The sequence below is a fragment of the Phodopus roborovskii genome, unplaced genomic scaffold (assembly GCF_943737965.1).
Source record: "Phodopus roborovskii unplaced genomic scaffold, PHOROB, whole genome shotgun sequence".
Taxonomy (NCBI): domain Eukaryota; kingdom Metazoa; phylum Chordata; class Mammalia; order Rodentia; family Cricetidae; genus Phodopus; species Phodopus roborovskii.
In genome coordinates this window covers 3,997,644-4,050,893 of record NW_026126469.1, presented here as the reverse complement: position 1 = coordinate 4,050,893, position 53,250 = coordinate 3,997,644, and the positions used below count along the sequence as shown (strand labels likewise).

The window sequence follows — 53,250 nt, the reverse complement described above, 5'->3', positions numbered from 1 at the left end:
CCTGAAATCATCCTGTAGTTACTTTGCCAGTATTAGAATGTACAGTGGGGATAGACATACTCAAAAGCTGGCAGATTCCCACATTAGTTCCCTCACCTGGAGTATATGAGGTTAGAAAGGCTAAATGGAGGCCATTGGAATTGCCTTTCCCAGGGAACACAGTGAATTAGAGACAATATTACATTCCTAGAGGAATTGTAGAAATTAGTGCCACTGTCAAGGACATGAAAGGTCCAGGGATGGTGGTTCCCATATCTCCCTTTAACTCTCCTATCTGGCCAATGCAGAAGACTGATGGATTGTGAAGAATGACAGTTGACTACTGAAAACTCAATCAAGCAGTGACTCTGATTACAGCTACTTGAGCAGATTAACACACCTCTTGGTACATGGTATATAGCTACTGATCTAGCAATACCTTTTTCTTGGTACCTGTCCAGAAGGACCACCAGAAGCAATCTGCTTTCAGTTGGCAAGGCCAGCAGTACACGTTTACAGTTTTACCTTAAGGACACATTAACTCTTCAATTGAAGAGATCTTGATTGTCTCTGCCACGAAATATCATATTGGTGCACCATAATGACGACATTATGCTGATTGGATCCAATGAGAAAGAGGGAGCAACTTTGGACTTGTTGGTGACAAATGTACAAATATACACATCAGATGATAGGAAAAAATCCACCAACCAAATTTCTTTTTCTTTTCCTTTTTTTTAAAAGTGGTTTTTTGAGACAGGGTTTCTCTGTGTATCTCTGGCTGTCTTGGCACTTACTCTGTAGCCTTGAACTCACAAAGATCCACCTGCCTCTGCCTCCCAAGTATTGGAACTAAAGACATGCGCCACTACCACTTGGCCCAATTTTTTTAAAGTGGTTTTTCAAGACAGGGTTTCTCTGTGCAACAGTCCTGGTTGTCCTGGAACTCACTTTGTAGGCAATGTTGGCCTGAAACTCACTGAGATCTGCTTGTCTCCACCTCCCAAGCACTAGGATTAAAAGTGTACACCACCACTGCCCAGCTTATCCAAACAAATTTCAAGGGCCTCTACCTCTATGAAATTCTTAGGAGTCTAGTAGTGTGGGGCATGCAGGCATATTCCTTCTAAAGTAAAGGATAACTTATTGCGCCTGGCCCCTCCCACCACCAAGAAAGAAACACTATGTCTAGTGGTCCATTTGAATTCTGGAGACAGCACATTCCTCACTTGGGTCTGTTACTATGGTCCATATACCAAGTGACTCAGAAAGCTGCTAGCTTTTGAATGGGGCTGGGACAGAAGAATTTTCAATGGGTGCAGATGCTATGCAGGCTTCTCTACCACTTGAACCATATGATCCAGCAGACCCTATGGTACTTGAGGTGTCAGTGGCAGATAGGGATGCTGTTTGGAGCCTTTGGCAGGCCCCATAGGTGATCACAGAAGAGACTTTTGAGATTCTGGAGCAAGGCTCTACCATCACCCACAGACAACTGCTCTTCCTTTGAGTGACAGCTCTTGGCCTGCTATTGGTCCTTAGTGGAAACTGAACGTTTTACAATGGACCGCCAAGTTACCATATGACCTGAGCTGCTCATTATGATCTGGGTATTATTGGACCCATCAAGCCATGAAGAAGGACGTGCACAGCAGCAGTCCATTGTCAAATGGAAGTGGTATATACATGATCGGTCCCAAGCAGGTCCTGAAGACACAAGCAAGTTACTTGATGAAGTTGTTCAAATGCCTATGGTTTCAACTCCTGTTACAATGTCCTCTGCTACCCAGCATGCACCATAGCTGGGCTATGCCCTATGATCAGTTGTCTAAGGATGGGGTGACTAGGGTCCTGTTTACTGATGATTCTGAACTCTATGTAAGTACCACCCAGAAATAGAAAGCTTCAGCATTACAAGCCCTTTCTGAGACAACCCTGAAAGGCACTGGCAAAGGGAAACCTTCATAGTGGGCTGTACACATGGCCATACACTGTTTGGAGGGAGAAATGGCCAGATGTGTGACTGCTCACTGATTCATGGGCTGTAGCCTTCAGACTGGCTGGATGGTTAGGGGTTGGAAAGAGCATAACTGGAAAATTAGTGAGGAAGATTAGCCTTTGTTGGACTATTTGGACCATAGCCTGTAAGCCACTGTACATAATCTCATACATATAAATATATGTCTATCAGTTCTGTTCCTTTAGAGAACCCTAACACAGGCAGGATCAGGACGTGTGACCTTGGGGAACATGTGTCACTGGGGCAGGCTTTGAGGTGTCAAAGACTCCTACAATTCTCAGTGCTCCCCCTGCCTGTGGTTGTGGATCAGATGTGAACTTCCAGCTCTTCCTTTACAGTATCATGGACTCCAACCCTCTGAAACCATAAACCAAATAAAATGCTCTTCTTTATTTTCATTACTTTGAAAATTATTATGTATATAGTTATTTTGCCTTCCCGTGTGTCTGTGTACCACATGCATGCAGTGCCCCTTGGGGGCCAAAAGAGTATGTTGTATCCTCTGGAACTGGAGTTAGAAATAGATGTAAGCTGCTACATGGGTGGTGGGAATTGAAGCCTTGTCCTCTGGAAGAACCTGCAGTGCTCTTAGCAGCTGAGTCATCTTTCCAGCACAGAACACTTTCTTTTATAAGTTGCCTTGGTCACAGTGATTTATATATCAATTAAAAAAAAGTAACAAACAGAAACCCATAACCTGTAGCTGTCAATCCTGGATTCTCCATACCCTAAATTCTACCATGTATGTGGATCTAATATGGACAGTTCACAGAAAGACATACAACACATGATCTTTGACTAACATCTCACAGTATGTTTAAAGTTGCATCCATGTAGGGACTGGTGATGTTCCTTCAAAAGCAACTTTATTGTGATATACTCATTCTTTCAAAGTGATATATTTACTACGGTGGCTTCTATATTCACAGTTATATAACTATCATCATAATCAACTTTATAATCTTAATCATCCTAACATTTATTCCTTTGTGGCCAAATAGCATTGCACTGTGTATATATGCCAATTATATTTATCCAGTGTTATCTTTTGGACCTTCTAGATATTATGAATGATGCTGCTAAGAACAATTGTGAGATGTTTATTAAATTATTTTCATCACATTTATTTATTTATGTGTGCAGAAGGGCACACATGCCACAGCACATGGGTGGGGTCTGGGGCTCAAACTCTGGTCATGCTTGGTAGCAAGTATCTTCACCTTCTGACCTGTTGTCTTGGCTTCCACTCACAAGGTTTTGTGTGATGTGTTATCATTTCTCTTGAAAACATTAATATTTCAATGGATGGTAACACTAATTGACTTTTTGGGGAACTAGCAGAAAACCACATGACCCTGATATTCTCACCCCTGTTAATTGTGTTTGTCATCATGAATTATCCTTTTCTTGGATCACTGGCTCTGAACATTGGCAGAGTCCCAGACCTTAGTTACTGAGCATTTCACCTGTTTCCAGTTTCCATCACTACAGAAAGCTGGCTTTGGTGAGTGTCTTCAAGCATCAGTCCTTCTTATGCAGATTCCTGCTATGTAACCCAGACTGGTCTTAAATCACTATGTCTCTGACTCAATCTCCCAAAGCCAAAATCACAGACATTTAACACCAGCTCTACAGATAGCTTTTTTACTTTTCTTTTTTGAGACAGGGTCTTCTGTAGCCCAGGCTATCCTCAAACTCGACCAGGTTGTGGAGGATGGCTTTGAACTTCTTTTTCTCCTGCCTACACTTCTGGAGTGCTTGAACTGCAGGCATGCGGGATTGCACTTCTTTACCTGGTGCTGTGGAATCAAAGCCAGGGTTTTCTGTATGCTAAGCAAACACTCTACCGAGTTACACTGCCTGGTCAGTCAGCAGCAGTTTTTCTATGCAGCTCTGGTTATTTCTGTAGTGCAGATTAGTCAGTTAGCTAGATGGAAGCACATGGTGATTTTACTGTTTGGAACATGATGAACAGTTACCTTCCAATGGGTTGTGACTGTTTGCCTTCTTGCAAGAGCTTGGGAATTTCATCTGCATCTCTCCTTATATTTTGTCTAACAGGGTCACCAAAACATGAACACCTGGATGACAGAGATATCATTGTCCTTGTGTCCATTTGTTCATGGGAAGTTTTTTTAGTTGGATGAATGAGCCATAGGAAATGAAGCACAGATTATGGCAGATGCAGAAGAGCATGCTGTATATTGAATGGGCAGCAGTGTGGACATTAGAATGGCAAACTAGAGACCAGACCAGAGTCCGTCTTTTCTTCTGGAAGTGTTATTCTTTATACAAAGTCCTGGAAGAATTGCATTCACTGAGTTGGCCAGGTCATCACACTCTCTGTTCACTTGGATCTCCTAAGAAGAGACCATTAGGAGACAGATATTAGCAATTTCTGAGGATTTGATTATTCTCATTTGCATACCCAGGTCAAAGAGACCATCTTTTGGGCTTCTGCTGTCTTGAGGACAATGATCTCATGACCCTCACCCCTCATGCTATTAAAATAGTTAAGTAAAGGAACTAAAGGAGCCTTTAATAAAGGAACTAGAAGGGGCATTTGTGGTAGTGTGAATAAGAATGACCCTCATAGGCTCATATATTTAAATATGTGATCCCCAGGTGGTTGAATTGTTTGAGGATTAGGAAATATGTTCTTGTTGGAGGGAGAAGGTGTATCACTGAGGGTGATGAGGGTACAGCTTGAGTTCTCAAATCCCACACCATTCCCAGTTAGCTCTCCCTGGCTCACACTTGTAAGATGAGCTCTCAGCTCCTGCTCCAGCACCATGCCTGCCTGCTTCTGGGCTCCCCATGATGGCTGTTGTAGCTTCAATATAATTGAACAATCTCATAGGGAGTAGCACTATTAGAAGATGTGGCTTTTTTGGAGTGGTTTCCTATGCTCAGGATACTGCTCAGTGTCTTAGGTGACTTTGCCTGTAAGATGTAGCCAGCACCATGTCTGCACACTGGCAAGCTCCCCACTATGATGATAATGGACTGAACCTCTGAAGATGTAAGCTGCCATCTCAATTAGATGTTTTCATTTCTAAAAGTTGCCATGGTCATGGTGTCTCTTCACAGCAATAGAACCCTGACTGAGACAATGGTCATGAACTCATCCTCTGAACCAATAAGTCCAACATTAAATGTTTTCTTTTCTAAGTTGCCTTTGTGTTTTGTAAGAAGCAGGAAAGTAACTAAGACATGTGTGTTCTATTTCTTGATCTGACTTAATTACATGAGTGTGTGCTATTTGATAGCTATATTTAATCTATGTATAGCTTTTAATCCAGTTTTTGGGTTTTTTAGCTTTTGTTTGAGACAAAGACTCATGTAATATAGTCTGGTCTCAAGCTCACTATAAAGTTGATGCCAGCCTTGAACTTCTGAACCAGTAAATTTTACACCCCGCCCCTACCAAGTACTGGAATTACATAATAAAAAACAAAATGAATGGGCTGAAGAGGACTAGTGCCGCTGTAGTCGTTAGTGTAAGTGCCTTCCTTTTATTTTTCTAGGTTTATTTTTAGTTTGCGCATATATATATATATATATATATATATATATGGGTTTTTTGAACACATGTATCTCTGTACACCACATGCACATCTGGAAGAAAGCATAGAATCCCCCGGGATTGGAGTTACAGATGATTGTGATGAGCCACCATGTGGGTTGTGGGTGTTGGGAATTGAACTTGCATCTTCTACAGGTACAACAAGTGTTTTTGAAATGCTGAGCTATCACCCCAGCCTTCATGCAAGCCCTTTCTACAGGTCTATCATCTCATCTCATAATTCTATTCTTCTTTTGTATTTGTTTGTTTGTTTTTCAAGACAGGGTTTTTCTGTGTAGCTTTGGAGCCTCTCCTGGAGCTTGCTCTACAGACCAGGCTGGTCTCAAACCCACAGAAATTTGCCTGTCTCTGCCTCCCAAGTGCTGGGATTAAAGACATATACCAACACTGTCAGGTCTATATTTCAATTTTTACATGGTTTTTGTTTGTATGTTTTTTTGAGATAAGGTTTACATTTTTAAAGTATAAAAATAGGGAGTTGCAGAGCTGGAGAGATGGCTGATGGCTAAGTAGTTAAATGTGCTTGCTGTTTTTGCAGAGGACCTGAATTTGGTTCTCAACATTCATGTGGCAGCTTACAACAGTTGGTAACTGCAATTCTAGGAGATCTGGCACCTCTTCTGGTCTCTGGGCACCAGGCATGCAGGCAGTGGACATACATACATGCAGGAAAAATACTCATACACATAAATGAAAACATAAATCTGAAAAGAAGTATAAAATTATTAATGGATATAGGATGTCACTATGATGCTCAGACTTGTCTCAAGTGATGTCCCTAGCTCATTCAGTAGCCAGGATTAAAGGCATACTTCATGAAAAGCAGCTTTTTTCTCATGTTCATGGTGGGGGGAGGTGGGCATTTGCCTTATTTCACATAATGTTACATAAGATCCACAAGCGTGAGACAGGGAGACAGAAAGCATGCTAACTAGGAATGCTGTGGGTGTTTGAAACCTCAAAGTGCACCTCCAGGGACACACCCCAGCCACACCACCTAATCCTTCCCAAACAGTTCTACCAACTGGAGGTCAAGCACTCAAACATGAGTGTGGGGATGGCTCGTGGCCGTGGCCATGGCATAATATGAAATGTATTCAATCCAACTTCAGATGCCCCCAAAGTCTTTCAGTCTCAGCACTGTAAAAACCAGGTGTGGCACACGCCTTTACTCCCAGCACTTGGGAGGCAGGAGCAGGCAGATCTCTGTGGGTATGCATACCAGTATATAAGATTAGCCTGGTCTACACAGTAACTTCCAGGACACCCAGGGCTCCATAGAGAGATTCCATCTCAAAATAAAAGACTGTTTAAAAGTCTGAAGTCTTTCAGAGACTCAAGGCAACCTCTTACTTGTAACCCCCTGTAACATAAAATTTTAAATTATATACTTCCAACATGTAATGGCACAGAATTATAGTGGATTTATGGAGCACAGGCCTGGGCTGGAGTACCACATCGGCCAGGTAGTATATCGGGGCAGGGTTAGCAGCTGACTCCCATTGTCCCTCTAATATGGAGATGTCAGCAGCTCACAGAGCTCCTGGCAGATGGAAGGGGAATTAGAAGTCCTTACAGAGATGTCCAGTAACTCCAGGGCAGATGAAGTGTTGTTCTGGACAGACTTAAGGAGACTGATATATCCTTCACTTCGAATGGGATTCTTGGAAATCTAAGAAAGACGAATTCATTGTGATACTAGAGGCTGTTATGAGGACCCATGCCAATGATCCCCCATCCCACCCCCACTCAGGAGGTAGAAGCCAGAGGATTCAAGGTTCAAGACTACTTACCAAGTTAAGAGGCTATGAGGGGCTGGAGAGATGGCTCAGTGACTAAGAACACTGGCCTCTTTTCCAGAGGACCAGATTTCAATTCCCAGCACTCACATTGAAGTTCTCAACTGTCTGTAACACTAATCTCAAGGGATCAGACCCCTGAGGACACCAGGCATACATGTGGTGCACAGACATACATGCAAGCAAAACACTCAAACATAAGTAAATCTTTAAAAATTTAAAACAAAACACAAAAAACAAAAGTGCCAGAGAGGTGGCTCAGCAGTTAAGACACTTGCTTCTCTTACAGAGGATCCAGGTTAAGCACCAACCATCTCATGGGGTGGGGGGCAGCTCACCAGGGGATCTGGTGCCCTGCTACATCTATACACCCAGGCACACATGCACGTAAAAACAAACACAAACAAAACTAAAACAGCAATGATAAAAAGAGGGTTCACAGCAGGCCATGTTTCTAATTGAGAATGATCACCAGGTGAACTAGATCAATGGGACCCAAGGACAGGAAGTGAGAAGAGGGAGGATCCAGCAAGGAACTCTGCAGATGTGGAGGTGAGCTGCGGGCCCCAACCCCCAAAGAAGCAGGTAGTTCATCCAGGTGAGATTCTGAGACTAACTCTGACTTGGAGATTATCTAACAAGTGGATGGAAATGTGGCTCCAACTTTGAAATAGGTCTTGGTTCCTATTTCACAGAAGATGGAATTGCCCCTCCCTCACACATGTTGGTGCAGCTGGGACCTGCTCACCTCACCTGGTCCCTTCCCTCCTGTCTTTGCTATCATCCTGTCTAATGCCCACTCAACCCCTGCAAGCCTGAGGAAATGAACCTCTGAACATAAAAAACCTTGGCATGTCTAAACTGCGGCTAGTCAGTACTCCTGACCTGACCCTGGGTTTTATCAAGGACAACAGAAGTCCAGAGAAGATGAAAGTAATTTAGGGTTACATTGGCTACCTTCCCCACAATGGAACTCCTATGAGCAGGGGAAAGGACTGCAAAGAGTTGTCACAGCCACTGGGAAAAGAGTGGGAAGGAAGAGTCAGGGGTTGAAAGTGGTCACAAGAAACTAGGGAGTCCCCTCCCAGAAATGCCCATGTTCTGTCTCTGCAGGGGGTGGGGCTGGTGGGGGAAAGGACTGTAGGAAGAGAGACAGGGCCAATCTGTGTTGGAGCCTCTTTCCCCAACCAGGCTCGAACTTACAATAAGAATCCGAAGTGTCTGGTTGACTTGCAGACCCAGCCCCAACTTCAAGGCCCCTGTCATGGAGATTCGGTTGTTTCTGTAACAAGAGAGACATAGGTATCCTAGTTTGATGGAAGAAGTCCTTCTATATATATGTTTCTTTTATTGGTTGATGAATAAAACAGGAAGATAGGTGGGACTAGGAGACAAGGAGAATTCTGGGAAAGGTAGGCAGAGAAAGCCCACCAGAATAGTCATCATGTGGGCCACCAAAAGAGTGACATGTCTGGACCCTTCTCCAATAAAATAAGACCACATGGAAATACTTAGATTAATAGAAATGGATTAATAATTAAGACAGAGCCAATAAGAAGCCCTAGACATTGGCCAACAGTTTTATAACTAATATAGTGTCCGTGTATTCACTTGGGACTGAAAGGTAGTGGGACCAGTCCGGACCATACAGTCTATTCAGCCATGAAGAAAGAAGATGTACTGTGTCATCTGCATCAAATGGGTGGAACGGGGAGTGGGGGAAGAGCATTATGTTAAGTGAGATAAACAGCCGAGAATCCTACAGAAACACTAACAGCAACAACAGCCTGGAAAATATACTAGCAATTATTAAATATCAGGAAGGATATGAAGAGGAGAAAAGTAAAAATAAGGGGAGTCTAGATGGGGCAGTGCCCTCTGCAGACATGTATGGAACCATCACATCTAACCCCATTAACAAGGTTAGCAAAAAATGACGTCAATATTACAGCTTTCTGTAAGAGCAATGTAAACTGGAGAGGATGGGGTATTCCCTGTGTGGCACAAGGCTGATTCAGCTCCAGCCAAGGAACCATAAACAGTTCCAAGGAGTAGCCAAACTGTGCCCACCCCAGACAAAGTGGCCCCATCCAGGTGGTCAGGCAATGACCAGTTTTGGTAAATAACATCTTATTGTCCTTGTGGGCAACTGTTAGTAACAAGTTTGAAGTTCCTCTAGCCCCCACATCAATGAATCCAAAGGTTACCTACTCTTACCCAATAATCCTGAACAGCCAAGGCGTGCACCACCCTGCTTGCAGCTTTTTCCTTTAAAACCCCCCTGTAATTGAGGTCAGGCATCCTTTTCCTGCAGCTGCTGTGCCAGTTTGTTGGACAGGGTCCCTGCTGAGGCTTGTAATGAAAAGGAACTTTGCTTACTGCAGTTCGGGAGAGTCTTTTGTCCAGAAGGCTATGAGGTTCTTGTGATCTGGTCATAACACTTTTCAGTTTGCAGGGCTCAATGACTTGGAGCCCCTGCCTGCCTGAGTTGCATCTGGCAGATTAGGCTCCATAGCACTGCCCTCCACTCATGCCCAGGCCTCAGTGAATGTCTGTCTGAAAAATGGGTTTGCTCTGCCACATGGGTGGCAAGCACAATGAGATTGTCCCCCTCCTCTGGAGATAAGGGGATTCCAGCTTCTAGGCTCTTTGGGCTCAGAAGATGCTTCTGTGTGTATTGTGCCCACTGGCGACACATACCCAGTAAACCACCTGCAAGAGGCAGAGATTGAGAAACCTAAACCCTCGAGAGCCCCAAAGATGAATCTTAAATTGTGGACACTGATATTGGATTGGATTCACACAGTCAAATTTTACTTTTGCTTAGGTGTGATTGTTTTTAATCCCCCAGGTCTTCCCATTTGGAATAAGAGTGTTTAAGTATGTAGCTTGCTTTTGACTTTGTAATAATCCAGTAGTAACCCACTCTGGATTCTTAAAGTCTTTTTTTTTTTTTAATGTTTGAATGTAAGTACCTGAGGAGTTCAGAAAGAAGAGGCTATTTGGACCTGCTGAAGCCAGAGTTGCAAGCAATTGTGAGCAATCTGATGTGGGTGCTGAGAACCAAACCTGGGTCTTCTGAAAGAGCAGTACATGCTCTGAGTCCCTAAGCCATCTTTCCATCCCCAAGAGATTGTGTTTTTAAGGAGACATTTTTTTTGGGGGGGGTTCATTTGTTGTATTTCAAGGCAGCATTTCTCTGTGTAGCCCTGGCTGTCTTGGAACTCATTTTGTAGACCAGGTTGGCTTCAAACTCAGAGATCCACCTGCCTCTGCCTCCCAAGTGCTGGGACTAAAAGTGTGCACCACCACCACCTGAAGAAGTGCTGGAATTTTTAAGTACTGTATTTTTACACTGTAAAGTAAACATGAGGCCTTGGGGACCAAGGATGGGAAAGTATAGCTTAAAGAATTTGTGTGTCACATTAACAAAGGATGGGTTGTACTGATCAGTTTTTATTGTCAATTTGACACAATCTAGAATTCTGTGTAAGACAGTTCCAATGAGTAGGAATTCTCTAGATCAGATTAGCCTACAGCATGTCTTTGGGGTATCTTGACTGCTAATTGATGCAGGAAGGCTAATGCTGGATATGGGTGGCACCACAGATAAACTGTGTAATGCATCGGAGAAGCTGTGAAGACAGCAGCAAGCAACAGCATGGAGAACGCATTGCTCTCAGCTCAACTGTGTGTGATGTGATTTCCCTGAAATGCTGGCATCTGACCTACATTGTAAACTGGATAAGCCCTTCCTCTAACACAGTTTTTGGACACAGTGTTTCATCATACCAACAGAAGTGAAATGAGTAAGATACCACACCTGATTTATGTGGTGTGGAAACCTGAACCCACAGCCTTTGGGCACACTAGATAAGCATTCTACCAACTTAGCTACAACCCCAGCCCCCAGCAACAGCTTTGAATGAGGACAAAGCTGAGCCTCAAGCCACATAATAGGATCATTGTGTGGCCCTGACGGCAGCACCCTCATTACTCACCTCATATTCAGTTCTTCCAACACGTTGTTGGCCTTGAGGGCCTCACCTATTGAAGAGGCTCCAGAATCTCCAAAGCCATTATGAGAGATATCTAGGACTTTCAAGAATATATTTGCCTAGGACACAAAGAACAAAAGCCATGATTTCATTTGACAGTTCACATGCACAGGGCCAGCCAGGGCCACAGCCTCAGAGCCCAGGAGAGCCTGAGCAATAGCAAAAGATGGGTATGGGACAGACTTAGCATGAGCTCTCAGGCAACAGTGACCAGTAGGGCCAAACAACTTGAAGAGCAGCAAAGGATGATGGGCAGACAGTTCTCAGTTCTCAGAGAAGATCAAATCCACACCTATAGGCAAATTCCCAAGGCAGGTATCCTGAGAGAGATACCTGCATGGGCCCAGTGACCTGGTGGCAGGGTTTATATGAAGCTTGCCCAAGAGTCTGTGATCAGGAAAGGGTGAATACTCTGACCTGACCCTGACTACCACCCCCCCACAGCCAGCACTCAGCCCCTGTAAGAGGGCATGGCAGCTGTTGTCACTGGGGGCAATGAAGATGCCTCCTAATACCCTGGCAGGGCCTGAAACAGCTGTTTCAGGGGACCCTGAGAGTGTGTGCTGGCAAACAAGGAAAAGCATCTCCGTCTGTTACTAATGTCACCAGACTGCACAGATGTTGCCTACCAGCTGAATGTGATGTCACGGAGGCAGCTGACATTTATCTATGGACTTTTGGGAAATGCTCTGAGAGTCATTGTAGTATATTATCATTTAGTGGGGTAGGAAAATAGGTCAACTAAGATGCACCACGGAAGTTGTGCCAAAAAGGGCTAAAGTTCATTTCTGAAGAGCCGTAGCATTAAGAATTGGCTCAGGGAAAACTTCCCTAAAGTCCAGGCAGGCTCTGAGGACTGAGCAGGAAAGTGTCTCATACCTCTAATCCCTTGGCAAGTGCAATGGCTCCTGTGCCTCGAAGGTGATTCCAACTGAGGTTAAGCTCTGTAAGTCCTGTGTTTTCTGCCAAGGCAGGTCCAAGCGTCTCTCCTGAGGAGCATGAAGAGATTTTTTTCTTTTTTTTGCATGAAGAGATTTTTATGGCAAAGAATGCTAAATCCAAAAATGACCTGATGTTCACCATGTGCCAGGGCTTCTGCTAGGTAAGAGGGTCACAAAATTCAGCATACACATGGATCACCTGCAAGGGACGTGTGTGTGTGTGTGTGTGTGTGTGTGTGCGCGCGCGCGCGCGCGTGCGTACGCACATGTACAGTTATACACTGGAACAGGGTCTTGTCCTACAACAGACAAGTCTAGAACTCACTCTGTCACCCAGACTGGCCGTAATTATCTTGTCATCACTTCCATTGTGTTGACAATACAAACAAGAGCCACTATATTAGCACCTGTGCCACAACTAAGGTTTTGGGCACTGTGTCACATCCAGGGCTGGACCTGATACCTCTATGTTCTCAGAAAAAGGATCTCCCACTTCTCCTGGACACTGCTGACACTGGAAGAGGACAGTGGGTGTCCTCCCGTTCCTCTTTTCTGCTGAAGGATGAGGCTCACTCTTCTACTGGTCCATAATGGCAACTCTACCTCTGTGACTCAACCATCCTATGAGGCACACACCAGCTGAGGCTTCCCCACTGCCATAGATGGTGCATGACTGATACAAGTCCCTTTGCCCCTCAGGAACAACCTTCAGTCCCCTCTTGGAGAAACAAAGCAGACTGAATCTGTGCTTTCCCCCCCTTTCTCCCTTGCATACCTTCATAGCGTTCCGATGGCCCCTCCAGCACCCCTTCATAGCGTTCCGATGGCCCCTCCAGCACCCCTTCATAGCGTTCCGATGGCCCCTCCAGCCCCTCTGCCTCTTTGTCACTTGTCTGCAATAGTCTGTAACTTATATGATAACCCACCTCAAGATCCTTGCATGCTTTAAAGGATTGGTCCCTGGGGCTGGAGAATTGACTCTGCACTGGATGTGCGGGCACAGAGTCCAGATTTGGCTCCCCGAAAATACATGGCGGCTCTCAGCCAACTGTAACTCCAGTTCTGAGGATCTGATGCTATGGTCTGTCCTCTGTGGGCACTGAGACATGTAGTACACAGACACACACACAGGCAAACACTTATACACACAATATTAAATAGTCTATTCTTGATCCCTAAGAGTGGGATGTGGTAGATGACGATATCTAAAGTATCTAAAGGTCTTAGGCCACTGGGAGTTCCCTTGAGGAAACTGTATGATCCTAGTCTCTCCCTTTTGCCTTTTTCCTTCCAGACCATGAGTTGAGTGGGTTTTTTTTTTTTTTTTCCCTTTTCTTTTCTCAGCCACAGGCCCAGTCCATCAAAGACTGAAATCTTTGATCCCAAAACTATGATCCCAAATGCATCACTTCCCTTAATAAGATGGCTGTCTGAGGCATTTGCTACAGTAATAGCAAGCTGGCTCCTAAGTTCCCAATTCCAAAGACACAGCTACGGTTTGTCAGAGTCTCCTTTAGTTCCACTGGCTTCCCACAATAACTTTTGTAGAAGACAATTGGCTTTAGCAGTTAAACTCCAGGGCTGAGGTTAGTGTCACTCCATCCAATTATCTAATCAGCTGTCCTGGGACAACTACAATGTCCACTACATGCAGATACATGGGCATCTAAGAATTTATTTACGTCAGGTGCTGGAGAAGTGTCTGAGCAGCTAAGGGCATCAGCTGCTCTTCCAGAGGACCTGAGTTCAGTTCCCAGCACTCACACTGGGTGGCTCCCAACCATCTGTGACTCCAACTGTAGAGGATGGGATGTCCTCTTCTAGCCTACACAGGTACCCACACATCGGTGACACACACACACATTTACATAAATAAAAATAAATGTTTAAAGAAAATAATTTGCTTCAGCCAATCCAGGTGACAGAAACTCCAGAAGCAGGACCCAGGTGATCCTTCCATACTGCTAAGCTGCCCCCAAGTTTCTGGGCTCAACTGATCTTCTAATTAGTTGGGCCTATAGGCATACCTAGCGTCAATTTGTATAACTGGTACATTTAGAGATAAGTGACCTAGGTGGGTATTCCCATTTCTGGTAAAGCACACAGCCCATGCAAAGGCCCTGGGGAGACAATGACTAAATTAAGTAGTCTATCCATGTCTTTCATAGCACTTAGCTTCCTCTCATCCCAACACAATGACTGAGTCCAAGGTCTCACACACACTAAACTAGCACCTTACCATTGAGCAATACACCACAAGCCCTTTTACCAAAGCACTTGGAATGAAGCCTTCATACCTTCAGTAGTGATCTGAAGGCCATATACTCTCTGCATCCTTTTCAAACCACAGCCTGGTCACTCTCCCCTGGATCACCTGCCCAACCAATCTAGGAAACATACCTGCACGCACACAGTCTTGCCATGGCTGGCTCCTTTCCACTCCTCACACAGATTTCAGTTTAAACACCTACTCCATGATCCACTCTTTTCTAGAATCACACATTCCTCCCTCCCTCTCACTCTCTCTCTCTCTCCCTTTCTGAGACAGGGTTTCTCTGTGTAGCCTAGCTGTTCTGGAACTAGCTGTGTAGACCAGGCTGGCCTCAAACTCACAGAGATCCACTTGCTTCTGGCTTCCGACTGCTGGGATTAAAGGCGTGTACCAGCGCTGCCCAGTCATACACGGTTTCTTTAGGAGGGCCACTAATTACTAAGAATGGTCTTGCTAGTGTACATCTCTTGAAGTCAGGAACTTTTATGTTTGTAGATAGATCCCCACAGCAGAGGGTGGTGAGTTGTGCCTGGAATTAAGAGTTCTGTGTGGCTAGAGTGGAAGAATGATCAAGAGAGGTGTGGTGAACAGATGCCAGCACAACAATATTTCTGGTGGAAGCTGGGTGTGGTCCTGTCCATCCCCCTTTCCTGCCACCAGTGGGCAGTGGGTACTCATGACCTATGATTGCCCAGACCAAGTATTACCTGCCAGGTCATTGAGCTGATTATAGCTGAGGTCTAGGGATTTTAGGCTCGTGTGACACACCAGAAGAGCAGCGAGGTGCTGGGCGGCCTTTTCCTCCAGCCTGTTTCCTCCAAGTTGCATCTTCTGCACAGCTGGGTTTAAGGCAAGGGCAGCACAGATTGCCTGGAGCCCTGGAGCTCCAATCTGGTTCTCTGACAAGTCCACATCTGAGGGCAGCACCACTGCTTGGTCAGTGCAAACCTCGGCCAGGCACCACCCTCTTGCACTTCCTTATATCCCCTATACCTCCAGGCCTGAGGCAAAAGAAGGGGCTTTGCAACCTGATTTTCTAGGCTGACTCACCTTGGGTTACTGGTCTCCCCATCCCATGACTGTCTGTCTGTGAAGAGTGCTGTAGGAGAGGGTCAGCTGCCCTGTTAATGACTGGTGTCTCATGACAATGTAACCTTCCTCAGAAGCCCTGTCTGCCCTACTGCTAGGGAGTAGCACACATCTGCAGTGTGAAATCACTTCTGTGGTTTCCTTTGCTGTTGGCCACAGCCTAGAGAGCTTAGTGGTGCTGCTGTGGTCATATCAGAGACGGAAAACAGACCCAGCAAGGTTGTGTTGCTTGCCTAGGTCAGCTTCATTGGCAGATCTGTCATCTACAAGCAGCCTTACCCAACTCTCCCTTCCAGTTCCCAGTTGATGGAGACCCTGTTTCTCTGTGCCCTCCCAGTCTGCGCTCAGGCACTGGGAATCTACCATGTATAGGGGTAAAGTGTCCCTCAGGGGAGATAGCTGTGGGATGGGTCAGGCACAGAGCAGCATTCAGCATTGGCTACACCAATGAGGAAACTCCCAGACACTTCACCCTGTGATGGAGGAGGCCTTCCTCATCTCCTAGCAACACCCAAGTGAGAAGGCCTAGAGAGGAAAGAGGGGCCCCAAGTGTGTCTGTTGTTCAGACCCAGAAACTCAGCACTACCTACCAGAGATAATGCTGTTCTTACATAGGACGTCAGCTAGAGCCTCCGCCCCGGCCCTACAGAGCCCATTGTCCCGAAGATCCAGACGCTTGATGTAGACATTAGAGGTCAACATGGAAGCCAGAGCACGGGCCCCCTGAAACAGAGCACAGAGATACGGGGGGCAGAGGCACAGGGGTCCTAAGAGCTCCCATCTCCTCCAGGGAACATCTGCTTCTCCCTCTAAGTGCCACTTAGACCTCATTTCCTATGTCACAGCATGCCACAGCCTCCATCCTGTCTTGCAGGCACGTGTATGCCACAGAGGAAGGCTGTGAGTTTGTGAAACTGACTCAAGGACAAGAAGGCCACTGCCTCCCACATCCCACCTGATCCCTGTATCCCTGACAGATACCTGGGGCCCAAGGCCACGGTGCCGAAGGCTCAATTCAGAGGCACGCCCTTGGTGCAGAAGACAAGAAGCTGGCACAACACTAAGGGCCTGGCAAGACTCCAGATAGAGGGTAGCCATGACCAGTTTTCCAAGACTACGGGTGCCTAACAGTAGACGGGGACAAAGGAAGACCTCTACATTGGCACAGCCCCACCCTTTCCTGCCCTACTATATTCAGATCCCAGATGAGGACCTCATGGCTAAAAGAGTCTTTTCTCAAAGTCACAGAGCTAGTCAGAACCTACTGCTGAAGTATATGCTGGCCCCATCCCATCATCCCCTGGTTTCACAGATCACATTTCCCCTCCCCCCAAAGTTGGCCTCCAACTTGTTGGCTGAGGAAAGCATTTAACCCAAGGCTTCAAGCATGCTAAGCAAGCACTCACCAATTGAGTTACATTCTCAGCCCACAGGTCATAATGTCTACAAACGGATGGTGTTTAATAATTCTAAATTAATTCTAAAATAACTAAACAATTCTAAACTCAATACATCCCTTAGCTAAGTTTTTCCTATAGTTTTAACAGTGGGCCCTGAATCCTTCCAAGTGGAACACCACGGTCTGTTAGGGTGTTTCACTTACAGATTATTCTGCAAGACAGTTCTAACTAAGCATTGGGCCGCTTCATGCCTCCAAGAGAGCAAGGGGCTTGAGGCCCCACTGAAGCGTGCAGTCCCAATCCAGCGGACTCGCACCACCCGAGGGCTGGAGGAGTCCAACCAGGACCCCACGCAGAGGATGAGGCACCTTCTGTTTCCAGAGCAAAGTGTGAATCTGTGGTCCAGAAGTTCCTGGCCTCCAGGGCCTCTATCTGATGCTCAGTGACTGCTGCTTCTCTCTCGATCTTCACTCTCCGTAGACGCCTTGCAGGGACCCTTCTTGTTTACTCTCACTTTCCAGTCAGGGCACAGAGACTGAGAGTGCATAGCTCTCTGGCTGGAACGCTTCCCGGGATGTGGGCGGTTCCTCTGACCTCACTGGCCAATCGATTTTGATTTACAGGCAACAGGTGGTCCCTGGGGCCAGTAATGATGCTCCCACCCCCACCCCCGGTCTCCCCGGGAACCGGGTGTTGTTTGTGACTGCAGAAGCACCACTAGCTTGGTAAGCTCTTCACCTTGGCTGACTACCGCACCAGGTGGTCGCCTCCTCCATGTTCCTTTCGTGTACTTTTTTTAGTCTGACTCTAGAGCTTGTGTTTTGGTACAGGAGGAGGTTCTAGGAAAGACCTAAGGAACCTGTAGAGTCTAGCAAAAGTTTTTCTAAGACAACTGTGCTGTGTATTCAGGTCGAGGGTCTCAGTTTCCTCTCAAGATCTACTCTTTCCTGTGTTGCTGCGCCAGCGGGTTCCAAACCTGCCCTGCCCTGTTACACTTTGGAATATGCCAGTTTGAGCTCAGAACCCCTCCTCTGAGCTTCTGATACCCCACATTGGTCACAGCCCTCCCTATAAAGAAATGGAGTGGATGGGCAGGGACAGGACATCCTCTCTGTATGCATAGGGTTCAACCCAGGGACTCCAAATGGCTTGGGAGAACTAGATCAGCTGGGGTTTGGGACTGAGCCAGGAAGGAGTCAGATCCTGCCTAATGGAGATGTCCCTTTAACACTGGCCTGGATCCATGCATGGCTGTTCTGCCTGCAGTTCAGCTGCAGCTGAAGCTGCTTGCTGACTCATGCACTAGGGGCCAGCAAGAACTGGGAACATGGCTTCTGCCGCCGCAGCAGCACTTGTGAGCTGGGGGTTTCTGGATTACAAGACAGAGAAGTATGTGATGACTAGAAACTGCAGGGTGGGCGTCTCTCAGAGGATGCTGCAGCTGGGAGTGGTGGCCTACGTAATAGGGTAAGAGCAGCACTTTGCCAGGCTAGCTGAAGAGACTGCTGTTGGCCTTGCTGGCTGAAAGCTAGAAATTGGCTTTTTAGAATTCCAGCTGGTGAGTGAATGTGAATGGGGGTGGTGAGAGGTGGTCAGCAAGAGGAATTTTAGTCCATTCAGAAGACATGAGAAACCATGTGCCCACATAAGGGACATTGTTCCCAGCATCATCTTGGTCTCTGTGTGCATCTGCAGTACTCCTGCCCAGAGAAACCCTGGTGGGGTGGGAGGCAGTAATTCTTGGCATGTATGAGCAACAGAACACTAAGGCTCCCAGAGGGACCACTAGCTGGATGCCTGAAGTGACTGAAAGGACTGAGCTGAGAGGCACTAGCATGTGGAAAGTGGCCATGATGGACCTGCTCAGCCGTCTGTGCTGATCTGGATCCTCTTAAGTATACCAAGGCAGCCTAGTGTTAGAGGCCTTGTCACATTATCCTGTCATCTTCTCCCTAGGTGGGCCCTCTTGGCCAAAAAAGGCTACCAGGAATGGGACTTGGACCCCCAGATTTCTGTCATCACTAAACTCAAAGGGGTTTCTGTAACCCAGATTAAGGAAGAGAACCGACTATGGGATGTGGCTGACTTTGTGAAGCCATCACAGGTAGGTCCCCAGTGCTGTGGCAGGAGGTCAGAGTCCTTCAGCCACTGAGAGTAACCTGCCTCATAGCTGCTGTGCGTGCCTGTGATGCCAGAAAGTGAGTGAAGAGCTCGGGAAAGGACAAGGGCCTCTCAGAAGAGTGTTGAATTAATCTGAGCAAATGGCTTCCAAGCCAGGAAGCCTGTGCCTGTGGAACTTCCTTTTAAAAGGAAAGATAGAGATGCAGCTCACATAGCTTCCTGGGTTCGATTCCTGAGGCCATCAAGAAAAAAACAAAAACAAAACACCCCACCCATGAACCACTCACACAAAGATAAACCATCCATCTACCCACCACCCATACAAAGATAAACCACCCCACCTACTCCCTACCCAAACAAAGATAAAAACACCCACCCATTCCTCATCCACACAAAGACACTCCTAAAAAGGACTGAAATATTATGGGCTCAGGATTTATGCTTGGAAGTGAAAGGTAGAGCTTAGAGTTCAGGGTTTGAACTTTCTGAAGTCCCCTTCTTACCATTTAGGGATCTTGGGTCCGGTTCAGGTTTTCCATTAGTGAAAGAATTAAAAGGCAGGGGGCTGGAGCAGTAGCTAGGCGAGTACTGGCTGCTCTTGCAGAGGCTACAGGTTCTGATCCCAGCTCCCTCATGGTGGCTCACAACGTTCTGTCACTCTAGGTCCAGGGGAGTTCCAGTGCCCTCTCTGGCTTCTGAGGGCACCAGGCACACAAACAGCACATATACTTTTATACAAGTTAAATAATTAAATAAAACTGTTCAACAAAAGAATTAAAAGGTAGGAGATAAGCCACAGTCACAGCAAATAAGTGTTATTAAAAGTGAGCATGCACACCCCATGCACAGGCTTCCAACAGGGGAAGGGGATCCAGAAACCAAAGTTCATTCTCCCTTGGAGGGCTGCTGGCCTCCAATGTTTGTGGTGGTGTAAGATGGGTCCCCCCTACTCCTGAATTTTAGATGCTCAATTTAAAAGAAGGAGCTGACAGGCCCACAGGTTCATACAAGCTGAGACATGTTCAGGACCACCATTGAACATAATTGGACTGGTCTAGACCATTCATCTGGAAGCAGATCCTTCTGGCAGGAAAATCAGTAAGCTCACCAGACCTTTGTCTTAGATAGGTGTGGTGAGGAAGAATCTGGAAGTTTGCCATCTTGTGGTTGATGCTTGGCCCCTTTTCCTATCTTTGCCTGTCAGGGTGTGATCTGGCTCCTCATACCATGTCATTCATCTTCCCTTCTCCCGCCACCTAACTGATAAGGCTCCAATTGCCAGCCGCTATGCCACATTTCCTGAGAAGACGTAAACAAATGCCTGTGTACCTCACCTATTGCACCAACAATGGGCCAATTTCATTCCAAATTAGTTCTGTGAACCAATGAGTAATTGTTATTGCCTGTGGGCATATTAAGTGAGGGGTGACTCCAAGGTAGCTACATTGCCTTGACCATTTTTGGCTCCAGGTGGCGCTAGCTTTCCGTGCAAGCACTCCCTTGCTGGACTGTTAGGTGTCCTCCTGTCCCCACTTTCTAGCTTCAGCGCCTATGTTCAGAAGGTATGTGGAATTTGAAATGAAACTTGTATGAAAGATATTGGTAAAGTCATGACACTCCCCAGGGCTCAGGAAAGGCCACAAATCTTTGCCTGCCTTGCTGGCCACCACTTTCTGCAACACAAACTTGGTAACTAGATAGGGCTGAGCAGTAGTCCCACGAAATCCAGGCTCCTAGGCTGAGCTTAAGATCAGTAGCAGAGCCCTGGCCTAGCATGCTTGAGATCTCAAGTTCCATTCCCAGCACTGACAGCAGCAGAATGCAAACAAAACAGGCTTCAGCTGCTAGCCCCTCCTCTGCTAGAGTTCAGCCAAGGCCAACCTCTAGCCTTGCCTTCTAGGGAGAGAATGTGTTCTTCTTGGTGACCAATTTCCTCGTGACACCAGCTCAAGTCCAGGGTAGATGCCCAGAGGTAAGTCTGTTCAGAGCCTCCCAATGCTTAGAGAATGTTGTATCCAGCTTTAACATGTAGACAGCTCTAAAACTTCACCAAACCTACAGGTCCACTTCTTAGAAAGCACATGTCTTTCCTATTTCCTTGTCTGGGGCTTCTGGCTCTTCCTGTGAACCTCCCATGACTGGAAAGTAACTCACCAGATCTGATGACTAGATAACCAGAGTTCTTGCTAGCTCTTCTTGGAAGATTGGTGACCTGGTCCCTCCAAGCACACACTCAATAGAGTGTCACATCCCTCTGCAAACCTTTCTTGAGCCCCTCTCCTCATCCTCCAATCTAGGTCAGGCCCTGTGCTGAGCTGGCAGAACTCCAGCTCCCTGTACCTCCTCAAGTTGCAGCTAAGATCCAAGGCAGCAGGTTCCATGATGCCTATGACACAGTGACTGCAGTGAGGAGACTTAGGGAAGTGCATGGACAAAATCTTAAAGGAGCCGGTGATCTGGGTCAGTGTGGCTGCAACAGGATGCCAGGGCAGAGGGAACATCAGGATCAGAGGCCCAGGCTGTATGAAGGGCTGAGGTGTCTCTGGGGATATCTGCTACTGGGTGTGGCTGGGTCATGAAAAGGACAGCCCAAGATCTCATGGACCCTTTGAGTTGGACTTGAGGTATGAGCAGAAGGTAGCCAGAATGGGTGCGTGGTAAAGACCCCTCAGTATCTCATCATTAGGGCCACTGGGAGAGGTGTTCCCATCTCACCATGGAGTCTGGTTGAAGGAGTTTGGGACATAGTCAGACACGGGTTGGGACAGCAAAGCAAAGAAAGTGGCTGTACTCTGACCTCTGCTACCAATCATAGTCCCATCCTTCACAAAAGCCTTAAGTCCTGCCTTTTCAGTCCTTCAATCATTCTTGCTCCCATGTTGCTGTGGTCTGCCTGGAGTCCCTCATGAGCTGAACCCCAAAGCTCAAAGCTGCCATTACTCATAGTGCTCCCCTATGACTCTTTGGCTTTATGTAGATACAGTGTCCATGTTTGGCAGAAGACTGGACACAGCAGATGTGGGGGGCTTCCTCCCTGTACAGGCCCTATGACCTTAGGCCCTGCTGTTTGATAGCTACACCAACCATGTATTGAGTATCACTAGTCTGTCCTTCTGTGGTTCTCTAGTGCTGTGCCCACCACTCTGTTATACTGGTTGCACAGAAGAACTACACCTCAGTGAACAATCAGGGACGGAGTTGTCAGAAGAGCAGGAGTCTCATTCTGCTCTTGGAATACAGCTCTGTATACCATCTCACAGGAGGCTGACGATTCTTCCCTCCCGGCCTACAGCTTGTGCCTTCCCTGTGCTTCCAAACCCAGGGTATCTTGGGAGGAATCTTCAGGGTCACAGCTCTGTAGTCTGTGAGGCTGAGTCACATAGCAGAGGCATCCCTGTGACTAGAGTCTCTCCTACTTCAGCATCCTTCTGTTCCTCTGGCTAGCTGCTGGGCTGATGAGGACTGCCCTGAAGGGGAGACAGGAACACACAGCCATGGTAACTGGGGGGGGGGGGTTGGTTCTCTGGCACCTCCACTGGAACAAGGGGAGGGGAGGGAAATACTGTGGTCCCCAAAGCAGGCCCTGTTGTACTTGTCTGTGCAACACCTCATTCTGCCGACAAGCCCATGCCCCACATCCTCCTCAGAACCCATGGAGACTTGAGGCCTTGGAGCTAATTTTGTGTTTTCAAGGCATAAAAACGGGTCAATGTGTGGTGTTCAATGGAACCCACAGGACTTGTGAGATCTGGAGCTGGTGCCCCGTGGAGAGTGGTGCTGTACCCAGGTAAGACTCCTTTCTCTCCAAGGGTGGTGCCCAGGACAAGCAAAATGATGCCAGTGTACTGTCTATCCTCAGGAAGCCCCTGCTAGTTCAGGCCAAGAACTTCACACTTTTCATCAAAAACACTGTCACCTTCAGCAAGTTCAACTTCTCCAAGTACGCATGGCAGGTCTTGGTTTAAACCAGATGTTCCATGCCTGGTGGGTCATCTGATCCCCATCACTGTCCTTTCTAGAACCAACACCTTAGACACCTGGGACAGCACCTATTTCAAGCATTGTCACTATGATCCACACTCCAGCCCGTACTGCCCAGTGTTCCGCATCGGGGACCTTGTGGCCATGGCTGGCGGGGACTTTGAGGACCTGGCATTGCTGGTGAGTCATTTGGGGCAAGTTCCTGCAGCTCAGGGTTAGGGTCTCAAGCCTATCTACCAAAGGAATAGAAATGTGTTGTGTGCAGGGTGGCGCTGTGGGCATCAGTATCCACTGGGATTGCAACCTGGACACCAGGAGCTCTGACTGCTGTCCCCAGTATTCCTTTCAGCTGCAGGAGAAGGGGTACAACTTCAGGTATGGTCATAGTGCTGGCTCACTGTTCCTGGCCTAGTACTCTCTTCACGTAGATCCCTGGGACCACCAGAGAGAGCACCCTCAACTCTGACCTCAGGATCTCCACTGTGTGTACAAGGGTCCCATCCCCAGCTCCATTCCACCTTTCCTCACTCACCTGCGGGTGCAGGCTCCCACTGCAGATCCTGATGCAGCCTCTCGCAGATGGCCCTGCTTCTCCAAAGCAGATGCCGCTCATCTTTAATTCCCCTACAGCACTTTATCCAAGACTTTTCCCAGAAGAGCGTGGAAACCAGACTAGTAGCAAAAATATTCATATACTTCTGACCATGGTTCGCCAGCATTACTTTTCTTTCCCTGGAAGCACTAAGGCTGAGGATTGGACCCAGGGCCTCAGAACTATTTGAAAGTAAATATTGGATATTGGATACTCATACTTCCCAATACTGTCAAGGAATATTTCCACATGACCACTGACCCATTGTCACAGACAACTCTGGACCTTGGGTACATGGTACATGCTTAGTTCCTAATCCCAGTCCTCAGAGGGCAGAGAAAGGGAGATTCGGGGGTCAGAGTCTTCCTTGGTGGTTTTTTGTTTGTTTGTATGTTTTTGTTTTTGTTTTTATATATACAGTGTTCTGTCTGCATGTGTGCCTGCAGGCCAGAAGAGGGCATCAGATCTCATTACAGATGGTTGTGAGCCACCATGTGGTTGCTGGGAATTGAACTCAGAACCTCTGGAAGAGCAGCCAATGTCGTTAACTGCTGAGCCATCTCTCCAGCTTCCTTCCTCAGCTTTATAGCGAGTCTGAGGCAGCCTAGCAAAGAAGGAGGAGGAAAGAAGAAAGGAAGGAGAAGAGGAGGAGGGAAGGAAGGAGAGAAAGGGGAAGGAGGGGAAAAAGGAGAGAAAGAGGGGAGAAAAGGAAGGAAGGAAAGGAGGGAGGGAGGAAGGGGAGGAAGAAGGAAGTTAAGAAAAGGGTGTTGGAGATTAAATCTAACATTTTATATTCTCCCTCCTCCCCATGTTAATAATGTCCTCAAGTCTGTATTTTCCAATCCTAGGGAAACTAAGAGATCTTAAATTGCAAGTATTGCCATGTTTTCAGTTTCCCAAGTAGATTCTTCGGCTCCTCCTGCCATTTAATATCATTTTATCACACATAGAGGCAGATGTGCCCTTGTGGCCATAAGGCCCAAGGACAATGCCCTTTGATGCAACTTACTGTGCTTGGCTCCCCACCGTTTGCAACCTTATGCGGTAGGCTTCTGCTGACACCTTCCTTTCTGCTCACAGTGCCTTCTTGAGCCCTGCCATAGCATCTGCACTCACTTCCTCCCCAGATCTAGGCTGAAAAGAATTGCTGCTTCAGCGATCTAGCAGCTTTCCCTCCACCCCACCACCCTTCTCCCATACACCCCCACCCCTGCTCCAGTACCTCTTTCAGCATCCCCTGTGCCCCTCAATAGACAATAATCTTCTTCCAGTCAGGCTCTGCTCAGGTTCTGGGCTGTTTTCCCCTGTCCCAAACATCTACAGGGAGCCTAAAACATAGGACTCTGGGTTGGGCTGGTGAAGACCATAAATAATCTAGCCTGAGATGCAGCATGCAAACCAAGGGTGTCTTCTCCACTATCCCCAGGACAGCCAATCACTGGTGGGAAGCCTCAGGTGTGGAGGCCCGGAGCCTGCTGAAGCTCTATGGGATCCGCTTTGACATTCTTGTCACTGGGAAGGTACTGTTTAGGGCAGGGTAAGGGTCTGTGGAGGTCTGGGAGGACAGTCCCAGCCCCAGAGCTCAGCTGGGGTCTCTCAGGCAGGGAAGTTTGCACTCATCCCTACGGCCATCACACTGGGCACAGGAGCAGCTTGGCTGGGCATGGTGAGTCTGAACTTGAGGTTCACTCTGGCCATTGTAACCACCAGCCAGGGCCTGCTGGCATCTGCTAGACCTGCATATTGTGTCCTGGGTGAGGGCTTGCCTGGAGGAGGGGGCGAGGTGAGGAATCTGGAACATGGTAGGTCCTACCTCTTCCAGGTCACCTTCCTCTGTGACCTGCTATTACTGTATGTGGATAGAGAAGCCTGCTTCTATTGGAGGAGCAAGTATGAAGAAGTGAGTTGTGGGCCTGCTTGTGTCCCAGAGCTGAAGTCACTGCCTGAACATTGGGTTCTGCCACACTTTGAGGGATCCCTAATCTGTTGTCTTTGTAGGCAAAAGCTCCAAAGGCAACTGTCAACACTGCGTAGACCAAGCTGCCTTTCACACCCAAACCCTGCTGTCCAAGTGGTAGGTTGCCCCTGCCCCATGTCTGTTACTGCTGGGATCCAGGCATCCATGGTGGCTGTCATTCACGGGCCATTCCTGAGCCACTCCCTGCAGGTTCAAGTTTAGGGGTTGGGATGGACAGGGTTCTGGTTTGGGAACATCAAGGACAAAGCTCTAGCAGGACTGCAGAAGGGCTTGGTGGGATTTCACAAGACTCCCCACGCAGACTCCCTCCTCAGTCCAGCCTGAGAGAGAAGGCAACATGATTGAAAGATTGATTGCCCGGTCCTCTAGAAACTCTGCCATTCAGTTCAAGCCCCGTTAACCTGACCACTGGGTTTCTCAGGGGCCTAGGTGAGATGAGAGGCTGCACATGTAGGACTTCCTGCCAACAAGACATTCCTGGCAACCTCAATGCATGCAGAGGCACCTGCCTGCCCGAGGCCCTGAGTCTGGCCCCAGAGCGCCAGAGTTTCCAGGTGTGATCTCCATGAAGGACACCGTGTTCCCTCGGGGATAGCTGGTTCTGGATCTGTATGCATACAGGGCTTTGATTCCTCCCTCACTAGAGACTTTTCCCATGTCCCAGAGCCCATAGAAAGAATGGCAGGGACAGGGGCTGCAGAAGCACAGCCCTTTTTTGGCCCATGTGTGGGACATAATTTACGGAGTATGTACCCCTGGAAGGGAAGGGGCAGCTTTGCTATGGCTGCACAGTAACCAAAGGAGTTCCCAGGCTGAGGCCCAAGCAACACCAACATTAGGGTCACCTGGCTTCCAGATCCTCCAAAAAGCTCTTGAAGTCCTGATGCCTTTCAGCCCTCGGGTGGGAAGGCCTGGTTACTGCAGGTGGGTCATGTGGGCCTAGTAGTCATTGGGGATCCAAAGAACCCTGACATTACTGCTGAAGTAAAGCTGCCAATGCAAGCAGCTTCCTGTGTACTGTGTAGTCCTTAAAGGGAAGAATGGGAAAAGGAAGATGTCTACCTGAGACAGAGCCCAGTCACGGGCAAGGGCAGGTGCAGAACAGACCTAGGATTTCCTCCCTCTCTGAACTGTAGCTTCACAGCCGCCTAGTGGGCTGGAAGGCACTGGGTGCAAGCCCAAGTACCTGAGCATCCATACACATCAAGTGTACCACTCTTGTACTATTCCAAGACCACCTCTCATGGACACTGTTGCCCTGGATATTAACAAGTGGTAGAGACGCCAAAGACTTTATAAGAAAACTCTCCTGGGGTATACAGAGACTAAAAGAGAGAGCTGTGACCAGGAGCCTGGACTTGGAAACACTGGTCAGTTCTCCAAGGGTAACTGTGTGGGCTGTGCAGGAATGTGCTGGGGGAGTTTTTTGTGGGCATGTACCTGTGTTCTGTGCATTTCAGTGTCCCTTGGCAGTCCTTGAGCACATACTTTGATCCCTAGGGAGCTCAGGAAATCAAGAGACACCTTTATGAGTTATTTCCTTTGAGTCCAGATTGTGATATATACCCTGCTAGAGGACATGTCAGAGATCTGGGGATAGCAGTCACTAGTGGAACCCTTGCCTAACAATCTCAAGGCCCTGGCTTCCATCTCAAGCACCACTAACACACACACATGCATGCACATGCACACACATATACACACGCATATGCACACATGCCTGCACGCACACGTATGCACATACACACACATGCACACATGCCTGCATACACACATGCCCATACATACACACACACATGCACACACATGCATGTGCACACAAACATCCTTACATACACACACACATGCATATGCACACAAAAATCCTTATAGAGGACATGTGAGGACTCTGTACTTGTCACATTCCCAGTTTACATTATGTACTTTTGGTAGACCTTCTGTCCCCCTACTGTGGACTGGGAACAATTGTTTGGCTCTTCACACAAGTAAGAATCAGTGCCACAAAGAACGCTACAGTGTACACAATATCTGGTCATAACACTAGCTGATTAGTTATTATTATGGGCCTCTTCCCTGCCCACTCTGCCCCACCTGCCCAGGTATCCAGAGTTGATCAAAACAAGAAGGTGTTGGGCAGTGAGTCCACACCAGCACTGGCCAAGTCCTATTCCATGAAGACTGAAGGCTCAGTTCCTGGGAACTGACAACACTCCCAGCCCAGTCTGGGCAGGCTTCAAATCCACACTTCCTTGGGCAGGCAGCTGCCAATTCTTCTGGCCTCTGGATGTGGGCAATGTGGGGCCCTCTATGAGCCAGCCTCACAGACTGGCCAGCTACTCTGTACAGGCTGATTCCTGGACTGCGGCTTGGCCAGCAGGCTGCACAGCTTGCACTGTTTCCTCCAGGCTGCCACTGGGGAACACCACGTAGTGTGCAGTAGTCAGCTCCAATGGCTCCCTCTGGTTCTCCTTGCTGTGCCAGATGCCATAACCAAAATACACGACAAGTCCTGCAGGAACGGGCATGAGCTGAGGGGCAGGTCCCAACTCCACCTGCCCTCTTTGTCCTCCCATTTTAGAATAGCTGAGTCCAAGCCCAGGCCCCACTCACCAACCAGCAACCAGAAGATAAAGCGCAGCCAGGTCAGGTAGCTCAGCTTCAACATGAGACAAATGTTGAGAAGGATACTGAGGGCTGGAGTCAGGGGCACCAAAGGGATCTGAGGGTGCAAGGGTGATGCTGAGCTTGTCTGCAGGATAGCTATGCCAGTCTAGAGCCTGACTGTGTGTAAGTTCCATAGAACCTGTCTTCATCTCTGAAGATTTGAGCCACGTGTACCCTCACCATGCAAATGTTGGAGGAAGTGGGAATGGATAAACCTGCCTCCCTAGCCCCATGAGCCCTTGCGCCTTCTCAGGTGGCATGAGAGGCTGGGGCAAAGGGAACATGTCAGTTTGAGAGGGATGGGGGAAGAAAGTGGGTGTACCTGAAAAGTGTCTTGCTTCCGTTGCTGCTGATGAGCCCCCAGGACCAGGAGGCTGAACAGAAAGACAGTGCCACTGACAACCAGCAGCAGGACATAGCCCCACCGTGGGAGGTGCAGGTCTGAGTTCCCGAAGACCAGCACACACGCTAGGGAGATAGCAGAGGCTACCAAGACACCAAGCGCCCAGGCCACAGCACTTCCAGGGCAACATCCATTCAGGAAACCCAGGAAGGGTTTCAGGGCTGGCCGCAGCTGACCAGGCTCAGACATGGAAGTCTGTGCAGCACCTACTAGCTGTATGTGGTCTGAGAAGGAGTCATACTTCTTAGCTGTGTGGCCAGGGCTGGCTAGGCATGAGGAACTGAGGGCAGAAGCTTTCTGGAAACGCAAGACAATGATGCTGGTAGCTACAAAGGTATAGGCCAGCAGGGTGCCAATGGATAGGAACTGGACCAGTGCCTCAAGGTCCAGCAGCAGTGCCAGGAGAGCCATGAGGACTCCAAACACCAGGATTCCAACCACAGGCACCTGTGTCCGGGGGTGCACACGGGCAAACACCTGGAAGAAGAGCCCATCGGCGGCCATGGCATAGACAATACGAGGCAGGGAGAAGAGGTTGCTGAGCAGGACCGTATTCATGGCTGCGGCAGAGCATAGGAAACAATCAGCAGGGCAGGTAAGCGCAGCAGGGGCTGCTGATGGGCTCTCAGGTAAGAGTGCATTGAGGGTACTTGCTTCTCACCTCCCACCTAGGAATGGGGCATTTCCGTTTAGGTCCAGCCCATTTAAGACCTTTTGAGAGCTCTCAGTCTGCCTGGGAAGGACTTGTAAGCTCATGCTCCCAAGCTGATATTCTGTGTACGATTTAAGGGGAGAGGGTCTGCCAACAAGTCTTTGGAAATGAGTGTTTTCATGAGCTCATTATACAGGCAGGAAAACTGGGACCTGGGCGGAGGCCCACTACCCTGTCCACTCCCACCCTGCCCAGAAGGGTCCCTTACCACACATGGAACCGACCGCCACAATGAAGCCAGCCCAGCTGTAGCCCCGCCTGTAGAAAGCATCGGCAAGAGCTGAGTCAGGATCCAGACTGTGCCAAGGCACCATGAGGGTCAACACGGTGGAGACCAGAATATAGGCGCCAGCTGCCAGGCCAAGAGAAATCGCAATGGCCATGGGTACAGCCCACCGTGGGTTTTTGGCCTCCTCACTGGAGGCAGCAATGACATCAAAGCCCACAAAAGCATAGAAACAGGTGGCTGTGCCCGCCAGGATGCCAGAGAAGCCGAAGGGTGCGAAACCACCCTCTTCTGGGCTCCAGTTGTGAGGGCGGGCCAGGATGAAACCCAAGACGATAATGAGAAGGATGACAATCATACTGATGGCTGAGAACATGTGGTTGAGCCAGGAAGAGACTCGGGCTCCACAGGAGACAAAGGCAGAAGCCACAAGTAAAATACCAGCGGCCAGAAAATCTGGATAATGGGCCAGGAAGGGCATCTGCCAGACACCCATATGAGACTCGGTGAAGTTGCGAATGCTGTGGTTAAAGATGGCATCCAAATAGCCACTCCAGGCACGGGCCACAGCGGCACCTCCAATGAGGTATTCCAAAAGCACATTCCAGCCTATAAGGAATGCCCATATTTCACCCATGGACACATAGGTGAACAAGTATGCGGAGCCGGTACGGGGCACACGGGCTCCAAATTCTGCATAGCATAGGGCTGCCAGCAGGGAGGCTACAGCAGCCACTAAAAAGGACAAGAGCACAGCAGGGCCAGCCATGTCCTTGGCCACTGTGCCTGTGAGCACATAGAGCCCAGACCCCACCATGCCACCCACACCCAGTAGGGTCAAGTCCAGTGTGGACAGGCAGCGCCGCAGTGATGTCTCCATGCTAGACTCTTCCAGTGGCTTCAGACGGTTCAGTTTCTGGCAGAAGCGTGCCAGGCGGGTGGGGCTGGGCAGTCCCCCGGCCATGGCAGTCGGCTGAGGAGTACTAAGCCAGCTTCTGAAAACTTCTGGGGACAAACAGCGGGAATAACCAGCCAGCCTCCATTCGTCCATAGACCACCCAGTTCTCTCCTCACCTAAGGAACCCAGGACCTACCTTAGAAGGCTAAAATGGGACGGTGTGTGGGGTGGAGGGTGTCAGGGACTGTGGGCAAGAGGGATAAAAGCATGGAGGTCCTTCCTGTTAGCCTTCAGGGCAGTGAAAATGGCAGGGTGGGGCAGACCTGGAGCGGACCTGCGAACCCTGCAGGTGCTTCAGAGGCTGAGTGGGAGGTTGCTTAAGAACATTAGCCAGGCTTGGAACAGGCTCCATAAGCAGCGAAGAATAGGAGGCTTTCCTGGAGCAGGGCCAGACTGCCAGCACCCGGAACAGGAGTGGTTCCTGCAGCCCAGAGGGTGGCCAAAGGGACACCTGGCCTCAGAGAAAAGCGATCATCCCCCTTCTAACAGGTTGGAGGATCAGCTCACCTGAGGCCAGGAGGCCAGGGGTACAAGGGCCCTGAGCCCCGGATGTGGAAGCTGTGGGGCGACTCCCCTCGCCATATGCGCCCCAGCCGCAGCTGCTGGGTCTGGCTGCCTCCGCTATGCCCCTGCCCCAAGATATTCAAGACATTCGCGTGCATTTACATCCCCACAGCAGCTGTCCCACTAGACCCACTGCGACCCACCTGCTGTCGCTGCCGCCGCCACTGTGCGCACTGCGCCTGCCCCGCTAGCTTACAACGCCTGCGTACAGGTCCCGCCCCTGGCTCCCAGGCATAGGAAAAATCCGAGCCTCACAACTCATCCCTTGTGGGGTTCTGCACAGGGCCCTGCACCGCATTACAAGTCAGTACAACCCTCTTAGCGAGAGGACCACAGCTGGCAGTCCTAGGACTCTCTCCGTCATTTCGACTGGTGAGGATGCCTGCTCCACTACCTGCTGAACCCCTTCAGTAGGTCCAGGTTGGGGCCGGTTCCCACCCTACAGCACTACAACAGATCTCTCCCACCCAATACAATTACTCCAGCCAATTGGACATCATCCAGGGCCTCACTGAGTCATGGGGGATTTACAAATGTCCAGCCCAGGGAGATGAAGACAGGGATCTGGCCGAGTGGCCTTGGCAATTTCTAAATCTCAGTGGGGTGGCAGGAACTACCTTACACAATAAGCAAGAGAGACTAGCCTTTGGGGAGTGTTCTGTGCACTGGCAGAATTTGGAGAGCCGATGTCTGACAGTGTCCCATAAAAAGATAACAACCAGCATCATAAGACAGCTTGCAGCTCTGCAGCTGGGGTACCCTCAAATGTCCATGACAGCCTCAGAGCACCTGACAGGTCTTGGAATTCTCAAGGGACTCCAGTGTCAACTCTCCACTAGTGACAATCTCCACTAGTGTAATCAGTACGTCTCACCAGCATTCACATCACGAGGGTTCCTGGACCAGCTCTGGCAGAAAATCATTTATGCTTACATCTGAGGAGTCTTTTCTCTTTCTGTTCTTCTCACTTTGTGCAAAAATACTAGCTAGGCTTGGTGGCCCATGTCTGCAATGCTAGCACATGGGAGACTGAAGCTAGCTGGGGCAAGGAACCTCTCTCTCTCTCTCTCTCTCTCTCCATATATATATATATATATATATATATATATATATATAGTCAAAGTATGTACATATAGTGAGAGCATGTTTATAGTGAGAGCGTATATATACATATAGTGAGAAAGCTGATGTGGTAAGGTATTGATTGCTGACAGCATATTTAATCTATACTACATGTCTAACATATGTATTATATAATGTATAATAAACACACAACTATATAATACATACTTGATTATATGTGATGATGATGAATTAATATATGATATATACTACTAAAATCTATATGTTCATGCACACAAATGCTCAAGTTTATTTGGTGTTGATGGACACACTCAGTGTCTTAGGACACACTCAGATGACAAAGCGGTGACTGAGCTTCCAGATATTCAGGGACACTTGGAACACTGTGGTTTTAGTCAGAGCCTTGGGCTGCCTGATAGCTAACAATGTCTGAAAGTGCTGCTGCTGTTTGCATAGTCTCTGCCTGAACTTACCTGAGCAAGTGCTCCCTGTCTTGAAATACCTCCACAAAAACACTAGAAAAAAAGCACTCAGGCCAAGAGACTTGGGCCTTTGTAATAAGAACCCAACTGGCCAATTTTTTATCAACCTAGAAGTGAGGTGCAGTGTTTTGGGGTTCTGGCTTTTGTAAGAGCTCTCATCTCACCCCTGTCACAGGCACCAACATACAATAGGCTCTTTGGCTAAATATGGGTGATCCAGCAGTGAGTTCTACATTTCTAGTTATGTGTCTGAGCAAGTGCTGGACCTCAGTGTGTAAAGAGTATGGTTTTTCCTCCTGCTGCTGGTCTTGTTCCGCCACCGCGCCAACCCCAATTAACACACTGAGACTCTGTATTTAATATAATGCTGTTGGCCTGTTACTTGTTTCTTATCGGCTAGCTCTGTCTTAAGTATTAACCCATTTCTATGTATTTCCATGTGGTCTTACCAGCAAGAGGCGGCTGGCGGTTCTGCCTTCTCCAGACTCTCCATCTTGACTCCTCTTTACTACTTCCTCAAATCCTCCTTGTCTCCTAATTCCTCCTATCCTCCTTTCCTATTGGCCAACAGTGCTTTATTCATTAACCAGTATGAGAAACATATACAGAATGACACCTCCCATCATCTCCTCTTTTCTGTCTAAATAAAAAGAAGGGTTTTAACCTTAACATAGCAAAATATATCACATAACAGTTAACAAATAAGAATCACAGTTAACACTATTTAGTCCATTAACATTTAGTAAGATTTGAAGAAAATATTCCATCATCTATCCTATCTTTGTGTGTCTAAAGTCTAAGTAACTTATCTTTAATACTAAGGGAAACTATAACTATAACTCTCTGTCTTCAAGTCCCTCAAAGACCACAGAAGGATAATATATAAACTCTACAAATGACAGAGACAACTCACTGCTTGGTCACCTGAAGTTCTTCTGTAATCTTCCATCTTCAGCCCATAGGCCATAATGTGTCTGCCAGACTCTTCAGCAAAGTAGGAAACTTTAAACTGTCTTCTTGTATTGGCAGTTTGTCAGTCACTTTTCTCTGTGTCTTGCAGACTGTTTGGCAGACTCTTCCATGAAGCAGGAACTCTGTACCAATATCCATCTTGAATCAGCAGTCACTTTTCTGTGGATCCTGCATGTCCAATTTATAAAGTCAGACAGTCCAGACAAGAGCAGTATCTTGTCCAAATGGCTAGTCTTGCCATATTGAAGGCAAACTCCATAATGTGTTTCTTCAATGTCCATCTTCCTTTCTGACGCAGTGGTGTTGCCAGGAGCAACTGTGCCTCATTGTCAAGAAAAATCCTAAACCATTTTAAATGCTATATTCTGTAGGTCTTTGAAAGGTTTGAAAAACTCCTATCTATCTCAAATACATCTCTGTGTATCTTGAAAACCTAGCTAACTTAATTCTAAGCTTTGACTATCATAGGTAATTATCTATAATCTGTACTACATTATACATTACATTTCTAAATGAGCTATATAAACACAGTATCTAAACAAGAGGAGAAATATACATATCATAAAATTGGCCTTAAATTTTATCAATAAATGAAAATACATTCCAAAACAAAGTATTCATATTTATACCATAGTCCCCTTTTTACCTTTAAAAGGAGATTGGTTATGGTCATTAACCATTTATATAACCAAGCCCAGTTAAATGAAAACAAACATTTATAAACAATATTTGGGAATTTGGGCGTTGTTCTTTTCAAATTACTTCCTGCTGATAGGGGGCACTGTCATGGGCTCCTAAGAGGATGAAGAAGTCCTGGCTGTAGTCTGCAAGGCTGCCTTGTTCAAGCCATTTTGACCACCGACCTCGCTGCTGCGAGCCCCTCATGACTGGAGCCGCCGCCGCCGAGCCAAACCACTCACCGCTCCGGCTAGCTCAGTTGGTAGAGCATGGGACTCTTAATCCCAGGGTCTTGGGTTCGTGTTGGGCGCCATATGTAAAGAGTATGGTTCTTCCTCCTGCTGCTGGTCTTGTCCCGCCGCCGCGCCAGCCCCAATTAACACACTGAGACTCTGTATTTGATATAATGCTGTTGGCCTGTTACTTGTTTCTTATCGGCTAGCTCTGTCTTAAGTATTAACCCATTTCTATGTATTTCCATGTGGTCTTACCAGCGAGAGGCGGCTGGCGGTTCTGCCTTCTCCAGACTCTCCATCTTGACCCTTCCTTACTCCTTCCTCTTTCCTCCTTGTCTCCTAGTCCCTCCTATCTTCCTTTCCTATTGGCCAACAGTGCTTTATTCCTTAACCAGTATGAGAAACATATACAGAATGACATCTCCCATCATCAGTGAGCAAGGCTATGACACAGAGTGATCCCATGAAGATGAAGCACCAGAGAAGAAAGGGAAAAAAACACTTTCCCAATTCGTCTATAAGCCAGCAGTACACCAAGATGGCCAAAACAGCACATGAGAAACAAAGCTACCTGCCAATATCCCATTTGTAGATAAACTCAGAATTCAGAAAGATACTAACAAATTAGGGCTGAGGCTGGCAAAGGCATTTGCTGTTAACCCCGACTGTGAGAGTTCATTTCTCAAAGCATGATAGAAAAAGAGAACTGAGTGTAATAAGTTTCTCTCTGACCTTTACATGTGCACTATGGCATGTGCAAGAATGTGCATACACACACACACACACACACACACAATAATAATAATAATAATTTTTTTTCCAGACCTGGTTTCTCTGTGTAGCCTTGGCTGTCCTGGAACTCACTCTCTAGACCAGCCTGACCTCAAACCCATGGAGATTTATCTGCCTCTGTCTCCCAAATGCTTGGATTAAAGGTGTGCAATACCACCACTGGGTAATAATTAATATTCTTAAGATTTTATTTTTATCTATTTATTTTTTAAATTTATTTATTTTTACTTTATGTGCATTGGTATTTTGCCTGCATATATGTCTGTGTGAGGGTGTTGGATCCCCTGGAACTGGAGTTGCAGACAGTAATGAGCTGCCATATGAGTGTAGGGAATTGAACACTAGTCCTCTGGAAGGGCAGCCAGTGAGTGCTCTTAACCACTAAGCCATCTCTCCAGACCTTAATTAAAACAACTTTTTAAAGAAATTAATGTTAACAAATCAAACACACACACACACACACACCCTGAGTGAGATTTATCTCAGGAATGCAAGGATGACTTGACATATGAAAATCAACCTGTGTAATATGTCATACTAATAAAATAAAGAATCTAGCCCACAAAAATCTCAATTGACACAGAAAAAATATTCAACAAGCCCAGTGTTAGTTTAAACAAGAATGGTCCTATAGGTTCATATATTTGAATTCTTAGTCACCAGGAGTGGCGCTATTTGGAAGGATTAGAAGAATTAGGAGGTGTGGCCTTGTTGAAGGAAGTATGTCACTGGGAGTGGGCTTGGAGGTTTCAAAAGCCCACACAAGGCCCAGGCTCTCTCTGTCTCTGCCTGTGGATCAGGATATAGCTCTCAGCTACTCTCTAGCACCATGTCTGCCAGCATGCCACCATGTTCCTTACCATGATGATAATGAACTAACCTTCTGAACCTGTAAGCAAGCCCAATTAAATGTTTCCTTTTATAAGAGTTGCCTTGGTCGTGGTGTCTTTTCACAGCAATAGAACAATGACTAAGACACCAAGCCTTTACACCATTTATAAATCTATAGCTACTGCACTAAATGTGAAAAGACTGAGTGTCCTTGCCTGAGGTCAGCAACAGCAAGAGGATTCTCACTCTCAACACTTGTCTCCAGGTTGTAGTGGAGGTTCTAGCCAAGGGAATGGGGCAAGAAAATGAAGCAAAAAGAAACCTGAAATAGAAAGAAGGAAAACTATCCCTTATATACATAAGGGCTCAAGAAGTCTACAATTTAAAAAAAAAAACATTAGAGCCAGGTGTGACGGCCCACACCTTTAGATCCTGCACTCTGAAGGCGGAGGCAGGCAAATCTTTGAGTTTGAGGCCAGCCTGTCTACAGAGTGAGTTCCAGGACTAGCTACACAGTGAAAACCTGTCTCAAACAAACAAAAATCCCAAAATAAAAAAAAGCATTAGAACTAATAAGTTCAGCAAAGGTACCAGATACAAGATTAATATACAACTGTACTTCTGTATAGTAGTAATGGACTAGCATGGAATGAAATTAAAGAAATTATTCTATTCATATAACATAAAAATAAGACACTTGGAATACATTTTACTCAATTTATTGTGTATTTACATTTGTGCACATATGCACATGCCATGATATGCATATGGAGGTCAGACAGGTTTGGGAATTCAGCTTTTGCCTCCACTTTATTGTGGCAGAGTTTATAGGGTTGTACATAAATGTAATCCCATCATTTAAGGTTAAGGCAGGAGGAGCAGGAGTTCAAGACCAACCTGGGGTACATGAATGACATTCTTTCTTAGCAAACCAGAAAAGAAAAAAAGAGAAAGAAAACAATTTTAAAAATTTACATCGCAAACCACTAAACATTATTAAAAAATTAAAACAACCTTGAAGAAGGAAATAGATACTATGCTTATACACTGGAGCATTATTTTTCCTTTTTAGTGGTGTTATGAATCAAACTCAGGGTCTCCTGCATGGTTCTCAAGATACATTCCCCAGTCCAGCTGCAAGGTTTTGCATTGCTAAAATACAATAATCCCAGATGCTCAGCATGCTCAATGTAGTCCCCATTAAAATCCTAACTCCACTCTGAAAAACAGATCCCCAAACAAATATAAAAAGAGAAAGGACACAGAATAGACAAGCACCCCTGGGAAATAACAGAATTGGAGAATTCACAATTCCTGTGAGTCAGATTGTGTAGCTCAGTGGTAGAGTGTTTGTCTAGCACAAACAAGGCCCTGAGTTTGATTCCAGTACAAAAAAAATCCTACTTTTCTATCCTTTTTCTTTCTTTTTTTGTTTAATATGTATATGAGGGGGTGGTGTAGCCAGAGTCTCATTTTAGAGTCCAGGCTGATGTGGAACATATTATATAGATCAGGCTGGACTCATGGCAAACCACCTGTCTCAGATGGTTGTGAGCCGCCATTCAGGTACTGGGAAGTGAACCTGGGTCCTCTGCAAAAGTAGCAAGTACTCTTAACCACTGTGCCATCTGTCCAGGCCCAGTTTCTAATATTTATTTGCTTAGAGATAGAGTCTCACAATTTAGCCCTGGTTGGCCTGGAACTTGTTATGTAGAACAAGTTGGCCTTGGAATCTAATGATCTGCCTACATTTCTGAGTGCTGGAATTAAAGGAATGCACTGCTACACCTGGCTAAGTTCCTGATTTTTATTTTATTTTTAAAAAGATTTATATATTCTGTGTTTGTGTGTATGAGTGTTTTGCCTGCATAATGCATGTATGCATATGCAATACACACATGCCTTCAGAGAACAGGAGAGGTTTTTGGATCCTCTGGAACTAGAGTTACCACATGGATGCTGGGAACAGAACATCAGGCCTCCAAAAGAGCAATTAAGTGTTCTTGACCACTGAGGCAGCTCTCCAGGCCCTGAGTTGCTGATCTTTAAAATGATTTTAAAGTGACAACAATTAAGATGAGTATTAACATATGGGTAGACAGAGATATTAACTGATTAAAATTAAAACTCCAGAAATCAAGGCAGATCTGGTGGCACATGACTTAAATCCCAGCAATCAGGAGGCGAGGCAGGTCTGAATTCATGGCCAGCCTGGTCTACATAGAGGGTTCCAGGAAATTTAAGTTCATAGCAATATTGGAGAGAAAGTACAGTGAGTTCCCGAAACTCCCTGCCCCTAGGTACTCAGCCTTTCTCACTGCTGATATCAGACATCTGAAAGGGCACATTTCCTACAAAGCACCCCCCATGGACACTGTCATCCATGGTCCGTGGTTTATGTTAGGCCCCCAGGGCTACATGTCCCAGGAGTTCTGGGGGATGCAGTTGTGTGCAGACCCAGCACCATGCAGAAGACTTTCACTGCTCGCCCATCCCCCGACTCCTCTAGCCTTCCCCCACTTCCTCCTAGTCCCTGGAAGCCACTGGCATTTTTGTCTCCATGACAAAATGGAGACTCCTGTCTTTCTTTCCTTCTTTCTTTCTCCCTTCCTTGCGCTTTCTTTCTTTGCACAGAGTGGGTGAGTGCTCACCACTGAGCTACACCCTTAGTGCTTTGAAGATTTTGGTTTTTGTTTTTTTGTTTTTTTTTTAAGACAAGGTCTCACTCTGCAGCCCATGTGTTTCTGGAACTATGTAACACAGGATTGAACACTTGCTAATTTTCCTGCCTCAGCCTCCCATGTGCTGGGATTTCAGACATGAGCCATCAATCCTTTGGATGTTTAAAACAGGGTCTCCTCCACCATACAGCCCAGGCTGGCACAGACCTCACCATCCTCCTGCCTCAGCCTTCTGAAGGGTGGGATTACAGGTGGGCAACACCATACTCAGCTTGCTTCTAGTTATTCCTTCCTTAGATCGGCGAATAGTTGAAAATAGCAGGGATAGAGAGCTTGCTCAGTGTGAGAAATGTGTGCTACTTTTGTAGAGGATCCAAGTTCAGTTTGCAGTACCCATTCGGATGGTGTTCAAGGGCATGTTTCTGCAGTCCCAGGAAATCTGATGCCCTTTTCTGGCCTCCTCAGGTACAGTACTCACATGCATACCTCTAGCATTAACACATTTTATTCCATTTTACATATTTGTTTGTTTTGTTTGAGATCGAGTTTCTGTGTATTCTTGGCTTTCCTAGAACTTATTCTGTAGACCAGGCAGCCTCAAACTCAAAGATCTGTCTGCCTCTCCTCCAGAGTTCTGGGATTAAAGGTGTGTGCCACCACTGCTTGGCAACACAAAACAATTTAAAAGAAAAATAAAAATTTAAAAAGAAAAGCAATTACACAATATTGAGACTTTTAGATTAGTTTTTCTGACTTAGTATTATGTATTCATGATTCTTCTGTCTTTGTGACTTGATAGTTCATCTATTTATTTGGTTACCTGCTCAAAGATATCTTTGGTAGATTCCAAGTTTCAGAAATTATGAATATTGATTTTTATAAGTATCCTCGTGGAGGTTTTTTTTATTTTTCTAATAAAAGGCTTTTGTGCCACTCAGTCAGCACTGAGAAAGCATAAAGACTTAGCAAGTGCCCCATGCCTTTACTGCCAGTCTGTGGAAGGCAGAGGCAGGCCTGTCTCTGGGGGTTCAAGGCCAGTCTGGTTTACAGAGTGAGTTCCAGGACAGACAGAACTATTACATAGAAAACCCAGTCACAAAAACAGACAGACATACAAAAAAATCATTAAAAGGAGAGGATGGCTACACATTGAGCACGCTAATTGCCTGGGAGCCTAGAATACAGGAGTTTCTGTCTCAAAACAAAACCAAAAACCAGTGGAGTGAGATGGTTCACTGGGTAAAAGCACTTGCTCTATAGGCTTGACAATCTGAATTTGATGCCTAGATCCCATGGAGAAGAGAGAGAACCAGTCACTTCATAATTCAGTTGCTTCTTTACAGTTTCCTATTTTTTATCAAATGGAATAAATAAGCAACTGCCCCTTGCAGGTCTTCATTTGTTTAAAGGGTTCCTGTATCCATAAACTAACATCATTTTATATACCTTTTTCCTACTAATCTGTCTTACATCAATTAGACCAGTCTTGTGTAGTTCATTGGTGGGGGACCTCATTCCTTGTCTTGAAGCCTTGGCTCTGTGACCAGGGCTGAATGTGCTGTTCTTCAGCTGAGTAACTTGTTAGACCAGTTCAAGGCAACAACTCACTGGAATCTAACAAATCTAACAGTGTCCCTTTGTTCAAAGACGCCAAGTCTCTGAGGAGTTTTTCTTGTTTATCTCAATCTTACATGCCTCATTAACAAGAAGCATCTTGCTTCCTTAGAATGTCTTGAGAGAAATCCTATTTGCTCTTTTTTTTTTTTTTTTTTTTTTGCCTCCCCACCCCCCAAATAGGATCTCATATACCTCTGGCTGGTCTTGAACTTCTTAATATAATTCTGCAAGGCCTTGAATTCTCATTTCTCTTGCCCCCACTTCCAAATGTCTAGGACTATGCATTCGTATCACCACGGCCAGTTTGAGATTTGATTTTGGGTCTTAGAAAGGATCCCATAGCCAGTTGTGATACTACATGACTTTAAAACCAGCATGGAGAAGGCAGAAGCTGGACAATCTCTATGAGTTGAAGCTATCCTGGTCTACATAGCAAGTTCCAGGTAGCCAGTGCTATATAGTGAGACCCTGTCTGAAACAAACAAACAAACAAACAAACAGATCCCACCACTTCAGCAGCATCTCTAGGACACATGTCTTATGTTTGTGGCCAGGGAAACAGTGACTGGAATGTGGGAGCTGAAGTCCTGCCTGCAGTATCCCCATTAGACTTGTCATCCTATCCCCAAACACCAACTAAAGAGACAAGGATGCTGCTGAGAGATGCTGCTTAATCAATGCTTGTTGGAAAAAAGGAAAAGACAGGAGGGTCCAGATGATGGAGAACAGGAGGAACAGACCAGAGCATCTTTAGAGTTTATGTTGTAAGAGCACATGTGTACTCCATAGTATAGAAAGCAGTCTGGAATACCACACCAGTGATGGTGTGTTTATTCTGACTTAACCTTTATCCCAGATGCAATATATCTGGTATCTCCAGAGGAAGGTTAGACTCATAGTTCCTCCCACTGGTGCACTTGGTGTATGTGATCCCTCTGCTACACAGAGAGAAGCAATGAGGGGAAAATGGAATCTAAGAGACAAGGCTGACCAGAGTGGGCAAGATTGTGACCTTTGGAATGATTGACAAGCTGCCCTCATTAACACCCCCTATGCAAACTGTGTGCTGCCTGCAGATGAGATTATAGGAATCATTAAATACTAGTCTTTTCTGTCAAACATTGTAGAACTCTTGTGAAGAGGAATTCAAGCCTTTCTATTCTGAACCTTATAAAACCTTTATACAAATGTTCAAATGGCTCCACTTTTGTTTACTCTGAGCTTGGGGCCCTCATTCACAGAACCTGTTGGTCTGAGTGTGGCTACCTCACTGGTCTGTCTCCTTCCTGCTAACCAATCACCTACAGCAATCAGGCAGACCCCAGCTGCAGGCAAGCACAGTCACCATGGTAGAATAAAACCCAAGTACACTTCCTGCCCCAGTTTGCGTGCCCTTCAGGTTTTATGAGCAGCTTACCCTCTTGATCTAGAGTAAATTTAGCCATGTTGAGATTGTGCAATTGGAATGCTTGTCCTTTTCATTGCAACTCTGAACTTATTTCTAATATGTTGGAGGTATATGACTAGAAAAATTTTTTAGTCTTCTCTAGAAACCAGTACATGCATCATATAAAACAAAATTGAAACAAGACAAAGCAATAAATAAATAAATAAATAAAAAGCAAAATTTCAAGGAGAGGTCTGGGTGCTCCCTCCTTAGTCTGACTGATATAAAGGGTTGTGATGACATTAACTGAACGGTCTCAGTGTCCCACAGAGAAACACACAAAGCAGAAGCACCTCAGTAAGGCAATGCTTTCTGTAGACAGGGTGAGCCAGAACCAACCCAGGCAGCCAGCAGCTGGGGCCAGCACAGCTCTACCATGTATTCCTGGCACAGACTGGTCTGCGGTCCATTGGTGAGAACTCAACATCACCATCTGATGACACAGACAGACCTTGGCCAATCAGCACAAAGGACAAGAGCAATCAGGAAACAAGTTCTCCCTGGACTAACTGCCTTTCGTTTATTTTAAAGTTTCTCACAATTATCTCCTCTTTATTAGGTTTCTTTTTTCAAACTTTGCTAGTGGATATTGGCTTTTTGAAGTCTCTAGTAGGAGTGAATTATTGTTCTAAGTGAGACACTAGTTTAAGGTGAGGGCCTTCCCAGGGACTGCCCTTTGACAAATCTGCTGACCTGGCCCAAGTGGAGTGTGAAGTTTTCTCCCAGGCCAGAGATTGTATTTTCTTCATCAGAGTTTTGTCTCAGTGATCCTTTGCTGGTATTTTATGTTCTCCTCTGTGAAGGACTGTCTGTCTGATCTTTGGCAGTGATGAGGCTGCCATGGTACTCAAGGACTTTTTTTTTTTTTTTTTACTTTTAGCCAAGAGAAAAACTGATTACTTTATTTGGGCTCTTTGTAACCTAGACTTGCCTCACCAATTTCTACCTTCTGTTCACATTATCCCCCTCCCTCTGAAGAGGTAACCCTTAACTACTATTGTGGAATTGGGGCAATGACCCATCTGGCTTCTCTCAGCTGAATCTAGGGTATTGGATGTGGCATTTTTGGGGTACCCCTCCAGAGAGCCTGTCAACATGACACCATTTGTCAGATATAGGTGAAAAAGGAAGTTGATGGGAGATGACATTCTGTAAATATGTTTGTCCTATTGGTTAATGAATAAAGTACTGTTGGCCAATAGGAAAGCAAGATAGGTGGGAGTAGAAGACAAGGAGGAGAGATGAGGAAGTAGGGAGGAGATTCAAGATGTAGCATGGGGAGAGCAGAATGCTGGCCCCTCTGTCCAGTAAGATAGGACCATGTGGAAATACTAAGATTAATAGAAATGGGTTAGTATTTAAGACAGAGCTAGCCAATAAGAAATGCTAGTAACAGGCCAACAATTTTATATCTAATATAGTGTCTTAGTGTGTTATTTGGGGCTGGGGTGGTGGTGGGACCAGACCGGCAGGGAAAACCTACTCATAACAAAATGGCGTCCAACGTGGACTGAAGAACTTTCACTTAAAACTTAACAAAAGCTTAAAAAAGAGTTTTAGAAACAAAAGAACGGAGGCAAGCAAGGCTTCTTGGTAGCAGCATTTTTCTCGGTTGAACGCTGTTTTGCTAGAGATAAGCAATGATTTGCGTGTTCCTTTAAGGCAGGTTTCCTGACTCATCATAAGTGGCAAAAAAACTGCAAGGCTTTTAAAGAGCTCTGCTAACAACTGAATGGTGAGTACGAGCAGCTGGCAATGGCAGCGTACACCAAGGCATTGAGCACAGCTTCAGTTCTGGTGGTAAAAGTACCCGCCGCCATCTTGAATAGATCAAGGCTGATACAGCTGTGGCTTGCATTTTAGCAATGTTGTTGTTTACCAGATAAAAGACTCGTGGCCAGAAAAAGATAAAGATTTACAGTAAAGACAGATTCAGAATAAGAAAAACCGCTAAAGGTTTACAGTGTGTTTTAAAATATACGTAGGCTTGGGAGAGAAACAGGATAAAATGTTTTTTAAAAGAAAAATAAAAAGAAAAGGAGTAGCTGGGTGTGATGGCACATGCCTTTAATTCTAGCACTTGGGATACAGAGGCAAGCAGATCTCTGTGATTTCAAAGTAAACCTGGTATATAGAGTTAATTCCAGGACAGATAAAAGTTACACTGAGAAACCTTGTCTCAAAAAATGAAAAAACAGAAGTAGAAAAATAGAGTAATAAAAAAACAATATAAAGATGGAGAGCACGAAAAGAGTCTGGATATTATATGCTGTTCTCTTGTCTTTGACTGCTGAGGAAATAGCAACAACTGTTAAAAGAAATGCTGCAGTATTGATCCAATTTATATATTTTAAAAATGCTTTGGTTTCAAAATTTAAGTTCAAGGACAGGTTACTGGGGAAAAGGATTTCTATTTTTGTTTCCACAGAAAATGAAAAGCTGTGGATTCCTTCCAGACTAATGTGGTTTGATCAAGCCAGACCCTCTGAAACAGAATCCCAGGTGATCCAACATTCAAAGCTGCTAGGACACAGCAGCCTTGCAGACTACAGCCAGGATTTCTGCATCTTCTTAGATGCATGCCCATGACAGTAACCACTAACAACAGGAAGCTGTTTGGAAAGAACGGTGCCCAAATTCCCAAATATTGTTTATAAATGTTTGTTTTCATTTATATGGGGTTGGTTATAAATGGTCAATGATCACAACCAATATCTTTAAAGGTAAAAAGAGGATTATGGTATAGATATGAATACTTAATTTTGGAATAGATTTTCATTTATTATTCAATTTTTTATATGTATATTTCTCCTCTTGTTTAGGTATTGTGTTTATATAGCTCATTTAGAAATGTAATGTATAATTTAGTACAGATTATAGATAGTTACCTACAATAGTCAAAACTTAAGTTTTACCTATAAGAGTCAAAACTTATAGTTAAGTTAGTTAAGATTTCTAGATATACAGAGATGTATTTGAGATAAATAGGCATTCTTCAAACCTTTCAAAGATCTATATAATATGGCTTTTAAAATTGTTTAGGCTTTTTCTTGACAGTGAGACATAAATGTTCCTGGCAACACCACCTGCATCAGAAAGGAAGATGGACTTTGAAGAAATGCGTTACGGAGTTTGCTTTCAATATGACAAGACTAGCCATTTGGGCAAGATACTGCTCTTGTCTGGACTGTTTGACTTTATGCTATATAAACTGAACACACAGGACCCACAGAAAAGTGACTGCTGATTCAAGATGGACATTGCTACAGGGTTCCTGCTTCATGGAAGAGTCTGCCAGATAGTCTGCAGGACACAGAGAAAAGTGACTGACAAACTGCCAACACAGGTGGGCAGTTTAAAGTTTCCTGCTTTGCTGAGGAGTCTTCCAGACACACTATGGCCTATAGGCTGAAGATGGAACATTACAGAAGAACTTTGGGTGACTGACCAGGTGAGTTGTCTCTGTCATTTCTAGAGTTTATATATTATCCTTCTGTGGTCTTTGATGGAGTTGAAGACAGAGAGTTATGGTTACAGTTTTCCTTAGTTAAGATTAAAGATAAGTTACATATAAGACATTAGACTCACAAAGATAGGATAAATAGAATATTTTCTTTAAATCTTACTAAACGTTAATGGACTAAATATGTTAACTGTGATTCTTATTTGATAACTGTTGTGTGATATATTTTGCTATGCTAAGGATAAAACCCTTCTTTTTATTTTAGACAGAAAAGAGGAGATGATAGGAGATCTGTAGATAGGTCATTCTGTAAATATGTTTCTCGTATTGGTTAATGAATAAAGCACTGTTGGCCAATAGGAAAGCAAGATAGGCGGGACTAGGAGACAAGGAGGATTTGAGGAAGAAGTAGGGAGGGGTCAGCATGTAAAGACTTGAGAGAACAGAGGTCCGCGCCCTCTCTCTGGTAAGATAAGACCAGATTAACATAAAAACTACTCATAACAGTAAGTCACTAACTTGTGTCTGGGCAGAGATGTGATGGGGAACAGAAGCCAAGAGTGTTAGCTTTCCAAGTTCTAGGCAGGGGAAGCCAGCACAAAGGCATGTCCAAATCCACTGGCGATATTTTTTTTAAATGGACAGGAGCTGAAGTTCTCCTATTAATAAGATGACACACACCTCTAATCCCAGAACTGGAAAGGTAGAGGCAGGCAGAGATATTTGTGAGTTTGAGGCCAGCTTGATCTACATTGCAATTTCCAGGCCTGTCAGGGCTACACAGTGAGACCCTGTCACAAAACAGAAATCATTAATGAGCAGTATATCTAAATAATAAGTGTGATCCCTTGGACTGTTAAAATATATTTGTCATTTTAGGTATGGTTATAATACCTTGCTGGATTTTTATTACCATGTAAGTGGCCATAATTAATGATTTGTCTTTACTGTCAAGGCCATTGAAAAGCTTGTCCTCAAGAATCACTCAAGATTGAAAGGAATTCCCCTCCTCTCTCTCTCTCTCTCTCTCTCTCTCTCTCTCTCTCTCTCTCATCTTGGGGGTGGGAGGGAGTTTTCAGGACAGGGTTTCTCTGTGTTGCCCCAGCAGTGCTGGCACTCACTCTGTAGACCAGGTTAGCTTTGAACTCACAGACACCCGCCTGCCTCTGCCTCCCAAGAACTGGGATTAAAGGTGTGTGCCCCCACCACATGGCCACATACACAATCTTAGTCTCATCTTTTACAAGCCTAAACAATTCACTCAGACCTTCATAATTTGCATAGGCTTTCTAGCTTTTTTTCCATTCTGCAAACATTCAGCCATCTTAATCTTCACACACAAATCCTTGTTTACTAAGCTATTTGCATTTTTACATCCTTCTCATGTTTCACATATCCAGCAAAACTTGACTAAGGATCCCTGCTGTGATGCTGGACTCTTTAGACAGAGTTCTCTCCATGTTTTCCATGGAGAGTATCCCGTTAGCTGCTTTTACCACAGACATTTTTATCTCATGAGATAAACAACAGTATGTACAAAAGATATTGTTCCTTTATAAAACTAAACCATTGGCCTACATTGGACAGGAAGATTTGCTGTTGAGTCCAGTGACAAAGCCCCTGCCCTATAACTGGCATAGATTTATCCCAATGAGTCTTATTATTTATTGGGTTTCACATTGGGAACAGGAATTGACAAGAGACAGAAAACACACACACACACACCACACATGAGGGCTAGACAAGACAAGTGTGTGTTGTCCAGAATCCATAGCTTCTCAGCATCAAGTAGACAGATGCGTGGCCTTTACCAGTGTCTAACCTGAGACTCCCTGCCCATACTTGGGGCGACCAACTTCTTGGGAGTCTGTGCCCACAGTTAGTTTGGGTTTGCCTGCAAATAGAGGCAGGTTACCTGAAAAATATAATAAATACTAGTAATTTCCTGCTGAAACTGTTTCCCAGCTACCCAGACTTGGCCAGGCAAGATGGCTCTGGAAGGGAGGAACTATGGGTGATAACATAATAGGCATGTGGTATTCATCCACTCACATAGAGCTGGCAGCCATCTCACATCTGCCCACACTATAAGAGGCACTCACTCATCCACCCACAGAGTGTGCCATCCTTCCATGAATAAACAGGCTCCTGCCTATCTACAATCAGACCATCAGCTCTTACTGCTTTACTTCTCTCCTTTAGGCCACCCACAGAAATCTAACAGGTATCCTGTCCTGTCCCCTATAAAGAGATCACGTTGTAGCACATATGAGACAGGGAGATCTTAGGACCAAAACTCTAATATTTTCTCTAATTCTTCCCTTTAGCCCTTTTTCTCAAATTTGTAATCTGTAAATTCATAATATGATTTTCAATTTAGATAGCAGGCAAGCACTCTAGTGTTTAGGGTTGACTTCCCTTTTTAAAGAGGGCTACCAGTCAGGATTAAACCTGCATGGATTAGAAAAGCCACTTTATAATTTATCACAGGCAGTCAGGAGTGGTGACACACACCTTTAGTACAGCATTTGGGACTCAGAGGCAGGTGGATCTCTGTGTTTGAGACCAGTCTGGTATACATAGTAAGTTCCAGGACAGCTAGGGCTAAACAGAGACACAAACAAACAAACAAACAAACACCACATGCAGTTTTAGGATTAAGGCATCAGGACACAGCGTAACCTGCATCTTCTGCCTCCTGTAGGCAGGCTGATTCTCTGCCTCCAGCTGTCTAGCTGCCTGCTGGCAACAGCTTGTCTAGCACCTGGGCATCTACCCTTGGGTCCTGGTTTTTGTCTGTGCCTTCCCAAGTTCTCCCTGAGCTACACATTCACAGGAGCTTTCCAAGTAGACACTTCACAGCGTGGCTCTGATAGCCAGACAGCATTGGAGGCACATGGCTGAGAAACTCTAAAGGCCTCTCTACCGTTAACATATCCTTCAAAGCAATGTGTCAAAATTAAAACAAAACAAAAAAACTTTAAAAAATCCACCATGAAGTCTGGTATTACTTTTTTTTCTGATATAAAAGGGGTGTGGTGATCACCTGAGAATAAACTGCAGACCCCCTGTGGCTACAACAGTTTCCTTCTTCCAAGCTCTTCATGATGCTCATTTAAAGGGTCACAGCTAGCTTTTTACCCTGGCAGACTCGTTGCCTTGTTGTGTGTGCTAATAAATTCAGTGAAGGTCACACTTTGGTCTCTTTCTGCTTGCTGCCTCAGAGATATAACAGATGGAAAGCAATGTCACCTGGATCTTGCTTTGAAGTCCCCTCACCTCCTAATCCACAACAGTTTGAAAGTGGCAGGGACTGAGATCAGAGGGATTTGTGGCCTGTATTGATTGGGATTTAAGACCCTTAGAAACTGATTTATTGCCAGGCATTGGTAGCATACACCTTTAATCCCAGTACTTGGGAGGCAGAGGCAGGTGGATCTCTGTGAGTTCTAGGCCAGCCTGGTCTACAGAGTGAGTCCAAGATAGTCAAGGCTACACAAAGAAATCCTGTCTTGAAAAACAAGACAAATAACCCAACTTGTTAAAATAGTGCATCCTAATTTTAAAATCTTAGTAGATTTTTATGGCACTTTTACCTCGTTAGAAAAGCAGCTTCTTGGAGCTACATAGCAGTGTCACAGGCAATATCAGATCTAACCATACCAAGGTCTGCTTGCCTCTGTTCCAAGTGCTGGTATTAAAAGTAAGCGCCAGTGCATCTGGCCAAAGTCCTGACTTTTGATGGGGTTTACGTTAGGGAATATTCCTTTACACTGTGTGAATATAAACCACTATGATATATTTAATTAAAAAGCGGAACAGCCAATAGCTAGGCAGGGTTTCCAGGCACAGAGGATGCTGGGAAGAAGAAGAGCAGAGAAGTCAGCCAGATGCAGAATGAGTTGGAAATACAAAATGGATAGAGGCAAAAGCCATATGGTAGAACACAGATTAATAAAATATGGGTTAATTAAAGTTATAAGAACTGGTTAGAAACAAGCCCAAGCTATTGGCCGAGCTTTCATAAATAATAAGAAGGCTCCCTGTCGTGATTTGGGAGTTGGTGGGTGGGAAAACATCCTACCTCCAGTTCACAGTACAGGCACAAATTCCTTCCATGGAGCAGATTTAAGACCAATTATAGAGTTACAGAATCATTGGTTGTCCCATAACAATCAGACCACTATTGCACTCTAGGCACATTGATATGAATGAAGAAAAAATCTACAGCTCTCATCATTTTTTGTTTGTTTCTTTGTTTGTTTTGATACAGGGTTTCTCTGTGTAGCCTTGGCTGTCCTGGAATTCACTTCATAGACCAGGCTAGCCTCAAACTCAGGATCCTTCTGTCTCTATCTCCCAAGTCCTGGGATTCAAGGCATGTGCCACCACCACCTAGCTCAACTCAGCTCTCACCTCAAAGAGAATAAGAGATAGTTTATTCTGGAAACATTTTGATTGGCTATGACCTAGAAACACAGATTTAGGTTACCCAAAATTCTATGTTCCAAAGTGGAAGCAGTTTTATAGTTTTGTTTTTTGAGTTCCCACAACAACAGGGTTTCTTTGTGTAGCCTTGGTTTCCTTCCTTTTTGCTTTATTGTTTGACTGATTGGTTGATTGACAAGGTCTTTCTATGAAACCCTGGAGAGTCTGGAACTCATGCAAACCAAGCTAACCTTAAATTTGTGGCAATCCTCCTGCCTCTGCCTCCCACAGACTGTGATTACACCCATGTCACTAAGCCTGTCTTTTCTGGCCTTGCCATACATTCTTTTTTTTTTTTTTTTTTTTTTTTTTTTTTTTTTTTTTTTGCTTGTTTGTTTTTTGTTTTTCCGAGACAGGGTTTCCTCTGTGTAGCTTTGGAGCATGTCCTGGAACTTGCTCTGTATATTAGGCTTACCTCAAACTCACAGAGATCTAGCCTACCTCTGCTTCCCAAGTGCTGGCATTAAAAGTGTGTTCCACCAATGCCTGGCATACATTCTTAATGAAGATTCTTTTTTCCTGTAGCCCTAGCCTAGAGCTAGTGGAGATCTGCCTGTCTCTGCCTCCTGAGTGCTGGGACTAAACATGTGCACCACCAGTTCTATACACTGGCTGTAATGAAGACTTTTTGCTCTGGGATTATCTCCTTCTTGATGTTAGGCCAGGTACCTTATTTTATGTGGAAAACCTGTACAATCTCATGTAGATTGTGTTTGTGTGTTTCTGCAGTATATCAGCAGAGTTGAACATTTGTGACAAAGCAGTAGTAAAGCTTGAAATTTTAGTACCTTAACCTTTGAGAACTATGTGCTGATCCCTGCCCCATTTAACCCTATATACTGCTGCTGACACCTCTGGTCATGTGATTTCTTGGTTCTGAAGCTCACATGCGTTCCCTTCCCCACTTAGGAGTGTCATCTTCCCCTCCGTTTGAGCATGGGATAAATTGCTGCAGTGTTCACAGGACATCTGGCCTTTGGCATGTCCCTTGTGATACACCTGTTTACTTGTAGGACTTTGGTTGGTGGGGCAGCAAGAGGATGATCTTCCCAGGGGTATCATAGTTGTGTTCAGTATTCTGAATATCAAGGTGCTGCCACAACGACCTATCACCTTGCTGAAGCCTATGCAGAAAATTATCCATTTCCCTGGACACAGCGCATCACAGATGCTGAGAGACAGCCCTTCAGGCCTTTGGGGATCCCAGACAGTTCCCCAACTCCAAAGTTCTTCTTTCCTGTGACTTGAACAGTCTTCCCACTGTCCTAGCATTGTGACTGGCACAAACAAGGGCTTAGTGCTTGGTGTATATAGAAATAATGATATCCCCAGAGTGTGGGCAGAAAGGCGCTATGGGAGGGTACCAAAGTATGCCTTTTGTGTAAAGTAGTAGTCACTGTTTGGGGACTCAAGTGCGGGGTGATTTTGTCCCTTCCCAGGCAGGTGAGCAGTAACCTTCAGTCTGTTCCCAGTCTCCTGGCCCAGGTGCAGGGGACAGTGTGAATGTTGACCAACATCAACATCACAGAAGAAGCTTGAGTTACATGTTCAATCTCAGATATGCCAAGAAGGCATGAAGAGTGAGATTTGTGGGAGGTCCAGGTGGGCCTGGCAGCCCTGGAGGACTGAGGAGGGTGAGTGTGGAAGTCATAGAGACTGAATAAGAGGAACGCTGAGTATGAAGTACAAGTGTCTTCTCCAGTTTCTCCTGCAGCCCCTCAGCATGGCTGCTTTTGCATCATTTACAACTAAAGATTCTGTAGAAACCCAGCTCTATAGTGCTACCTGTCTTTGCTTATGAGGGAACAGAATCTTTGAGTATCTGTGAAGGCTTTGGTCCACTCTATTAACAAGACAGCAAGGACAGCATTGCTGTATATGTTTTGATTCCTAAACCCCACATGGTGGAAGGGGAGAACCATCTTCCAGAAGTTGTCTGTTAACTTCTTCATATACACCCACTATATTGCATGGCCCACACCTACTCACAAGCACACAGACCCCCCCCCCACTCACACACACATATAGAGGCACACACACACACTACATAAATGTTTTTTTTTAAATTTAAGAGTTGAGGGGGGGGTTTCCCACTCCAACCCCATCACCAAATCTGCTATTTGAGAGGCTTCTCTGTTGATGGGGCATGCTGACTACTATATAAAAGCTTATAAATTGAAGGCTTCTTTTGGTATGGTGGTGCATGCCTTCAGTCTAAGTACTCCAAAGACAGAGACCAGGGGTTTCTGAGTTCTAAGTTACATGTCGAAAAAAGAAAGGAATAAGGGAAGGTGGAGAGATGGCTCAATTACCAAGAGCACTTCCAAGGGACCTAGGTTTGAGTCCCTGAACCAACATATCGACTCATAACTGTAACTCCAGTTTCAGGGGGTCCAAAACCCTTTTCTGGTCTCTGCCAGACCAGGCATGCACATAGTACACAGACATGCATACAGACACACACACACACAAACACACACACACACACACACACACACACCTACCTGTTGGATGATGGGGATTCATGATTACATGTATCTATTTTGTGCTGATTCTCGACTTGAAGCACTCTTTAAGGGCTCTAACCAACGGCTTTTAAAATATTTTTAATTAGCTTTGAAGTGCATTGTTTTGTTTGCTTGGTTTTTGAGGCAGGGTTTCTCTCTGTATTGCTTTGGAGCCTGCCCTGGAACTAGCTTTTTAGACCAGGCTGGCCTCGAACTCATGAAGATCTGCCTGCCCCTGTCTCCCAAATGCGGGGACTAAAGGCATGCGCCACCAACGCCCGGTTTAAAGTATGAGGATTTTTAAAAATGGCATTTTTAAACAATCTTTTGTTGTTGATTCTCCTCCCCACTCTTCTTACTCCTCTTCCCCCAGGTATCTTCCCATTCCTGTAGTTCCCTTTTCTCTTTCAAATCACATGTGTCCTCTTGTTCCACCATCGTCTTCCTCAATACCTCTCTTTCTCTCCTGACATGTCCTTTCTAGCTTCATAGCCCACACCTACATTAGTGTAGGTTTACTACTTACACAGATGTGGGCATTGGGGTTCTGTGGAGGCAGGCCACTTCTCCAGCCCCTTTTTATTGATTGGTTGTTTGGGTGCTTAATTTTCCCAGTTCTTTATACATTCT

The 53,250-nt window shown here is 45.7% G+C and overlaps 3 protein-coding genes across 4 annotated transcripts; 1 reads left to right on the top strand and 2 right to left on the bottom strand.

The window, feature by feature from the left end:
• Nucleotides 1-3,085: 3,085 nt before the first annotated feature.
• Nucleotides 3,086-17,691, bottom strand: Lrrc74b (leucine rich repeat containing 74B). The gene is given in 10 exon segments (XM_051191328.1): nt 3,086-4,359; nt 7,162-7,257; nt 8,588-8,666; nt 11,386-11,501; nt 12,322-12,431; nt 15,363-15,569; nt 16,335-16,467; nt 16,726-16,868; nt 17,513-17,601; nt 17,603-17,691. Coding segments are annotated over 10 exon segments (1,182 nt in total). The 3' UTR covers nt 3,086-4,239.
• Nucleotides 17,692-18,316: 625 nt separating this feature from the next.
• P2rx6 (purinergic receptor P2X 6) lies at nt 18,317-25,896 on the top strand. Of its 2 annotated transcripts, none has more exons than XM_051191095.1 (12): nt 18,317-18,533; nt 19,101-19,248; nt 21,166-21,237; nt 22,687-22,762; nt 22,959-23,052; nt 23,125-23,205; nt 23,285-23,426; nt 23,512-23,621; nt 25,265-25,358; nt 25,439-25,504; nt 25,661-25,738; nt 25,837-25,896. In XM_051191095.1, exons 1-12 carry the CDS (start codon nt 18,472-18,474, stop codon nt 25,870-25,872), a joined length of 1,059 nt encoding a protein of 352 aa, XP_051047052.1. In that variant the 5' UTR covers nt 18,317-18,471; the 3' UTR covers nt 25,873-25,896. The 2 variants fall into 2 exon arrangements, with proteins under 2 accessions (XP_051047052.1, XP_051047051.1); XM_051191094.1 differs by having other exon boundaries at nt 18,317-18,611.
• A 1,947-nt stretch (nt 25,897-27,843) lies between these two features.
• Slc7a4 (solute carrier family 7 member 4) lies at nt 27,844-31,057 on the bottom strand. The gene is made up of 5 exons (XM_051191085.1): nt 30,916-31,057; nt 29,804-30,826; nt 28,803-29,443; nt 28,427-28,535; nt 27,844-28,325 (listed from the first exon to the last, which is right to left on the bottom strand). Exons 2-5 carry the CDS (start codon nt 30,783-30,785, stop codon nt 28,150-28,152), a joined length of 1,908 nt encoding a protein of 635 aa, XP_051047042.1. The 5' UTR covers nt 30,786-30,826; nt 30,916-31,057; the 3' UTR covers nt 27,844-28,149.
• Between the last annotated feature and the right edge of the window lie 22,193 nt (nt 31,058-53,250).

Coding starts and splice junctions, on each gene's coding strand:
- P2rx6 (XM_051191094.1), top strand. CDS start 18,472: ATGGCTTCTGCCGCCGCAGCAGCACTTGTGAGCTGGGGGTTTCTGGAT. Junction 18,612..19,100: donor GTGGTGGCCTACGTAATAGG/GTAAGAGCAGCA, acceptor TCTTCTCCCTAG/GTGGGCCCTCTTGGCCAAAA. Junction 21,238..22,686: donor TCCAGGGTAGATGCCCAGAG/GTAAGTCTGTTC, acceptor CTCCTACTTCAG/CATCCTTCTGTTCCTCTGGC.
- Slc7a4 (XM_051191085.1), bottom strand. CDS start 30,785: ATGGCCGGGGGACTGCCCAGCCCCACCCGCCTGGCACGCTTCTGCCAG. Junction 28,536..28,802: donor GGAAGCAAGACACTTTTCAG/GTACACCCACTT, acceptor TTGCACCCTCAG/ATCCCTTTGGTGCCCCTGAC. Junction 28,326..28,426: donor TATCTTCTGGTTGCTGGTTG/GTGAGTGGGGCC, acceptor CCGTTCCTGCAG/GACTTGTCGTGTATTTTGGT.